The sequence below is a fragment of the Ixodes scapularis genome, unplaced genomic scaffold (genome assembly GCF_016920785.2).
Source record: "Ixodes scapularis isolate PalLabHiFi unplaced genomic scaffold, ASM1692078v2 PGA_scaffold1__304_contigs__length_218370807, whole genome shotgun sequence".
Classification (NCBI taxonomy): Eukaryota; Metazoa; Arthropoda; class Arachnida; order Ixodida; family Ixodidae; genus Ixodes; species Ixodes scapularis.
In genome coordinates this window covers 120194097-120257318 of record NW_024609846.1, presented here as the reverse complement: position 1 = coordinate 120257318, position 63222 = coordinate 120194097, and the positions used below count along the sequence as shown (strand labels likewise).

General features: G+C 45.7%; 2 protein-coding genes across 5 annotated transcripts in view; both read left to right on the top strand.

The window, feature by feature from the left end:
* The first annotated feature begins 2755 nt into the window (after window positions 1-2755).
* On the top strand, window positions 2756-27700 carry LOC120850769 (lisH domain-containing protein ARMC9). The gene is made up of 10 exons (XM_040498842.2): window positions 2756-2829; window positions 4667-4741; window positions 7371-7464; window positions 9675-9724; window positions 10402-10506; window positions 12018-12055; window positions 13490-13608; window positions 21217-21337; window positions 24749-24936; window positions 26195-27700. Exons 1-10 carry the CDS (start codon window positions 2773-2775, stop codon window positions 26224-26226), a joined length of 879 nt encoding a protein of 292 aa, XP_040354776.2. The 5' UTR covers window positions 2756-2772; the 3' UTR covers window positions 26227-27700.
* A 33813-nt stretch (window positions 27701-61513) lies between these two features.
* LOC8035542 (msx2-interacting protein) overlaps window positions 61514-63222 on the top strand; it is a 220444-nt gene continuing 218735 nt past the window's right edge. For all 4 annotated transcript variants that reach the window (XM_042290909.1, XM_042290907.1, XM_042290908.1 and 1 more), the window contains exon 1: window positions 61514-63222. This exon is cut by the window's right edge and continues 1018 nt beyond it. The gene's annotated coding sequence lies outside the window, so the exon portion shown is untranslated.

Genomic DNA, 63222 nt, shown 5'->3' with positions numbered 1-63222 from the left:
ATTTTGGGTGGGCGTTCTTTCAGGACCTTACAGTATATAAACATACCTAAGAGACTGCTGGCATGTGTTCACCCATCATTTAATCTCTAAGGAAAGCTATAACTACTCTAAAAATTTAAACAAATATGTGGCAGAATTTTTCTTGTGTGTGTTAAGTGTGTTCGTTTTTGCTGGAGACCATTTTTGCTCTCCTCATTCATGTCGTAAACGTAACAATGAAAGCGATAGTTGTTGCCTCATCTGTGGCATTTTTGTAAATGATGTACATGGTGAATACACACACTGGCACATGTTATCGTCCGCCGAACACAAACCCCAGCGAATTTCATGATGCCATGTATAGTTGTCTGGGGCACTTAACGGAAGCTTACCCAAACGACCACATAATATTAGCAGGCGACTTCAATTTTCCTGGTGTAGACTGGGCGACGCTTAGTCCCTCATTTCAGTGTGCAAATCCGGGTCACTGCAATGATTTTCTTGCCTTGGCTGACTGTTTCGGGCTGCACGAACTAGTTACCACCCCTACCCGAGGGAACGCGGTCTTACACCTATTTTTTGTTAACAAACCTGACCAAATAAGCACAATAAACGTCCTAGATTTCATCAGTGATCATGCGATTATTCACGTTGAAACTACCTTTACCTCCGAAAACCGAGCAAACAATCGCAAGACAATATTTAACTACGCTCGGGCAAATATGGAAGTTATGAATATCTCGCTAAACATATTTTTAGAAGAATTTTTGCCTCATTATCATGATCGCTCCGTCGAAGAAAATTGGACCCCATTCAAACGGGAAATTGGGAATTTTTTATGTCAACCGACATTCCTAAAATCAATATCGCATCCAACCATCTCTCACCCTGGTTCACAAATTCCCTCAAACGTATGTTGAACAAAAAGAAGAGGTTGTTTCAAAAAGCAAAAAGAACTAACAGAGACGATGATTGGCTCGCACATAGTCTTTGGTCAAAAAATATAAAAAAAGGAAATTATAAAGGCAAAAAAGGAGTTTTTCGGAGTCAAACTGACACATATGTTAAGAAACGATCCTCGTAAGTTCTGGAAAGTATTAAATCCTAGTGAAACTCGAAGCAATTTGTTGTTCACAAACCAAGAGGGTGACTACCTGTCTGATAGCGATGCGGGTCATATGCTGAATAGCTTTCTCTCGACGGTTACTCAAGAATCATTCTCGCTTCCTTCGCCACCGGAGTCTCAATTTGCACCCATGTCTCCCATTTTATTCACAAGTAACGGCATTGCTAAATTTATTGATAAACTACCGTCTCACTGCGCCGCCGGCGATGATGCCATATCTTCAAAGATTCTAAAAATGTTAAACCACTCGGCCTCTGTTCTTTTATCTCTGCTATTTCAGCAAAGTCTCGATACTGGCACTGTTCCAACTGACTGGGGTTTCGCTATCGTCAAACCAATCTTCAAATCTGGCATCAAATCTGACCCTTCCAATTATCGGCCTATCTCCCTCACTAGCGTTTCGTGCAAGATCATGGAACACGTCATTTTTACAGCTATTATGTCCCACCTCGACGACAATGGCTTCCCTTTTTCAAATCAGCACGGCTTTAGACAAAATCACTCATGCAATACTCAACTATTTGAATTCATCACAGATTTGGACTTTAACACTCATGCTGACACCCAGACTGATGTTATCTTCATCGACTTTGCAAAGGCTTTTGATACAGTTCCCCATTGTCGCCTACTTTTAAAATTGTCCCATCTTCAAATAGACCCATCTATCGTAGAATGGATTGCAGCGTTTTTGCGTGGTAGAACCCAATCAGTAAAGTTAAACGATACCCTTTCCTCAAAACTTCCTGTGACATCGGGCGTTCCTCAGGGTAGTGTAATTGGTCCCCTCTTGTTTTTAATTTATATCAATGGTCTTCCATCCACCTTATCATCAACAATCAGGTTGTTTGCAGACCATTGTGTTTTATATAGAAAAATAAGTAGTCCAAATGACAGTTGTGCTCTGCAAATTGACCTTGACAAAATTAGTAATTGGTGCTTAAAATGGCAGCTTAACATTAACATCAAAAAATGCGGGCTAATGAGAGTTACCAATAAAACTAATGTGATATTGACCCAGTACAGCCTCCTCTCTCTCGAACTAGAAGTTGCCGCGTCGTATAAATATCTAGGTGTCCATTTCACATCCAGCTTAACTTGGAACGAGCACATTAATCACATCATATTAAGCGCATCTAGAAAACTCGGTTTTCTAAGGCATACGCTGTACCAGGCATTCCAAGAGACACACCTGCTTGCCTATAAAACTATATTTTTATAACTATATGCTCCACCTCTTTGCCCTGTCATCATTGTTACCAAGTGGAGAGAGTTACCGACCATTACAAAAGAATGAGGTCACTACGATCATGCATGGTAATTAGCCAATAATGTGGACCCACAGGAAACATGTTACTTCACAAGTATATGTATAATTGGGAGTGCACTGTACAGAGGGAGGTACTATGTATAACCTAGCTTTTAGCTACTTAGCCAATGTAGAATGCTACCTCTCTCTTTGTTTGCTATTGTTAGTCCTCTAGATTAGATAGGGTAAAAGCTGTTGCGGTGAGATTTCAATATATTATATACTGTACATAACTTAGATTTTGCAGAGGCTTATAATTTACTTGACTTTTCTCTTTGGCCAATCATTGAAATTGGGTTTTCTTGCAATAAAAGGTTTTCGTTGCTTCTTTTTTCTTCCAGGAGTGGAGCGCTGCTTCAAGATGTATGGCTCTCTCTTGGAAATGGTCAAGAGACTTCTCTGCCATGATAACAAGGAGGTGAGGGTTTTAGCTCTCTCTGAAAGTACTGACACATGGGAGTACAGTTGTATGCAGTGTCGTTCGAGGCAAACTATATGCCAAAATGCTCTCCATGCTAGCTTCTGCAGAATTTTATCAAACTACAGGTGTTGTGTGTCAATGCTGTTCTAAAACTACATGCCTCTTTCTCGAAACTAGGAGTTGTAACTCGGTGTCCAGCACATTTTCATATCATTGTTGAAGTCAGATGGAAATATTTTTCACTTCGAAATATTGGCAATTAATAACATAGTAATTTATTTTACCTTCAAACTCAGTTATAGTAGCTCATATCGGATGTTAGACAAGGTATTTTATGTATTCTATGTTAACAATAACACACTAAAAATTTCTTCCAGTTTTCAGTTAGTCATACTGAAGATAGCTGTCACAATAGGCTGTCGGCTTTAGTTTGTTGCTCATAATGCGGCATATTTTTATAGCCTTCAATTTGGCTGGAAATTCGCGGACCGCATCAGTGGCCCTTTTTTAACTGATAGCCAAAATATCTTATAAAAATTTTAAAAATTTTGTGGAGTTATTGAGTGTTTTAAACTATGCCGGTCGCGAAAGTTCCAGCTCCACTGACCACAATGAAAAATTCCTACTTTTCCCTATCTGTGTATGCCAATGGCGGGAAGGCGGACGAGCGATCCGGGAAGTCGCGAAGCTGCTTTCCATGTTGCCAGCGATCGAGCTCTGCAATGAGCGGCAATCTGTGCTCTGCAGTAGATTGCATATGAACAATGCCGGAAAAAGCTTCTTTTAATGCGTTAGCATTAGTGCCCTAGTACATACGCTGACCTTGGACTGGCTTGCTTGGACTAACCAAAACCTGCAACGTCACCACGGGATGGCGCCATAGCCGCACTGGCTGTGGAAACTGGCTAGGAAAGACCTGCAAGCGCCGACAGATGGGGTGCAGGTGCGCGCTTTGGACGCCCTCGGTAGCTCGTGCCGTCGGCTTTGGAGAGCTGAGGACCCCCTCGGGTTGTGGTTCCATTCCTCAACCTGCACTGCCTTCCAGGCCGTTCTTGACGCGCAGTCACCATGTCACCGGGTCGTAAGCGCACGGTGCTGTCGCTTCTGTATGCACACATGGGCGGCAACATAATGCCCAAAAGGACCAAAGATGCCGTTTGCACAAAACCCCCAACGCTCGGGAACAGAGATTGGCCCTTTGAAGACAACAGTATACGGGCCGTACGCGCCAATCGAGGGGAGGTGCACTGGCGCCAACCGAGGCCGCCATGTGCATGATGTTTTATCCTTGTTTTCGTTGGGAAACAAAATTGTGCTGACGATCATGTGACATGATGCAAATGGACAGCATCAACTGGTGCCTACCAGTTGCCTACACGTCGACATTGTTTTTTCTAATGGGCGTCTTTACGCCGTAGAGCAGCCTCAACTCGCAGACCCTCTGGCATGGGCAGGTACGCATACCCGTAGCACATGGTGAGATTCAGGATCTTGCCATCACGAACACTGCGTAGGCACGTAGCACATACCTTGTAGGCAGTCAGCTCACTGTCCGGGTACAACTGAAGAACCTCATGGCAAGCCGCCGGCAAAATCACCAGATCTCGCATAAACCACAATCGACCACACTCAGAACATCTAATGCATTTCATCCTAACAGCCAGGGTGAGACCGATCAACCAAGCGGCGAGTGACCGAAAGCTAGAAAGAGCAGGTGGTGCCCTCTCCCAGCACCCAAGCCAACTGCGCTTGCTCCGTTAGTTTTTTGCGACGCGAGGCTCTCCCAGTACAACAAACTTAATGCAGCTGTCGCCGTAAAACTGCCTTGTTCCAGATCCTGCCGTACGTGAATGGGGCACTGTACAGTCTACTCGCTAATGTGGATATCCGGAAGGCAGCACTTGCTCTGGTATGTTTTTTTGTCTTTCTGCCAGGAAACTTTTCCATATAAAAACGGCACCTCGAACTCTTGTTCATTCAATCCCCCTCCTATTCAGGACAGGATAGGCTCATTTCTGGGAGTCTAAACCCATTTTCTTATGGCACCTTTTTGTTTTGTGTTCTTAAGCTTTAAATTTAATTTATTACATACCATCGACATCCCCCATCATTGGTTTTACCACCGCATCACATATTCTCTTGCATTGATCACCACGCAAAAGTTGGCCCTGCTTTTGCCCCAATGTTTTCAATTCCTTTTTTTCCGGTGACATCTGCGAATTGGAACGTCCTGCTTGAAGCCATCATATCAATAGAAGACATGAAATGTTGACCTTGTTATTTATCTAAAGCACTCCCTTATGCAATATACTGACCCCCCAAGGCTTCTTAAATAAATAAAAATCTAAAGAAATCCTTTGACACAATATACCACTAAACTTTGTGTCAATTCATGTTTGTATAAAGGGCAACATATCTGGGTAGAAACTGCAGTCTCCCCAGTGCTACCTTGTCAAGCATACTCATATAAAAATCAATCATGATTAGTGTTTTTTTCTTCTTTTTTACATGCATCGCATTATAGTTAGGGTTTCGTGTTTTCGAATAAATCCGGGAAACTGAAAAACACCAACCGGTAAAATTTTGGCAATTTGGATTTATCCAATAAACTCCCAATTTTGATGTGCCAATGCCCCCTCCCCCTCCCCCCTTCACCCCCCCCCCCCCCCCCCAAAAAAAGAAAAAAAGATAAACATTAAGACGGTATTTTACGATTAAATTTGATCAGCACACAGGGTCAATGGTCCTGAGAAAATGCCACCCCGTAGTTATCTTTGAAATCTCGGAGCATTGTCAAAAAGGGGTCTTACTGCTTGTCTCATTAAGGTTCATTCGGGACGACAGGGCCTTGTACTTTAGGGTCACGACAAAAGCCACTGTTTTGGTTTCCAGTCTTGGTCATATTATTTGTGCTTTAGAGGCAAAAGAGGTTGTGTTTTTTTTTTAAGTGAAAGCTATAGACCAAAGAGTTTTTGCATAAAATGGGGAAGAGGACCTGTTGAAACTTCTTTCATCGCTCCACCTCGCGCGGCCACGGGGTAGGTGGATGGAATAGGATGGGACGAATACGAGCTTCCGAGCAACTACCTCCGAGAGTTTATTGATTTTAAGGTATTGACATTTATCGGAGCAACACTTGTGTGCAACTTTTGTCGTGGGACACATTAGTATTGCCAATGGCAACTGCACCAACGCCAAATCCAGCTGAAAAGATGTTAATTGATATACGAGCCCATTTTATTTTTTTTATTTAGCATACGTTGACACCCAGATAATATTTATTTATTTTGAGTGGAAAACACCATGAAATTAAACTTCGAATTTCGGAGAATTGGGAATCAAACAAAAATAAACTCTGATAAACTCCGAAGGCAAAACATAAACCCCGAGAAAAACCCTCCGAATTTTCTGCAAAAGATAAATTCCAAAAAAACACCCTCAGAATTCAACAAAAAATAAACTATGGAAACATGACATTATAATTATAATAAAAAGGCAATATTTCTTTGTTTTCTCTCTCTCTAAATTTTGATTTATGGGCAATTTGATAAAAATAGCCCCCCACAAGACTCTGAACTATCGTAAGAAATAGGAAAAATCCCCTCTGAATTTAGTCGGAAATGAAGGCTAGAAGCCCAAAAGCGAATGCAAACTACACAGTGCATTAAGACGCTAGTTTTGCTCAATTGGTTATTCTACATAATATTGTAGTACACCCATAAAACACGGACAAGACGGAGGAAGGAGCAAACAGAGTACGGCGTGGAGGTGGAGAGGACACAAAGCCTACTTTAAAAAATCTTGTGACAACAACACTAGCATCGATCGTCACCCCTCACTGTCTCGTTAAAGAAAATAATTAACCGCCGAATGTGAGAGTTGGGCACCCTTTGATTTGAATACCCTTCACTGTGTTCACTAGGCACGTATGTGTTTTAAGTGCGTAGCTTCTATAAGGCCAGCTCTAGCGCTTCCTCATCCGAGTCTGGGATGTAGCCTCAGTTGGGGACTTTCCCGAGCATGTAGCCTCGAGTGAAGACTTTCCCTAGCATGGGGCTCGGCGGCACCGAAGCAGACCACATACATTGTAAAGGCTCGTGCTTGCGGGCTTTGCGTACCACCAAAGCTGCACAATGGTGGGCGCAGCAAGGTGAAAAGGGAGGAGCAAAGGACACACTGCAAAACAAGAGCGCCAGGTCCAGCAGCATCAGGAAGCCAGTGGCCATTACATGGCAACCGACCGACAGTTGAGGCGCTCATTCATGGACACTCCGTTCGGTGCAGCGCGTAATGTGTGCGGCAGGCTGTGGTTTCAAACAGACGTCAGCAGACGCATTCTAAGTGCTGCGCATTGAGAATGCCTTTGGGAAATGCCAAAGAGACAGTAAGTTTTCTCCCGATGAAGTCACTTTTATGAAAGATGCACAGTGTCTTGTCTACCACTTTTTCCATCTTGTCCGAGACTTTTTGGCGTGGTACATACAGTATGATGCATGCCACACACCGCTCATACTGGTGTAAACATTGCCGTCACCCAGGGCCTGGAGTCGAGCCTGGAGAAGGCCAAGGAGCAGTGTCCTCCGGAGATCCTCAAGCAACTGGAGTACGTCCACAGCAGGCTGCTCTCCATAGGTGGGTTGGTATGGGTATGATGGGTCCTCCTGGACAGTTTGTGGTAGGGCATGCCAAAACGCGCATGCGTCTTCATGAAGGCTCGCGTGAAATATTTTTGGAAAGATTCATTTATTTATTTCATTTATAACACACTGCAAACCATGATGGTCCAAGCAGGAGTGAATACAACAAAATACCGTTTAATCGCGTGTGAGGGCTGCACCCCCATTTTTAGGACACAGTATTGCAAAAAAAAAAGGATTACAGAAATTATTTGCATATGTGCCGCACCCCCTTGTTTCTGAGGCGCGCCGACTGCAATGCCACATTTCTATGGACAACTATCGCTAGGTGGCGCTAGCCACCTACCGGGCACGTAGCGGCACGTGTCCACATCCCCAATATTTGCTCTCCACTCATCTGTATCACCGTATGGCGTAATGGCTGTTACCCTCGGTTGTGGTCAACCACACTGTCGGGATGCATTCATGTTGCGGCCAGGCATTGAGAAAAGATAAAGGTTATGTCAGGTCCGGTGGCAAGCGCGAGGAATGGGGTATTCAGTGGGCTCGGCTCGCGCAAGCACTCAGGTTTCCGAATGCCGCTGTACGCTCTGGGGAGGTTTCCTTTTGTTCTTAGATTCGTGTCAGAGCGTCGTGATTTCTCTGCTTTTTTGCGCAATCTGAGAGCCATGGGCCAGTACCACTTCAACAGTCATACGGGGTTCAAACCGAAAGTTGCCGCTCATGCCATCCAGTATGGCAAAAAAAAAGAAGTGTAGGGCGCAGTATGTAAACTGATTAAATCCGACTGACGATTTAGTCGGGACTTTGGTGTGAAGGCGTTTCGGACCGTGTAGCCGAGCACACTCAAGTATGTTTGTGTCTGAATGTGGATACAGATAATTTTTTTTTAAACCCGTGTCCCCAAAAAAGGTTGCCCTCAAATCGTGAAAAAATATTCCGGCCCTTACACGAGTTTATACGGTACATTTTGCGCAATAGGAGAAAATATACACCACAAAATCTTCTACAAGAAATGCAACAAAAACAAAAGTACAAACAAGAAACCACCAGCAGCAAAACGTAAAGTATCAATAAGGGAACCTGTGCAGTCTTATCTAAAGCTCCACCTAAAGACGGTGCTTTAGATAAGGCTATTGTACTCCATGACATGTTATGAGCCACCGGACTCCATTTCACCTTGCAATGTACCGTGACATGCTATGAGCCACCGGAGTTAAGTCTCAGTGTCACGAAACAATTGAATTGTCACAGGAGGGAAGGAACTTGCGCACAAAGTCAGGCAAATGGCCATTATTGGCATTGCTCATGAAGTTGAACTTCCTTTTGGCCAACCAACAGTCTTAAGTCAAGATTTAGGGATGGCATTGCATGTGTGCGAAGTTTGTCTCGGGCTTCGTTTTGGCTGACCAGATTAACTGTGGGAGAGCGTCACTTGCGATTTGTTAATTTATAAAACTATACTTCGTAGCTTCTTGAACGAAGCTAAAAGGCCCACTTCTGTGCTCAACCTAGGACGCGAGCTTCCTGGTAAAGTGGCTACTGAAAATAACAGTTTGATATTCCAAAATTGTATTTTCAGCAGTGTTATTATTTTAGCTTTAAAAATAACGAGCTTCTTCCTTAACTCTTTACCTCAATACGACAAAGCTGTTTCGAAGGGACAGGGCTTTCTTAAAGGCCCCCTTCCCACCTCTTTGAAACTATGAAATCAGGGCATGTGGAGAGGGAAAGCATGTGAAACAGTGTGTAGGATACACGCTTGCCACAGACACAGATAAAAAGGAGAAGTGCTCAGATTTTTTTTCATTAGAGAAGATGCTTGCACACTGCGACAGACATTGCACCTGCTTAAATCGTTGGCACTTTTCCCTCGTTGAGCATAATTACGGGCCATTTGTACTGATACACGGGCAACACAATGCTGGACACATGTACAGCCTGCTAGAGGCAGAAGCTGGTCTCGATGAAAAAACATATCACCTTCGTAAGTTTTAGCCTGCATCTGGGCCACACACTTTGGATCCGACAGTCTCACAATGGGAAAAGTGCCAAAGAGTTTGAAAACCACACCTGAGAACATCACCTTGCAGCAGGGCCAATAAACAAGGGCTTGCATGGATAGTAACTGTTGTCCACATGCATTGCGTGTGCAATCAACCAATGGGCGTTATGTTTGGAGGAAGTGAGCACAGTCTGTTTCAGGGGACGTCTCCAGTGCCACCAGTTCCCAGGGTGAAGAGGATGAAGACGAGGTAACTCCAGTCCTATTTTGTCTGGCATGTCCCTACGTTGCTGTTGAAAAAACAGTGCAACGACGATAAGTGACAGACTCTGCCGATGAGTTCTGAGCAGTTTACCTAGTTTCGATTGCCTAATCATATTTATCTACCTATTTATATAAACAAAGCCAGCGTGTCTACTTTCCTGCAGAGAAAAGAAAGAGCCGGTCCTTCTCATTTGCAAAAAGCGAGAAGCAATCGATAAAGCACCGACAACATAAGAGACCGAAAATAGGAGTTTGAGTTCGAAGGAGTGTTTATTATAAACAGAAATTACCAGAGATCAGAACAGAGATGTTATACGATGGCCGTCAAACCTGGTAACCCAAAAATGGGATTGGCGCCGAGACGCTCGGCATGTGAATCTCACGCTCAGTGTCCGAGTACAGTTTACTTCCAAGTCCAAATGTTATCAGTGCTTTATCATTCCCTTCTCACCCCCCACAGATGGAAGTTGGTGATCTTTTACGTGCCTCTGTGCTGTGCAGGAAATTATACACCCAAACCCTATTCATAGGTAAACCTAAGAATAACATCAAAAATGTTTTTCTCACACATTCCCACAAATATTGGACAGAATGATGCTCATCCTCACATTGTTTGTCAGCGTGTGTCATGTTGTGAAGCACTGTTTTACTCGTGGTGCGTAGGAAGAATCCGAACTGGAGCCGGAAATCGACCAGGACGACCCTGTGGTGACTAGGCCAGATCACCCTCACGGTGACCAGCTGCTCAGGCTCTGTTACGGTGAGCAGGTGAGGACCGAGGCTCTCGTTTTCCGTCCGAAAGTTAGGATGGTATGTCGGAGGTTGAAAGACATCAAGCTGGCAGTTAGAGAAGGCTCGATGGGCATTGACTGAACGAAAGGGGAGAAATAACAGAAAGAGTGAATGGGTGTGCAGGCAAGTTGGTGAGCCTCAAACGAGACTCAAATTTGAGACCAAGGGAAGAGGAGGAAAACATAATGGAAGGACACACGTACACTCACCATCTCCGGCAGAGATGCGGTGTGCGTGTTACCTTTTTATGTTTCTTCCCCTTTGGTCTTGGGGGTTAGCTACTAGTATTGAAAGAGGCTCAGATGTAGCCTTTCTTGTATGTTTTAAAATTATTATTGGCAAGAAATTATGTCTCTACTACTTATCACTTGCAGTTTTCGGGTTATACGGGGTGTTTTATTTTTTTATTGAATCCAGATTCTTTTTTTAAAAAAAGCCGCGAAAGCTACACAGGTGCAGTCTGTGCAAGTGAGCTATGCGGCCAGGCGGACATTATGTTCAAGATAGAATTTAGGGCACATGTTTATCTTGAAGAAATGGAGACAATCAATGCTGAAGGTCAGCCCAGTTCTTAAAAATCCTGGATTGAGCACGCAGTTGGAGTTATTCACTGTCAAAGCTTGTTCTGGAATTCTGTCGATACCGAAACTACTAAACGTGCGATGCTCACTGGAAGGATATCCCTCATTTGATGCCGGAGGGTCACGTGTTAATGATGAAATTTGCGTCACAGCGCTCCGAAGCTGATTGCAGTTGGTGCTCCGTGGCTGGCGATTTAAAGCAATAAGCCACCTTAGTGGCCAAGTTACTTTGCTTGTCACGGTTGTATAACTCACTTGCACAGACCGCATTTGTGTAGCTTTGACGGCTTTTTTTTTTTAGAAAAATTTGTATTCTATAAAAAAATACATCCTGTATAAATTGAATGAACCTTGAATTTGTTGCATGCTAATTATGTATGGAGTGCGACGCGGCTAGTGCGAGCAAGCAATAGCTGTATTTTCTTTTTTTTTTTTTTCGCAGCTGGAAGGCTGTCGTCAAAATTAGCAATGTAATGGAATCTGCTTACGAGGGACACCAACCTTGGCAGAAATATTTGGTGTTTGACAGTAACCTGTACGAATACAATGCTACAATGTGTCGGCTATGAAACATTTTGTAGAGTTCAAATAATTATACATATTAGGCAGCCCATTACTTTGTCCACAAAACATCGGTTGGTTCTTTGTAGATCTTATCAATTTTCTACAAAAAAGGTAGCTTTCTGGCAGATGTACTTTTCACTTTTTCTATCGGCAGCTTTTTTTTTGGGGGGGGGGGGGGGGGCTGGGCTGGGCTGTGTTGGGCTGTGTTGGGGCTGGGGTGGTTCGTTGTTTTTTCTTTTTTTTTTTAGAAGAGCACTGTCGACCTTATTGCTGACAACTACACTTCAGAGCTGACAGCTTCACCAACAGAATTGAGATTGACATGGTTTTCTTTGCTTGCAGGATACTCTCAGGCCAATCCCAGACCCTGGAGTGGCCAGGTGAGTTTGTCCAGAGATATTCAATGGGGTTATGCAAAATGACGGCATCGGTACTATTTGCCCATTTGCATTTCGTGACAGGCCTGCTGACTTCCGTTGCTAGCACCTAACTGGATATGGTTGGGTAGGTGCCAGCCATATAGCACGTTCTACGGATGCTCTGCGTCGGTGCTCATCTGGGCTTATCTACTTCGTTGGTTAGACGGGCTTGCAACGTCGAATTTTCACTGTGCTGCACTGCCCTGTGGTGGAGGCTTGGAAGGTCTCAAAACTGCCTTGTGCCTTCTAAATGCAGCCCGACACTCTGGGTCTACCATGTCTCAGTGGCAAAAAACTTTTGTTTGGTGAAAACAAAAAATTGACTAAACTTTCCGGTCCACCAGATGCAGTGCAACGAGATGAATCAATTGGGGCTTTTATTTTCTAAACCGGTCCTTGAAAACAGCTGCATGGGACAAAAATATGAAACGCTCGGAGTTAGTACTGCCGTGTCTTGTTAATATGAACCCCTTTAATATGAATACCCCGCTATATATAGACAACATTTTCGGGGACCGACTGGATAAATATGTCCATTTTTGCCATGTTTTTACGAAAAACTCGCATCGTGGGCGCTTTTTGGGGGAAATGAAGTGTCCATATTAACGAGACATCACTGTACTATACAAGCGACAGGTAGGCACACACCGATGCACTTGCACGCGACGATGTAGCACTTCCGGTACACATTTTCGTCACACAAGTTGTGTGGATTTACCTCCATGTCGCAGCCTAAGATATTTTTGTATTCGCTCTTTCTCGCGCGAGTTTAAACGTGGTGGTGTCAGTTTGCAAATAACCCTCAATCACTTCCGGTTTCCGACTAGACGGCGGGTTTTGCAGTATCTGCATGATTAAATCTATGCGCTATGTTTGGAAAATGGTCGCTTATGGCCACTTTAGCACATTATTCACTCTCACGGGGAAAGAAAGATGTCTAAAAATGGAGAAATATATGCCCGGACCGGAAGTATGCCAAGGCTACCGAATAGATGGCACCACTCAGTTTGTTGCCAAACAAAAAAAGGGTGAATAAAAAGTTTGGCCTACCTAAGTCGTATATTTTGTATCTTTACCGCCGAATTCACAAACCTCACTCCAATTGAGGTGCCCCTCCACTTCCTCAAGGAAGGCGACAGGGCAGGCGCTGGCCAATTGCGAGGACGGATAAGCAGCCCAGGCCGCCTGTCAGTTGTCGCAATTGCCTAGTGTCGGCCCTCGCGCCTTCTTTCAGGAAGTGGAGAGGTGCCTCAATTGGAGTGAGGTTTGTGATTTCGGCGGTTAGACCTGCCGAGACACCAGCTGAAGTTTCCTCGGACAAAGGCGGTACGAGCACGATTTTTACATCTGAACAGTGCTCTGAGTGAGAGTTTGCCGTGTGACGACCCTTGGCAGGCTGGAGCAGGAGTCATCGCCGGAGCCCTCGCTGATGGAAGAGCCAGGAGAGACGCCCGATGCGTCCCGTTCTGAGACGGACGACTCAGATCGCCCCTCTTCTGTCGCCGTGCCTGCAGGTGCGTTGGCATGCCACTGCGCCTTTCCCTCTTTGCTGGGGGAGTCCCTAATCACAAAATGCAAGAATTAGAAGAGAAAATAATTTAATTGTTTTTAGTTTGATGTCGCATACAACATACATTTTAATTCTTTCACTGAAAAAGTGCACATGTGTTTAGTTGTATCAGTCCAAAGTTCATATTCACTCTTTACAAGCAAATTTTGAAGAGCTTTTCTTGTTTTCTCGGAATTAGCTTTTCATCACGGCACAGAAGTTTTGCCGTGATATCTTTGGACCTAGAATTTGGAGCTGAATACTGTTTTCAGGGTTGTAAACCCCATAAATAGATGACTAAGATTTTGGGGAAATGTTAGCTGCAAGATTTTCTAATTAGCAAGAACTTCATTGGCTCGTTTCTAATTATCATTGAAGGATTTTTTACTTTTTTTATAATGCTTTTAAAAATATAGAATGCATTTTTTTATTTTTTTTTTGCACTGTCTACTTTTTGTAGAACGTAGAGACATACTTTGTGCTATACGTTGTGACGAGGGTATTCTAATGTATTTTAACAAAAGGATATGTGATAAAGTTGAGATTTCTTTTATATGGGGGTAACGATAAGCCAAAACTTAAAATGGCAGCCACATATCATCAATATCTGCGCAACTGCGTATAGGAAATTATGTACGCTTAGAAATAAACTTAAAAATAGCAATGAAGAAGTAAAACTTACGGCCTACAAAACTCTAATACGACCCACTCTAGAATATGCCTTGGTCGTTTGGGACCCCGCAACCAAGACTGACATAGACAAGCTCGAGAGAATACAGAGGAAGGCTGCACGTTTCATAACTTCAAATTACAAATCAACGTCCTCTGTGACCGAAATGTTGAATGCTTGCTGGCTTGAACCCTTAGCGGTTAGGAGAAAAATTGCACGCCTAACGTTTTTGTTTTTGATTTATCATGGACAAGTAAAGATCAACCGAGACACTTATCTTAGAAACATAACCAATAGATCAGCTAGATTAAATCATTCCAAAGCATTGCAGTCGTATCTGCCCAGAATCGATGTTTTCAAGTATTCCTTTTTTGCAAATACAATTAACGACTGGAATAAGCTTCCCGAACATATTGTAAGTCACAACGATGTTTCAGTGTTCGAAGACGCCGTTAGACTTTTTTACTCTGTTTAAAGAGTGAGCATATTGCCTTAATGTTATTTTGTCTTTTTTTTTTTTTTTTCTCTTTTTGGGGTTAAATATGTACATATTACGTGATACTTTCAATATTGTACTGCTTTTTTTTTTTTTTTGTATATAGTGTTTTTGTACACGGCACGTGCCCTCAGTTATTAGTTATTGGTGATAATTTTTGTCAGTATATTGTCATTGTTAAATTTATTATCACTTTTTACGTGCATTTAGTGTTCTTGTTTTCTATTTTGCGCTCACGGCGCGTTTTGTATTTAATCTTGTAACTACTTTATTGTTCGTAGCTCTGTTGGAGGCATGAGTCATATTCTTTTTTTTTTGTGTGTGTGTGTGTTCGTTCCTCCCTGCCACGGCCCCACAGGCCAGCAGTATGTACAAATAAATAAATAAATAAATAAAAAAACTACCGTATAAACACGTTTTAAGGGCAGGATTTTTTTTCTAATTTTGGGGTAATTCTTTTTTGTGTGGCCCATATACGGATAAAAACGAAGTACTATTGGATGTGCCTCAGAAAATTGATGTAGGTACTTGCAATCGCATGCAGTGGTCTCGAGTGGATTTATATCTTTCTCGATCGTTATAACCTGTGATATCTTCGGTGCTCGAACCAAACAGGCATCAACAGTGGCCAGAGTTTCTCTTTTGAGTTGTCCGGTAAGCACCTTTTCAGGGTTCGCGTTAGCCATTTATTCCATAGAATTTCACCTCGACACCCGTATCGATGCCGATGTCGAGCGACCGCAATGTACCAACGAGCCCGCCTTCGACCACATGCTTCGTCCAGCATCGTACGCAGATCTTGTCGATACCGTATTTGCGACCCGTTGCACGTCCGTTGCATTCCAAGGCACAAGTGCCATTTCGAAAGTACTTTCCCTCTGCTCTCAGGTTGTGGGTCCCGCATAAACAGACTTAGCAGAACGAAACATTCACGAAGCCCAACGGCGACGTTCGGAAACCCGAGGGTTTGATTTTATGGCAGCTATTGTCAGATGAGCAGAAGGTGACCGTGGGTGATACGAAAACCATCAAAAGTACAGCTTTTCAAAGCTTTACTTCAGTAACCTTTTTTTACACGCGCTTTGAAACACGGCAAAAAGCACGAGCAGAGCCGCACACGTGGCAAGGTAGAGAGAGATGGCGAAGACACGGTGCGCGTGCCACACTGCTGAAGCACTCAGCGCAGCTCGGAGAAAAGGGAAGTGCAGCTGATGCACAAATTTGCAATCTTCTTTTTTTTTTTTTAATCAGATCTAGATATAGGGTGTGTTGCCCTACACACGCAATTATATTGTATAATAGATAAGAAAGCAGTTGGCATATGCCTAGCACAACAATTTACAGTAGGGGTTAAAATTTAACATAAATTGGATGAGCAATTACATGAAAACCTTCCAAGACCAGGGTCTCCCCAGCTGTCTGGTTGGCTTTCTGACAGCCGTGCTCTGCAGCAGGGGCATTCGAACTTGGTCGTGCAGACCCCAGAGTGATTTGTCGTGCCTCGCCGCCTTTTCATCACAGAATGTGTTATGTGGCTGTCTCCCAACAGTTTACGGTAACACTCCCATGTAATGGAAGGGCGCCGTACGAGCGCCGCGTTGGCTTGCGACTGGAACTCGTGTGAGAGTCCTGAGCAATCACCAACGCTGCACTCATGCCCAGGCTGTACCGAAAAAAGGCCGTCTGGTTGGTTGATGTCGTAAATCCGGCGCTACGGCTTCGCTTGCCACAAGGTGTTGAGCAAGTGTGCTCGCACACACCATGAAAGAAAGTGCAGGAGGCGAGGGGGAAGAAAGCAAGCGCTTGGCTTCTGAGGAAACGGGGGGGGGGGGGGGGGGCGTGAAACGGCAGGGTCAAAGCTGGGGTGTGCAATCGCGAGAGACGAGAACTTTGCTTTCCAGTTTCACTCGATCGCTAGCTTTGGCAGGGCTTTCTTTCGGAGACGCTACGCACGACGACGTTTGCACCGTCGAGGTGCGAAACACCGTCCGATGTTCGTCTGTGCTGCACCGCTGCGAAGGGACGCGCAATATATTCTGCATTGCCCTGGCCACGATAGTGTGGGTAAAGAGTGAATTTTTTTCTCCTTTTACTGTTTATGGCTCATGGAACTTCTCATTAGCATGCACGTTGTAATAATGTGTTATTGTTATCATCAAATATTGGTGTGCCATTAACTCTCGACTCTCAAGGTATGCGTAGCATTTTTATAGCTTTGGACAGAGGTTGTTAATTGAAGGTAAATGAGGGATTGAAGATCAAATACTGTGAACGACATAATTTTTTCTTGTACAGTCGAATCTTGTTAATTCATAATTAAGGGGGACCGAAAATTTGTTTTAATAAAGCAAAGTTTGTATTACCGGGAGTTTCCTCCCATAAAGTGTGGTACATTGCTAACTACCAACAGAGGTACCGATAGAGTAACCAAAGGGTTGTCTCAACAGCGGTGGTGATCTCAAAGGAGACGTCAAACCTAGTAGCGCGGTCCCCACATCTCCGCGGCAACATAGACGACGTTTAGAGCTACATTACCGCGATTCGGTTTGATTAATTACCTCCGTCGATGCGAATGATCGACTACCTTGTCCCACTCTCTCGAATATAGCGGAAGAGAAGACACACATACCAGAGTAAGGAAAGAGTCCAAGAGCATTTATTAGAACACCCTTCTAAAAGAACTACTACTATGTCCCCATCCAAATTGCCCTCCGTGCCGGCAAGGTAAGAAAAGGTCCTTACCTGCCAGACGCGGAGTTCCGGAGAGCCCAAGACCGGGGAAGCATCGCAGAAGTCGCCAACACACGTCCTATCTCTTTCGCGGTCACCCGGACGAGTCCCTTTCCCGAAAGCGGGAAAACAAGAGGCGAAACCTCCTCGCCTGTCAGCAGTGATCTGCATCCGAGGGGGTGAACGGAAAAAGGTCCCCCCGGAAGAGAGTGAAAAGGAGGGCCCCCCAAGCGAGGCGGCCCTTCACCTCACAAACAGGTCGGAGCTCACGGCGAAGGAGGCCGAGTGTTCCGACCTGCGGCCATTATCGAAGCCATCGGGGAAGGGAGACCACAGGAATCCCCACATCCCCCCCCTCGTTAAAACGGTAGGTGGGTCTCAATAAAGAATAAAGGAGGCCCACCTGCTCTTATAAAATAATATATCTCTTGTAGAAATAAATGAACTGCACAAAGGACGAGGACAGAGGTAGAAACAAGTACGACACACGGAGCGCAGACTTCCAACTGTTTATTTGGCGCAGACACAACAGTATATATAACAGCAGCAATCAGTTTGCGGTGAAATAAGGTTTAAACATGACCATCCAAAAAAGAAAATTCCTTGTCTGATTGTGAAACAGATTGCATGCTTATGCAGTCGTGACCTTTCTTTTTAATGAAGTAGGTTTCTACGAGTTTTCTTTCCATTGCCTCATTTGCTTTTGCGAGAACACGTGTCCTTTGCAAATTAGGATGACAACCGCATTTCAAACAATGTACAGGCAGATGTCCGCCTGTGTTGTTTTTTATCGACAGAAAGTGTTCATGTGCCCTCAGGTTGAAACAACGTCCAGTCTCGCCAATGTATACTCGCCCGCAAGAAAGCGGAATTTCATAGATAACACCGGATGCGCATTTTGTGTAGCGCTCGCTGTGCTCCTTTTTGCATTTGTTGATGTTCATTCTTGGCTTCATCATAGGGCATACTTTACTGAGTTTGCAGGGCGCTGAAAAGACGACCAAGGTATGGGTCTCTCGGTCGTCTTTTCAGCGCCCTGCAAACTCAGTAAAGTGTGCCTATGATGAAGTCAAGAATGAACATCAACAAATGCAAAAAGGAGCACAGCGAGCGCTACACGGAATGCGCATATGGTGTTATCTATGAAATTCCGCTTTCTTGCGGGCGAGTATACATTGGCAAGACTGGACGTTGTTTCAACCTGAGGGCACGTGAACACTTTCTGTCGATAAAAAACAATACAGGTAGACACCTGCCTGTACATTGTTTGAAATGCGGTTGTCATCCTGATTTGCAAAGGACACATGTTCTCGCAAGAGCAAATGAGGCAATGGGAAGAAAACTCGTAGAAGCCTACTTCATTAAAAAGAAAGGTCACGACTGCATAAGCATGCAATCTGTTTCACTATCAGACAAGGAATTTTCTTTTTTGGATGGTCATGTTTAAACCTTATTTCGCCGCAAACTGATTGCTGCTGTTATATATACTGTTGTGTCTGCGCCAAATAAACAGTTGGAAGTCTGCGCTCCGTGTGTCATACTCGTTTCTACCTCTGTCCTCGTCCTTTGCGCAGTTTATTTATTTCTACAAATCATGAACCAACTAGCCCGCCAAAAGGTGTTACTTTAATATACCTCTCTGCACACCTCCAACAAATACACGCGACACCCAGCGCAGGGGGAAGGGAGACCACAGGAATCCCCACAAGAGACACATAGGATGGGACCTGCATGTTAGTTTGAATTATCCGCAAGTTTGAATTAACGAGATTCGACTGTAGCTAAGTTTGGCAAATAAATTTGCAACTCGGAAAATATGTACTATTGTGAAACATTAATCCCTCAAAATGTTCTCGAATCCCACACGTCGAAAAATTTGCACATGTTAGGGCTGTGCTATATCAAAGACGCATCATCTTTAACTTACTAGATGCAACACAAGCATTCCATTGTCTAACCCAGGTGAATTTTTGTCTTTTTGCAGTTTCCTCGCATATGGATGCAATACTAAGATTGTTTTTATTTTGTCCTAGTGTATTGGTGGGAGATCTTATTAAATACTCTGCACTGAGTTGCTAGAAGATAAATGACTCCATGCTTCCTGGAAAGCGAAGAGTGGCTTCTATCACAGAACTTGTATCCACTCCTACGTTGCCACATGAATGGGCGTACCAACCGGGGGGCAAGGGGGGTTCTTGCCCCCCCAGTTCTCAAAGTAGAGGGGCAAGGCATGCGTTTTGCCCCCCCCCCCCCCCCCCCTCCCCTCCCCTCCTGAAACAGCCACCACTGGGCAGGGCAAACACTGGCCGGCGGCACCAAGGGCACTGCTGCCCGGCCCTAAAAGGGGGGAGGTCTGGTTTACCCCCCCCCACTCAAAAACAAGTTGGTACGCCACTGCCCACATGGGAGTCACACACACTTTTCTTCTCACCATTTTAACCCTGCTCTAAGTTGACAGGCAGAGTATGACGAGGCTCTGGACAAGGATTTTTCTACAATTTATTTTTGGAGGCTGGGTAGAAAGAGGATGGAGGAAATGCAGCAACACCGTTCATTCTGTTTTCTCTCAGAGAAAAGAACTGTTTGTACTTAAAAAATAATTTGAAAAGGTATTGTTTGGAAGGAGCTTTTTAATAACACAACAGCACAAACCAACTTTTTTTTTTTTTTATCAATTTGACGATTAAGTTTATTTAGTTTGAAAAAAGTCAGAGTGGACAATGAGGGTTTGCCAGTCATCCCCAGTCACTTGTTTGAAGACCTCTCCAGACCCATATACTTCACACGCATCATAGGCTTGTTCGTATTACCATAAAATACCAAGCATCCGCCCAATCCACAATAAGTACCCACCCCTCAATTTTGTAACATTCGCAAAATACACAAAAGACATATCCTTACACAATGTTGACCTAAGAAGTGCCCATCCTGCAGTTTTACATGATTATTACCAAATTCTGAGTAGGCTTGTTCGGGATTTTACGGTATGCAACACACTTTGGCGGCCGGCCATGTTACCATTCCTATTATTTTATATCTAGATTTTCATTGAAGTATTCAAACTTTGGAACTATTCTAAAACTTTGGCAAGCTTCGGTTTGCCATGGTATTCTTTGGCATTATGTTGTAAGCAGCGCATCATCTTAAGGCTTGAAAGGAAAGCCTGATAAAGTTTTTAAAGTCTGACACAAATCCAAGGTGCTTGTTAACTTAGAGTTTATACTGTAAACAATGCTGCACATAGGCCCACATTTTGGAGGGCACAAGCTCTCAGCTCGCGCCTCACATATTGACATAATTATTTATCAAACATTCCACGTCACCCATAAAGGCACGTTGTCCTGTAGTCCTGCCTCGCCGATCCAACTGCTGCTAATCTGGCATAAACTTGGAGTCAAAAGTATGGCAGAAGCACCTCCCACATTCTTTAGGCTGGTTCAGACATTTACGTTCAAGTGTCACTGACTACATTACTGTGGCTTGTGACTGCTTGTGACGAGATGATTGCTATGGCAACTGAGGTCTGTGCAACACATCGCAGTGGAATGCAAGAAGTTGTAACACGCTTGATCATACTCAACTTCAGATGTCTGAACCAGCCTTCGGGCTGCGTCCCAAGCCGACCCTTATGCGACTCGGCCATGTTTGCTTCTTCTCCGTCCCCTCCTTCATTGCAGCACCTCCGATTGACGAACAAGCCTCCCAGCTGGTGAAGCAGATCACCGGTGAGGAGAAGACTCTCGTAGCCGCTGCAACCCCGGGAACAGTGCCCCCTACAGAAAAAGTGAAGGGGCTCAAGTGAGTCGGCACTCTTTTACCCTTGTGGCATTTGTGGGAGCTTGGGAGCTGGACCGTGAAGCCGTTGTTGCAGCTGCTTCACAATGGTAGCACTCTGGAGGGCATTGGGGGGGAAGGGGATTGAGGTGGCTGGGACGTCCATGAATTTGGGTGTTGAGGGGGGGGGGGGGGGGGGGGGGAGAGGGGGCCAAAATGCATGTGTATATTACAGGGTCGGCTGGATTTTGGGGGGGAGCTGAAACCCCATAAGCCTCCCCCCCCCCCACTGGCTATGCCGTTGGCTCCATGCTACAGCTCTCGTTAACAATTCTTTATAACATTTATAGCCACTACCAGACATCTTGTTTTGACCGGTGCAGTCATGTTTTAGAGGTGCAATTCTGCCTTCCCATTCATTTTGTCTCAATGAAGACTCGCGTCCCGCTTTCATTGGAATGTGAGTGCAGTCGCGATGTAAGTGCTAAGCGAGCATACTTGGGTAGTAATTCAGTTACAGTAATTTAATTACTTTTCTTAGTAATTTGTAATTATAATTAATTGCTTTCGGCCAAAAGGAATTGTAATTGTAATTAAATTACTTTTAGCGTCAGTAGTTGCAAAATTTCAGGCGATTACAATTACTTTTGCAAAAATTTTCTGCGCTGACGGAACCTTTCTGAAAGCCTCAGCGCTCGACCAAGCGGCCTAGCTCCCAGTGAAACACCTCGCACAAAGACACACACATGTACAACATAAATAGTGTTGCATCGTTTGTTGTTGTGTTGCTTACACTGCGGGCTGAGAGACAATCCTTTTTACAGCCTACCTCAATGGCGCCGTGCTGCGCCGTTTGCTGTGCGAGCATAAAACAATGGCGTAAACATACCAAAATATTGAAAGAAGAATAAATTGAGCTTCGGCTTTCTGTTGAGCTAGAAAATTTTCATTGTCTGAAGTTGTTTTTTTTTTTTTTTTTTTTTTCTAGTATTGTTGCATATTTGTATCAGTATATTTTTCAAGTTTATTTCCTGTTGGTTTTACTTCGTATATTTTTTGCATAAGCATTTTGGAGACTGACCTCGCACCTGTGAATATTGTTACCGATGATTCGGGCACCCCGATTCGGTTTTTATATATTTCTAAGCGATTACAATTTCAATTCAATGTAAATAATTTACAATACCATGTTGTTTGTATGTGATTGGTCGTATTGGCACGTGTAGATTTTAGTTTTATATTAACACTTGTAAAATATTCATATATGACTAATTGTCGCATTTTTATTTGCCGGGCTAACAAAGCTCTGTCAACCTAATCTTTTCTTTAGCGATCTGGCGTCTTCCAGCATATAAACTAATTTAATATTATTTATAAAAGATATAAGAACGTACTTCATTGCCTCAAACTGTCAAGTTCCATTATGAATTTAACAAAATACATAAAAGGAAAGTACAATATGTGGCATTTATGCAGCGATGTCTCCTCAAACATTTGGGCAAGGAATGAACAAATATGTTGTTGCATTCGATACAACTCGTTTAAAGTTATATGGCCCAAGGTCGGGTCGCTCTCAGAAAGAAGTAATTGTAAAGTAATTTGATAACTTTTTAAAAGTAATTTGTAATTGTAGTTAAACTACTTTTGAAGCAAAGTAATTGTAGTTAAACTACTTTTGAAGCAAAGTAATTGTAGTTGTCATTAAATTACATTTTGAAAGTAATTTACCCATGTATGTAAGCGAGTGGACTAAAGCTAAAAAATTACCTACCGTAAAATACTGTGGAAGGGCTCACTTCATTCAGGCACCTAGTATTCGCATTTCTTGAAATTGGAAATCCTCCAAATTCAGTTTGACCGGACAAGTGCCCATGCCTTGATTAACCCAGTTTTCAGTGAAAGTAGGGTGGGCGCGTCCCCGGTATTTATGGCATGTTTTATAAAAATGAACATACTATAAAATTATTCCCTCTCATAGAGTAAATTTAGAGTTCTTTCTGTGGTTCCATCTGTCAATGCATTTTGTTTGCACAGTCCCTCATTCCAGGCACTTTTCCATATTACTATATTTGGCTCAGTGTTGGGAAGTACTTCAAGTACATTGTACTTAAAGTACTACTTCAAGTAGGTTTAGGCAACTTGTACTTTACTTGAAGTACATTCTCTGAGTATGTACTTAAAGTATTTTTTCTGGTACTTTCCGAGGAAAGTACAATTCCCGACTTCAAAGTACATTCTCCAAATTTGAGTTTCTTAAATTTGTATCACAAAATGATGCTTTGTCAACTCCGAAGAAATACTGGGAGGGATAATCTACTCTCGGCAGAGACGTGAGCAGACGACGCATCGCTCCGCTTGTTCTGGGGGCGGCTTCCCCGTAGCTTTTTGAACTCAGGCTACTTCTCAGTCGGTTAGAGCAAAATGAATTATAATCTAGCACCTGAAACTATGGTGCGGAACAATTAAACTTTCAAGTTGAAGAAAAAGACAACAGAGGAGAATGTCACAATGTCTTAAGACATTCTCTTTTTTCTTTTCCTTCGGCTTGAAAGATCCTTAATTTGTTTGCACCCCAATCTCGGGTGTCACATTATGGTTAATTATAACCAGCTTTCTTTCACACTCACTATTTTTTTTCTCATTAAAAAGAGGACACTTCTTTTTGAGAGGATTGCTTGCTGGACCTATGGGGCTGACGTCATGGCGCAACAATCCAGCGCAAGCGGCGCCAAATTCAGAAGAGTGACTTCTGAATTTGGCTCCATTCATGACAATGACTACTCTGTGGCCACTTGACTTTATCAAATAATCGCCACTGTTTTTGAAAATAGGTCATGCAGCCCTGATTACCCCTGGGCAATGCACACCAGTTCAAAATCACTGTATAGGGGAATTAAAGGACATCATCAAAGATTGCGTTAAAATACTTGTACTTTGCTTTTAAAATACATTGTATTTATTGTACTTTACATCAATTACATTGCACCCAGTTAACTTTTTACTTTACTTGAAGCACATCACGTCTCGTTTACTTTGTACTTTATTTGAAGTACCTTTTAGATGTACTTTACCCAACACTGATTTGGCTTGCTTCAGTTTTGTGTCAAAACAAAAAAGAAAAGTGCTCGTGTACTCAACGAAACGAAGGACTTCGAAAATTTGTGCATTTGTACAGTGAACTGAATTGTAGCAGAGCATGCTTTTCCTTTCGGCCCTGCTCCATGCTCCCGCTCCGCTCTGCACCCCCCACCACCCCCCTCCCGATGTCCCGTTTTCGACGCTGTAAATTATGGTCACCCTGCTCTATGGTGTACCGGAGAGGAAACAAGTCGTGGCAGTGGAAGGGGAGAAATGTCTGTTGTGCGTGTTAACAAGAAATCTGGCTGTCTTGGCTGATGTGTTGTCCGAGCCCCCTTATCCTTGCGGGGGCGTCAGCGTGCAGGAGTACAGCATAGCGTTCAGCTCCAGGCCCAAAATCCCGCGCACCCCCGAGCCGAGCAGCGCCACCTCGAGGGGCGGAGACTCGACGTGCAGCAGCCTGCGCACCCGCGGACGCCGGTCCAGCAGCACCCTGTCCAGGGACGGCTCCTCGGCCGCAGACCGCCCCAAGATACGCAGGCCCGGTGCGACACTTCTCTCCCACTCTCTGCCCCTGCTGTCCCGCAAGGCCAGCCTGTAAAGTATAAACCATGGGTTCTCAAGCTGGGTTCCCAAAAACTCGGGGGTTTCACAAGAACTCGGGGTTCGCCTGGAGTACCCTCTGGCGTTCACCGAGCACCAAAATTCTCTCTATCATACCTACTCCGAATAAACGAGGTTTCCCCAGTTTAAACCGTATCAGAGCCATGCATTGATGCGCAGCTGTGAGCGAAATGCACCCTATACTCCGTGACAACTTTTCTTGGCAATGCAGTGGAAGGTACGTCACGTGTCCCCTCTTCCATTTTGAGTGTACGCAGGCTCTCCTCCTCTCCCCGGGAAGGGGGGGAGGAGGGAAGCCTGCGTACATTATACTTCGTCTCACCCTACGATGAACTAAAGGCAAAAGCTACGCACCGCCAGATCCAATCACGAGCCACTTAGGAATTGTGCGGTATTTCGCTTCGATGCACGTATCGGTGCCCGCGTCTCGTATCACTGATGAGGGGACGGGTGGACAGAGGTTCAAATCGAAGAGCACTGAGTGACTCAACAATTTTACATCGCAAAAAAAGCCACGACATATATAGGCTCTTTGCAGCGTCGAAGCTGTAGAAATGATGCAGCGCTTTGGATTCGAGCATTATTTGTCCACCCCTAATCAATGTTAAGCGTGTCATAGTATAGAGTGGAACGTGATTGGGACTTGGCGGCCTGTGGCTTTGGCCTTTAGTCCATCGTAGGATGAGACAAAGTATAGAAATGGGAGAGGGGACGTGTGACGCACCTTTTACTGCATTGCCAAGAAAAGTTATCGCGGAGTATAGTGTGCGCATTATTGTTAATAAAGCTCCTCTGTACCATGCAAAAGAGGGCAGGGTTTCCTCACTCTCATTCGAGGCAGGTGGGTGTTCTTTAAATTGAAAACGTTCCCATGCACCAGACTCTGGGTTCTCAAAATCTAGGAAGTCAGGTGTTCCCCAGGGGCTCCTCAAGCACCCAGATTTTCTCGATAATTTTAACCCCCGAATAAAGTGTCTTCCTCGTTGGAGCACTATTTTCATATATCTGGGACACATATGAATGCATAACCGTCAGCCAGACACTGCTTAGTGTATGTAGTATTGAAAACCTTTGACAACAGTATTGTTTAGGTCCTGCGGTATTATTAAATTTCGAGGGCTCTGTACTAGTTTGTCAGAATTTCCTAACATTATTTTTTTTCTCTTTCTTGTTTTTCAGATGCATCCTCAGCACTTGTGGAGGAGCAGTAGTCCTTAAGGAGCACAGAATGGGTGTTCGACTTTTTAGGCCTTTACCTTAGGATATCCTGGCTCGCCACTAATTTGTAGGGAAAATGCCAGTCTGGAAAGCAATTGTGCACAGTTATGCACGGAAAATGGCGCACAGCTATGGTAGCTTACGTCATCATAAATGGGCTCTGTTTGTGGCTCCAAGTCTCATGTACTGGTGCCACACCAGTTCCTTGTTCATGCTGAGAATGGGTTTGTCCCCATTGGCTGTAGCCTACACACTGATTTTCGCAAGTTCAGTCTACCTGCTCCAAAAAAATTCTTAAAAGCTGCCAATCATCTGCATGTACATCCTGCTTCTATATGAAAAGTTTATTAAAAGACCTTTTACCACATTTAAGGGGAGGAATGTGAGAGGCAGGATGGAAATGTTCAAAGTTAGCACTAATACTTTTCTTCTCATGCTGCTGACACAAACTTCGAACCAGTCGTGAACAACACAAGTTTTCTGGCAGTAAGCTGAGGGCACAATAAATGAAAACTGCACTCTTGGAAAAAAGAAAAGAAAATTGGGTTGTGTGTATGTTTATACAGCCTAGAACTTGGTTTGCCTCAACGGGCGACGAGTCTCCCAGCTCTGGATGAGAAATTTAGCCAGTGCAGTACAACCGCTAGCCTGGGGTCTAACGTGCACCACGCAGTAGTGATACACGACCGCACGCCGGTACGACGCTCATCCAGATTGAAACGGGCAGGGCTGGGGATTGAACCCAGGATCCCTGGGTTCTGCAGCGCGAGCTTTCGCTCCACGTGCTCCGAGCTGGTGTGCGCTAGCCCACTCGGCCACCGATCTGCCGCTGCACTTTTGATTGACCCCAGTTGTTGCATTCTACTCCCGCTACTCTTCTTCGAGTCTCCTTTCGGAGCAGGAAAGAGGGGGCATGCAAACCTTTGTGATATTATTTTTCCATGTTGAAGAAGGTGTGCGTGCTTTGAACTTGCAGCTTTTTAGAATTCTTGGGGCATGTAGATGGAGTTAGTACCCTAGAAAGACAAGGTGAAAAACATCTTTAGCGCACCTTTAAATTATTGAAAACCGAAAAATATCTATTGTACATACTTTTGGCACAAATTTTAAGTACAAATGAAGCACAGGCGTTTTTTTATGAAACAGAAAAAGCTAGGAGATGGTAATCCTGGAGTGTGGAGAAGGAGAGGAGAATCGCAAATGCAGAGCTCTGGCACCTCTTTTACGAAATATCTTGCTTGCTTAATTTTCACATTCCTTTTTCTTTCTTTAAGAATCGAGGTTGGGTGTTGTTACAAGCCACACTTCATTCAGGTCAGGTCTCAGGCAGTTCTGTACGTTGTTAAAGTTTCATGGGTGGGGGCATTTTAATTGGATTATTTAATTAAGGTGAAAAGGAAATAATTCTCGAAATGGGGAAGGGTTGGAATTTGGACTAGTTAATAAAAGTTGTTTTTTTACTTACGATGTATGCATATTTCTGTGATATGAATGTCCGTAAAAAATATGCAATTTTCATAGAAAAGTGTCTTAGGTTGACAGCAGTGCCAGTTGCGATTGAAACAAATTGGCGACGCACGCTGGCAACAAACGCTGCCGTTATCATGACTGTGATGCAGCTCACTGTTTCTGCACTTGCACAAGGCTCCACTGGTTTACATTTGGCCTTACGACGTTCATACCAACACTTGAGGCTAGCGTAGCTTCTGCAGTGCTTCAACTCTGGCAAGTTGCTCGAATGCATACGAATGAGACTCGAGAGCAGGCCACATGCTCTCGCAGCAGTGCGGGGCTGCAGTACTGTGGAAGCTATGCTCGCCTTGACAATGTAGCACAAAATAGTTGACGCTGTGTATAGGACTTATTTACATGTTTCCTGAAGGCTCTTCCGGCCTTTCTCTTCTTTAGGTGTGCACCCACTGTATGCTGCCATTTTCCAGCGAAGCCGGTGGCAAGGAAGAAATTTTAAAATGCTAAATCTCATTACGCTCTAGCTTTTCACTTTCTTTACGTTGCTCCATAGCACACTTGCGAATTTTCGCAAGTGTGCTATGGCGCAACGTTGACTGCAGCATGCCGAGGCTCTTTCTGCAGAATACGAGGAGATGTACGCTTTGTGAGAAAATGATTCACTGTTGAAATACTCGTGCACTTGATTCTGTGATTCTAAAAATGTGCCCGTTAAGGCCTTTCAGAAGCTGCTTCTGCAAGGCCTCAACGGGCACATTTCTAGAATCACAGTGGCGAAGGAATCATATAAAGGCACATATGTGCAACTTTACCCTCGTACCTCATACTAAACAAACGGCAGTGACGACAGGGATACAGCTTAATAATGCAACAAATATGCATATAATATTTCATGTCTATGTGCAGCACGAACCTTACGATGGACCGCAAGGACGCTATGAGCCAGCTTCGAACTATGGATTGGCTCGTGAAGCTCATAAAACGGAATTTATCTGATTATGCCGAGGGGCAAAAGAGCTATTGTTTCTGTGTGCGTCGGTGTGTATTGTTTTTTCTTGCTTCTAAGCAATATTTCTCAAGGAAGGAGAGCGAGCACGAACATCGAAAGGAAAACAATAAAAGTAGTGGACGGCTGTCGGTACCCTTACTCCGCGGAGGTGAAATCAAGAGGTGCCAAGAAGCGAAGCCGCGAAGAGTGCGACACTGTGGCACCGGGACACCAGTCACCCAAAGCCCTGGACGCTGCTTAAAGGAAACAAAATTTGTGTACGCGTTTTCTAGAAACATGAAGTCGCCCATTGTCTTTTTAATGTCCTCTTGCTTTAATCGCCTTTCGTCCGGCCTTCGCTGCCCTTAAAGGGGTACGGAAACAGAAATTGAAATATTAAACTTTTGTTCGGAAATGAGTCAAGCATGACGGATAATAACCGTAAATGATAATCTCACGTTTGTATTTTGAACGACTGGCTATATTTTTCGTTCCCAACGGTGCACTCCAGCAAGCGTTCAAAGCGATGCGTCATGGGATATCCGGTGCAAACAAAAACAGAAAAAAAAAAAAAAAAGATTCCCCGCATTCGTGACCTATCAAGGCAGGCGTGGTTATGAGCTTTGCCCTTGGTGGCGTTGTCAGCGTTGTGGTGGTGTCGATAGCGTCAGCGCGTTACAAGCGAGCCGTTCGAAGTACCCGTGTGGTGACGAGCGCATGACTTGCCCAAGGAGCACGTAGCTTCCACGACACTGTCAGCTTAGGGCTGAACGGGGTGGGGAAAGCAACCTTTGTTTGAGTTTTGAGCAACGGACTAATCTTCTAGGGAGAGAATGGCTGTGTCCGATTGCACGAATGAGGATCCGCGAAAGGGGAGTCCTTCCTTTCCGCCTTCTTGGACCGTTTGGTACAATGCGTGATTTGTGAGTTGAGCTAGGAGGAAAGCTAAGAAGAAGAATGTTGAAATGCCAAAGAGCGGCGCTGCTCCGAAGGAATCTACGTCACGACTACGTAGCAAGTTCCCCAACGTTGCTAGACTACCTCCGAATTAGGCTCCACATGCATCCACCAGGTGCGCATTGAAAGATTGTTTATTTAGCTTTAAAATTAGTTTTCTTGTGCCTTTCAACGGAAGACTGGTGTTTTTGAGGTTAGGGTGCAACATGCAACACATTCAAGCTAGAAAATCAGCGCTGGAATGTCGTTTCCCTAACGGTTTAAAGGACACATGCAAAGGAAAAAAAAACATTTTTTTTTAAACAGCTTAGATGGAAAAAGGATGTCATAAAACAATATTACAACGAAGAAAAAAAATTTAGAGCTATATTTACGGCGCTATACGAATTTGTAGCTGGCGCCCGCCGCCGCCGTGGAAAACTGGCCGTTATTTATCACGTGACTGGCCCTTATTTATCACGTGGTGCTTGCGTTCTTTCAGAAGCTTCGTATCGCGTCTAAAAGTAACTTATTAATCTTTGTTTGAAGTATAACTAAAAACTAAGATTAATAGGTAACTTTTAGAGCCCAAAGGAAACTCTTGAAAAAGCGCAAGCAGACATGATAGACCTGTGCGCCGGTCAGACGACGGTGGCGGCGCCCCGACGCAGACGAACTTGTGCGGCGCGGCGACGGCGGCGTGGAGAAACGCGTTGAAGCGGCGTTCGCACAACGCTCACCGTGCGGCGGCAGCGTGACTAGCGGCGGCGGCGCGCGGGCCTACCACGTGACCAGCGGCGGCTCCCGCGGGCGCCAACTCCAATATAGCTCTAATTTTTTTTTTTTTTTTTTTTCGTTGTAAAATTGTTTTATGACATCCTTTTTCGATTCCAAGCTGTTTAAAAAAAGTTTTTTTTTTTTGTTTTTTTTCTTTTGCATGTGTCTTTTAAATGCGAATGAAATGAAATGTAAAACCTTTCTTCCTTTCAACTCGGTCGTTCGGGCGTGCAGTGTGTGTGGTTTGCCGCTTCTATCTGGAGGAGCATCGTACCGCAGCGCGCGGTCGTGTATCAGAACTGCATGATGTCCCGCTCAAGACTCCAGGCTATTAATCATACTGCACTAGATAAATTTCTCATATACGGTGGGTAACGATGTTTTAGAATGGCAATCTGGGCTAGTTGGTTCATGATAACTTTCAGGGCGCCGAAAATACACAAGGACAAGATACAAGAAAGGAGACGTGAACAAGGCGCTTAGCGTTTATGAAAAAAACCACTCAAACAACACAGTCATACTACGTCCGCTGTAGCCCCCTTCGTAGGGTTGCCATACGATGTTGCCATACTCTGGCCAAGCCTAACTCCTGCTACCTAAACAACTAAAGACTGATTTGTTTTTGTGGGTAGTTTGCGTGCTGGCTGATTGGCTTCACATGTGAGTACTGTGCTTTGGTACTGTTTCCAATATAAACAGGTTTTTGTGTTGAAAAATTGAACATCACAAAGCCAAACTTAAAAATATGTTGGTGCATTATGGAAAGACGAAGCCAAAGGAATAAGTTTGTTCCTTGCTTGGAGCAAGTAAGGCTTTTTTGTATTTTGCCCAATTAACTAATTAATTAAGATTAGATAATGAACTTTTGAAATATTCAATTGAGAGCAAAAGTTAAGATGACAAAGTCGTAGAGCGTCCTCCGAAACATCAAATTCAGTGGTGTTTATGAAGGAACCTTGTTATGGTTCTTTCTGGGGGGCTTCAAAAATAAATAAAAAGCCCACAAACTGCGAAAACAAACACGTGACTTCGCGCTTATGCACCTAAAAAATCCCCCCCGAAAAACTTTTTTTACGACAGCTTGGTCGGCACACGCGTGTGTAAAAATTAGTTTTATGCGAAAAAAAAAATAATTTTTCGAGCAGTATTGACGCCGCGAGACTTGTTTTCTATCGGCATTTCGGGCGCTTGGAGGAGAGGCGGGCCCTAATCTGGAAGTTATGAATCCGAAGTAGCCTGGTTTCGTAGCAGACGACTCTTGGCCAGCAGACGACAGCCGGTTCCTCCGGCTCTTCCGAACCTCGCATTCGGCGCAGTGATCGGAAAAAGTCGGCGAGAAATTCGGCGGCTCTGATTGGCCGGCGCGGAGTCGGGCGCGTGCCCTCTCGTTTTACCCAGTCGAACCTGCTGAACTTCCCGTATGTGTGGAGAGGGCGCTGCGGTCGAACAAAATGACGCCGCCATGTTTGGTTCAGCAGTCCAACTGTTCCCCGGCTCCCCACACTTTCCCCGCCCCCATTTCGAAACAGTAACAGTGTAAACAAATTACTTGGGGTTTTTTTTCTTTTTTTTTTTTTTTTCAGGGTACGTTAAAGGGACACTGACACCCCCCCAAAAAAAAATTTTATTTTTTGCCAGGCGCTTCATTATGGTGTCGGAGGACTACCCAATTAATATTTTGCAACAGAGTAGCGTATTTTTTTAATAAAGCCAAAAGACGCAACTCCTCGAAACCGAAACCGAAACCCGACGGAGGTCGGAGAAGTGGAGAGAAGAGAGTGAGTGGCGGAAGTCACGTGGCTACACCCTACCGTGCGTTTTTTTTGTTTTTTTTTTTTTTTCTCCTCTTCGGTAGCAGACGACAGGACATGCGGCGTGCGATGGGGCGTGCGGGAACTGCTCGCCGTGCGATTTTTTTGCAGTTATGTTTGTTCCGCTCGTTGTTCTGTACTCCAAAATGAGTTGTTTTGTACATTGAGGAGTTGGACATGAGTAGTAAGTGCCCGTGGTGAATTTCCATGATCGGCTCCGAAAAGAATACACCCAAGATGTTGCGTGAAGAGCTGGCTCACATTTCCTGAATCCAAAAAAAAGTGGCATTGTGCGACAGAGTTTCCGAAAGATCAACGGGATCGGGACCAACGGCTGGCTGCAATTCCTGTAGAACATATACGGGCACCTCGGAAAGCGGACGTTACCTGATTTATATGCTCCTTGCATTTTGTGGAAAGTGATTACATTGAGCTCGCAGGTGTCAAAACGGAAATCCCATACCATTTAAATCAGCGAAGTATCGTCCACAACATTAGTTTGTTATTATTTTGTTTGTTTCTTCAGTGATGATTGTAAAAATATATATATATATGTAAACATCGAAAAATGTTTGAAGAAAAAAAAATTAAGTTCCACGAGGGATCGAACCCGGTGCTACCGCGTGTAAACCGGACGTCTTCCCCACTGAGCTACTGGCGCATCGCTTTTCTGGAGGATCTCTTTCCCTAGTAACAATTCAGCCGGTAAACTGTAAGTTGGAAAGTTTGCTGTCGATTTTTCTCTAGCAAAAGCACTCCTGGGTCGAAGTCGGGAAGCACCACGCTTTGGGGACATTCGCACCTAGTAAAGAAATCGTACGCGTGCATATTGAACTCGAAGTAGACACGTCGTGCTTGACGTTTGCGCGAGCGATGTCTTCAGCCACGAGAAGGGATCAACGGCTCGGCGACGTCTTCGTGCAAATCGGCTTGGTGGCCGGGCGTGTCGTACGGGATGAATACCAATTCTTTTGATCACTCCCAAATTTCTCTTTTAACGGTAGACAGAATTCGCCGGTACCGCGAACGACAGTTCTGAAATAGAGGTCCCACGCCCGTCGTCCGCTGCCATCGCCGTCCCCGCGAGTCCCACGATACGCGAAATGACGAACGCATAGAATGCTTCCGGTTGTCTGTGGAACTTTTTTTTTCAATCAACGTATTTACAGCTTTTTAGAAGCCACAAAAAATGGGTTTCATATTTTTTTCTATTTTTAATAATGAGTGTGTGCCTTCAGTGACCCACGACGTTGATTAAATTTGGTGGTCGCATCGATACCTTAGAAAACGGCCCGTGACCGCGAAAAAGAGAGTGAGCGAGACTCGAACCGGCCAGTTCTTGATCGGCGGTTTTCGGGCGGAAAGAAACCGAATTTCGAGCCGCAAATTCTGTTCTGGGTAGTTGAGCTCTCATATGTCACGTAAAACTAAAAACCTCAGCGAGCATAAATACCCTGTCAGTGTCCCTTTAAAGTTTGGTGGTTGGCTATGCGGGTATTTTGGGGCTATTTCTAAAGATGCGGCGAACTTTTGTCGACCCTCAGGTTCGACGTCGAACTTTGAGGTTCGACTATACTCCGTTTCACCTTATGTTGTACCGCAGCGAAGGCTATATGCACGAGCTCGTAGGCTTGGCTGCTGCCCTTAATCCACGAGAGCTTGTGCCGCCGAGATGTGCCCCAAAGCAAGGAGCTCGCGCTTGTAGCCTTTCCTGCGGTATATCACAAGGTGAAACAGAGTATAGTTAGTTCATTTTCGAACTTCTAATAAGTTTCGAAAACTGAGCTTGTTCTTTTTTCGGCTAGTCGAAAGCAGCGAGAGGAAAGAGAAAGGCTTCAAACTTGTACAAACTCCGGGGTTTTCACAGTGCGCAGAGAAGCATTGTTTGCGGAGTTCAAGCGGTTTCCCCGCAGCTCAGTAGTTCACCAGTGAAAGAAATCCTAAATCAGATTGCACTTTTACCACAGGTCCGGTAGTGGACATACACTGAACTCTCCAAACGCAGCCTTCGTACCCATTGTGAAAATCCTTAGGCCCCCAAGTTCGTAAAAACAAGAAGTCCGCGGTCCGCTATTAGGACTCTCACAGCACGAGATTCGAGTCCTAATAGCGGCCATACAAACAATATATTACAATTTCTGTTGGTAGGTTCTGACAGATTGCTATATTACCTAACTCTAAATAAAAAAAAGAATTAAATAAATAAAATGTGGGCTTTTTAGAAAATCGACTTCAAACTTGCAAGTCTTTCTTTAGAAAAAATTGCAAGTTTGAAGTCGATTTTATAAAAAAAAAGAAAAAAACTTTTATTTCTTTTATTTTTTATTTCCAGTTAGGTAACATATTAGTCTGCCAGGACCTACCAACAGAAATTGTAATGTATTGTTTGTATGGCCGCTATTAGGACTCGAATCTCGTGCTGTGAGAGTTTTGAACGGGACTTCGCATAGACGCTAAGCTGAGCAGAATTTTGATCTATGTAAGGTTTTCTATTTAATGTTAGTACTTACCCTTGGCCAGCTGGACTCGACTGACCCCCCGCACTTCCCTCTGTTATATACCAGCGGAGAGAGCCCCCCCTGGCGACGCCCCCTCATTGGTCAGAATGGGACCAGAGTGCGTGTGAGACGTGAGGGGGCGTCGGCAGGGTTGGTGTGCGTAGGGGTCCAACGGGTCCAAAGCCTCTTTATTACAAAAAGCAAAGAAATTGCGGTGGCGAGTTGCCACGGCAGAGCACTTCCATGACCACGTGTAACGGCAGCGACCACTGCAGAGTTGTCACATAATATGATTGTTCCGGGAGGGCACACGAGGGCCGCAATCGCGAGAGCCTGGGCCTCGCGTATGTAGATATCTGGAGCTGGGTTGGTGATGACGGCCAGGTTGCCGTGTCTTGTAGCAACTCCGAATCCTATGGGACTTGCATCTGATGCCACTGTCTCAGTTGGGGCCTCGATCTTCCATGGGATGCGATGTGGAAGCGATCTCCACACTTGTTGGAGGATGCTGGCGTAGTTCTCCGGAAGGGGTTGCGGTCGATGGAGAAGGCCGAAAAGTGGGCCCAACATGTGATAGTGGGCTTTGTATAACGAAAAATAAAACACGAGATGGCCCACATACCGCTGCACGGTCTTGAGTGGCAGGGGAGTCTGGAGTTGACGTAGGATGCTCTCCAGATCTTGTTTCCGAGGGTTGGTGTGACCAATCATGACGTCCTTTCCCTCGAGAAGAAAGCCGAGAAAACGGATGGTCTGGGATGGGGCTCGAGGGTGGTGTCCTTCATGTTGATCTGGATTCCACAGTCACCTATACCCGTTTTCACCTCAAGAACCATAGTAAATAAAGTTCGGCTCCTCGCGGAGCATTACTAATTTCCCTCGTTATGCTGAGAATTGAGACATATGTAGGTGTATTTTAGATTAGATATGTGTTCTCTTATCAAGACGTACACGTTTCAAACGCCAAAAGTACCGCCTGCGTTCGACGACCAAATTTTGTGAGAACTACTTCGCGTGGCGTAGGAACATGGAGCAAAACTTCCTTTTTTCTTGAGGTGAAAACGGGTATAGTTGAGTGGTGAAGTTCCTGGTGACCTTGGCCAAGAAGGCGGGGTCGGGGTGGGCGAGGAGGAAGTTGTCCAGGTGGCTCCACGCCCAAACCCCGACCGCGCGAAGGTGGCGGGAAATGGCTGTGGCCAGCTGTTGCATAATGAAGTGTCCGGGTCTCAGACGAAACGGTGGACGAGTAAAGCAAAAATATTTTCCGTCCGGACGGAATGTCGTGAGTTGCTGGCTTTGTGGACTTAAAGTAGATTGGTAGTATGCCTCGGAAAGGTCCACTTTAGTAAAAAAAATGCCTGCTTAGGCAGGGGATTCTCTAAGATTGCAACCGGCAGTGGCTTCAAGTGAAACTTGGGGGCTTTCATATGTGGGGTCAACGCGGAGGCATTGAGGATGAACCTGCTCTCGGTTTCGCTCTTTGGTGCTAGCTGGGTCGGGTTGAGATACCTGCCGCGGTTTGTCTTTTTAAGCACGCCGGAGGAAAACATTGACCGGACTGCCTCTCGCAGTACGGGGACTTGTGAAGGTGGCGGGGGTCGGTTGTTGATAACAGTTGCACGGTTACACTTAAGCTGCAGAGCAGCTGGGTCGCAAGTTGGATAGTATCCAAATGTTCGGCTCACCCTTTCCCAATGGACTTGAGGGGGCTGCTTTGAGAGACGAACTAGTGGGTGAGGGGGTCCAGAATGGCGTGCGGCTTGCCGCCTTGAGTCATTTTCCTCGGTGAGGTCCTCGTCTTCTTGCCCGTCCTGTCGGGGTCGTCTAGGCTGGCCCTCTTGAGGGGGGACGGGGGGCTGGTGTGCCTCAAGGTAACGGAGGATCCGCTCGGCCGCGATCTGGTGTGTGTCGTCCTCGTCCGGCTCTCGGAGGGGCTGGTTGGCGTCTCCTGGTTCGGGGGGCTGTGGAGGAATACCCGCCACGTCCATGGCTTGAGCAAGGAGGTCGGGTATTTTGACGACATCTTGGATTAGTGCCAACGTAGGTTGGCCGTCCACCAAGCACCACTGTGCCTGAGGGTTTGTGATAACTAAGTCTAAACGAACTGGCTGATGTTCCTGGACGTCGAGATAACGTGCAAGGTTCCGACACGGGGCGGGTACGGGCAGTTCACGTGTTGGGGTTGGCAACTCTCCAGTCACTGGGGGCTGGTTAGGGGGCTTTGTTGGAGCCACAGGGGGAGGTTCGGGGGAAAGTTCCTCAAGGGGCACGCGGTGCCGTTCTTGCTCGGGGGGAGTTACGGGTACCGCCGGGCAAGGGAGGTCGTGCACAGGGGGCACTGGCGAGGGTGGGGTCTGGGATAGACCTCGAAAAGTTCCACTAAAGTCAACGGGTAGTCTCTGCTACAGAGACGGGGACACAGAGAATCCTGGGACGCGTCGTGGAGAAGCGAAAGTGGGTCGTGACTCACTTGTCGTCCTTTCCGGGGTTCTTTCGTGGGTTATCCTTGCGGCTCTGCCGTCCTGGATTTTTCCTCGTGCGGGTTGAGCTGGTTGGCCGTTGGGGCTGGTCTGCTCGTCGTGCCGGGGCACCGAGCTGGTAGCTGGCACTGGGGTCAGCATAGCCGTCAAGGGCGGCGTTCCATCCGCTGGTGGTAACGTGGTAGAGTAACCGTACTCTGTCGGCGATAGTCACTTCACGACGATCAGACGGAATCCGGCTTGTCTTGGGGTTTTGAAGAGTGATGTTTCTTTTACACAGCACTAAAGCAAATGAACGAACGTGTCTATTCAGTTTCCATACCCCGGACCTTATCAGCTACTTCTCGCCAAGACCGGGAACATAACCGGGAAGGCTTTTCGGAAATTATCTCAACGGAAAGAATCCTCAAAGAACGTCGAACGGCCTGCGTCGCGGGCTGCTTGACGTTCATTCTCTTCGCTCGTTTCCTGCGAAGGTCGAGCAGGCTACGAGCCCTGGCTCTGGTATTCCCTGGTTTTCACAGTGGAAGATAACACAAAACACGCAAGCATCCTGAACAGGCAAATAAAGTAAAAACTTTCAAGGGAAGCCGGCGAACTCCGAATGCACAATGGAGGTGGGGAGCCGCGCTGACCGGGTTTCCACAGCTCAGGCGGGTAGCAGAAAGTTTTGGCGGATAGGGGTCGCTCGAGTCGCAAAATGGCGACTCGAGCGACCCGGGATTGATGTATGCGGATGATATTGTACTAATGGCTAACAACAGGACAGAGTTGCAGGAATTAATGAGCATCTGTGGTAAGGAAGGGGAGTAACTATAGGTTTAGAATTCAGTAGTGAAAAATCAGAAGTCATGATTTTTAACAATGATGAAGGTGAGAGGCTGAAAATACAGAATATTACAGTTGAGAGAGCTAGTAAATACAAGTATCTAGGAGTATGGATATGTGACGGTGCAGAATATCTCAGTGAGCATGAAAAGTGTATAAGTAAGGGCAACAGGAATGCAGCTGTAATGAAAAATAGAGTACTTTGGAATTACAACAGGTATGAGGTTGTGAGAGAGATTTGGAAAGGGGTCATGGTCCCTGGCTTGACTTTTGGAAACGCAGTGCTATGCATGAAATCCGAAGTGCATGCAAGACTAGAAATAAAACAGCGCGGAGTAGATAGGCTGGCTTTGGGGGCACATTGCAAAACGCCAAACCAGGGAGTACAAGGAGACATGGGATGGGCATCTTTTGAGAGCAGGGAAGTGGTGAGCAAGATAGAATTTGAGGATCGGTTGAGGCAAATGGATGGGGACCAATGGGCACGAAAGGTTTTCAGCTTTTTATACATGAGGAGCATAGACATAAGGTGGAGACAGCGCACTAGGAAATTAAGAGGAAAGTTTTTAGGCTATAGTGGAGATACGGAAGAGCAGGTCTCAGTTAAGAAGAAAGTTAAGGCCACAGAAAGAGATCGGTGGCTAGACGGAATGCAGACAAAGACGGCTCTGGAAAGCTAGAGATTAAACAAAACAGTTATTGCCAAAGAAAGCATTTATGACAATTCTAGGGGAAGCTCATTGTTGTTTGAGGCGAGGACTGGTGTTCTGCGAACCAGAACATACAGAGCGAGGTACCAGGAAATAGATACAGTGTGCACTGCTTGTGGAGAGGAGGACGAGACGGCTGAGCACTTGATACTCTACTTTAAAGGGCTTCACCCTATGCCTACCGAAGACAACATGGGTTTAATAAAGTCATTGGGTTTTAGAGACAGCGAAGGGAGAGTGAATTTCAAGACTGTAGAGATTACCAAGCAAAGATTAAGTGAATGGTGGCAGAAAGCGAGGGAAAACTAGGCATTTTCTTATTAACTGATGTCAAGAGGGTTTTATAGCCCCACTTTCTTTGCAGTGCAAAGTGAATATAGATTTCACATTTAAATATTCTAAGCTTAAATGGTAAAACAAAATGGCTAGGTGGCATAAGCTACCGCCCGATCCAAAGGGCTCAGCCGCATTCATCCATCCATCCATCCGGCGGCGGCCAGAGACCTCTTTTTGCAAAGGTCAGGCTTGTCAATCTACAAAGGTCTCAACCGTCGAAAATGTTTGACCAGGATATCCGAACTGCATGGATATTCCCCGTTCACAACATGACATTCAACGAGTCTCATCAATCGAACAATATATTGTATACGTACCCCACGGTACCGCGTTATCCGAACAGGATTTGAGAAAGCTCTCAAATAACACATGATCCAATATACAATGTCGACGATAGTCACTTCACGACGATCGGACGTAATACAGCGTGTTTGGGGCACATGTAGAACAGAGTGTTTTTTTGTTGTTTTTTTTTTTTGCTTTTTTTTGCACAGCATCAAAGCAAATGAACGAACGTGTCTATTCCGTCCCCACACCCCGGACCCGACCCCAATAGCTGTTTTTTCGCGAAGACCCGGAACATAGCCAGGAGAGAGAGAGAGAGAGAGTGCTTTTATTTAACATTGAACAATATAGTGCGCGACTGGAGTGCCCGTATGTCATCGTTGTACATAGTGGGAAGGCGTTTGGGAGATTATCTCAACGGAAATAATCCTCCAAGAATGTCGAACTGCCTGCGTCGCGGGCTGCTTGACGTTCGCTCTCTTGGTTCGTTTCCTGCGAAGGCAGGGTTGCCAGGTTGGGCTATTAATAGCCAAATTGGGCTACTTTGTCATGCATTTGGCGTCGAAATTTGGTGGTTGGCTATGTGGCTATTTTTGGGCTATTTCAAATGCTAACGCAGCACTTTTTTTTTTTTTTTTGCTTGGTTTAAAGTAGTTGTACAAAAGGCACTTCAGCATGGACACAAAGCGATAGTTCACCCTTTCTGGATTCCCGCTTTCGGGGATTTTTTGCCTGAAGATTCGCGGGCGTGATGCCAGAACCTATTAGCTTAAGTGAGCTACCGTGACCTAGATTCAGCTCTGACGACATCGCTTTTGTAGTAATTGTGGCTTATTTTGTGCTCCCAAGTCCTTTCTGCTTCCTACTAGCGTCTCTTATTTCCTCGAGTTTCCCACCATCGATCATTCTACAGGAAGCACATCCTCTGAGGAAAAATGATACTAAAGGCAACTCAAGACACTCTGCAGAATTTGATTTCACCCGATAACGCGTGCTGTACCGGATATAACTAATGAGGCTTTTCTGCGAAACATGAAAGTTTCTTAAAGCACAATGAGCCATAACAAAAGACAGGAAATTTGGGACAATGAATATTCTGAACAAGGCCAAGATCAATCCGCAGGAGCAGCCCTGTTTCCGTTGCTATCAGAGCTTGCTATCGCGCCTCCGACACTGCCCATGTCGAATGCCGCCGTGGAGAGAGTATTCAGTCACGTGTCCTTCACGAAGTCAGTCCTAAGGTAGAACATGTCCCTTCCAACTCCTCAAAACGTTCTCTATGTAAAGTTTGCTTTCCGTAGGAAGAACGAGTTCTGTAAGGACATCAACCCTACTGAAGAAGTTTTAGCCCGTTTTAACACAGAAATCATGTATGACGCGGGTAAGCCGGGCACGAGCGTGTGCTTCATAACTATGTGACTGCAAAAACGCGTCTGGAAAATTTTTGTACTTCTGTGTTTGAAATAAAACGTTCAATAATTTTCAAGATGTCGTAGATCTTGCAAGCTGCTCCTAAACCCTAGATATGTAGACGCAGTGCCTTCGAATTGATCTCGCATATTCAAGCGCACAATTTTTCGGCCCTGCAGAATATGGCTACTTTTGGGCTACATAAATAACTTGCATTTGGCTACTTTTGGGCTACACTGTCTGACTTTTGGCGGTTTCAGCTAGAAACTACCTGGCAACCCTGTGCGAAGGCCGAGCAGGCTACGAGCCCCGGTATTCCCTGGTTCTCAGAGTGGAAGATAACACACAAAGGGTAAGCATCCTAAACAGGCAAATAAAGACGTGTGTCCTGTCCCCATTCCTTCCGTTCGATTTGCAAATAAAATAAAAACTTCGAAGAAAAGCCGGCGAACTGCGAATGCACAATACAGGTGGGGATCACTCTGACCCGGTTTCCACAGCTCAGGTGGGTGGCAGAAATTTCTGGCTGATAGGGGTCGTTCGTTTCGCAAAATGGCGGCAACCAGAGAGCTCTTTTTGCAAAGGTCTCAACGGCTAATGGAGCACACACAAACGGCAGAAAGAGAGAGAGAGAAATCATTGCAGAAGGGAATACAAGGCCATTGGGCTTGTACGTCGTAGCCATAATCCGATTACGACGCCTTAGCAAGGCTTTGTAATCGGATTATGATTCATCCAAGCGCACCCCAGCCGAGCAAGATGGCAGCGCCCTGAAGCCGGACTTGGTTCCCCCAACAGCGCCTCGCCATGTCTAGCGAACAGGTCCTTATAAATTAAAAGGCAGGATTCATTGGTCGGTTAGTCCCAGCGTTCCGAAGCTAGCCTTGACGTCAGCAACCTCCTCTCGGCGTTGATACTCGGTCGTAGTTCTACTCAGGGCTAAAAGCGTCCAAATCGGGGATTGTCTAATAACCCATTCACAGGGCCCCTATCGTAAAGGGATATGAAGTTCGTATTCATACGGCGTAGAAAGGTCCCTTTCGCTAAAGGTGGGTTAGGCATAAACAGAGCTCGCAGACGTCCCTTCATGGCTACAGGAAGTAGCCTCGGAGCAGGGGTTTCCCCAGGATTCTAATCAAGAGGGGGGGGGGGGGGGGGGGGGTTCCAATGGATCGGGGGGGGAGGGGAGGCGATGCGAGGCGAGGCTAGATAAAATATAAAACTGTTTCTTTTTTAGTCCCCTAGCTAAATTACAGACGTCTATTAACCAAATGCTCATACCCGTAATGTATGTTTCCCTTTCTCTATATATACACCTGAGAGGTGGTGTTTTCTACTTAATCTGAAAAAAAGAATTTTATTTTATTTTTTCCTTTTTTTTTAGATTCAGGGGGGGTGTCCAGGAAAACTAGGGGGGACCCCCCCTAGGGGGGGATTAGGGAAAGCCCTGCCTCGGAGGCTCGGACCCATGAATTCCAAATAAAAATCTAGAATATATGCTTTTCCTTTGTTTATTGCAGTGCAAGTACAAACCTGATGGAAGTAGGGATGCCGGGAACTTTTTTCGAATCGAAGTTTCGATGATCGAATCAAGCGGTTTGAAAGGTTCGAAATATTTCGAATTTCCATATCGAGAAATTCGACGGAAGTCGAATTTCCGAACCTGTTAAACTAAGAAGTTCGACGCTTTTCGAAATTTCGACCTTATTGCACTGCAAAATTCGATGCTTGTCGAACTTTCGAACTTGATAGACTGAAAGATTTTATGATTTTCGAACTTTCAATTTCTTGCACTAAAAAGTTCGAAGCTTTTCGAACTTTCGAACTTCCTACGCTAAGAAATTCTATAATTTTCGAACTTATTAATCTAAAGAATTCGAAAACTGTCGAACTTTCGATTCCTGAAAAGTCAAAAGTTCGACGAACTTCGATTTTTGGGATAAAAGTTCGAAGTTCGTCGACCTTCGAACGATGGGCGGGTGGTTTCATTTGGATTTAAGCAGTGAGGTACATTCACATTTTTTTTCTCGCATTTTTACATGTGGTGCCGAATTCTTTGCGAAAGACAATGCCGTTTATTTCAATCATCTGGCATGCTTGGTTTTAAAGGAATAAATTCCTGAATGAGCGAGGAAAGACGACGGGTTTTTGACGATTGTCATTTGTGCCATATTTGAAGCGCGCTATAGCCGAAGATATTTATGGTAGAGATGTTAAACTTTTTAAGAATGATCAATGTATAACCTAGGTAAGTGTCTTCTTAAGACATGATTATTGTTGTTCAGGACGAGTTTCGAAGAAATGTTCAAATATGTATCTACGGGCAATTATGCCCTAAACTTGGCAATTTTTTTCGGCGAAATTGTTTGAGGTATAGCATTTAAATTAAAACCACAGACAGTACATATCATTAATATCTGCAGAATACAAATTAATGTATATATTGTTTTTTTTTCACGTTGAGGAATGAATTAACTCGGGAAAAAAGATTTCTGTTAATGTTCAAATTAGGCACGTCATAAAAAAAAAAAAATTATTAATATTTTTTTTTTATTTTACTTTTTTTGGGACGTGTTTCTTTTAGCCTGTACACATTTTGGTAGGAGAAACTTGTTTCGTAGTTCTGGGCCTCTGAATATGCAAGAATACCACACTTCCGGCGGATTCTTGCTAGTTTTTTTTTTTTTTTTGCATTAAGGTTATGTTTATTTATTTTTTTTTTTTTTCCAATGGCACAGTTATTTAGGTTGAAAAGACATAGCTTTGAACTTCCGAACCACTAAGCATGTGACGAGTACTGCCTTCTGACAACGAGTTTCTAACAATGACCATCTACGCGATCTTTTATGCAGTGAAGAGAGATTAAAATAAGCTCGACCATGCCCTGTTTCCCCGTATTGTTTTCTTTAACGATCCGAAATACCCGGGGGGGGGGGGAGACTGAAGCCCCCCCCCCGTTTTTCCTCTTCCGACGCTGCTGGTATGGTTGAACGCTCTTCGACATCAAGTTGTGTCGGCTTCTGTGCTTTTTGCTCGGCGTTTCTTCCGTCTCCGAAAATAAACCTCCAAAACAATTACAAACTAAAAAATTGTCAAGGTGCAGGCGAGCTGGTGTATGTTGATCATGATGCAAAATCCCGAGACTGGGAATGAAATTCGAAAGAAATAGTGTAAGAAGAAAGAAAAAAGTGGACAGGACAAAGTCTCAAACTCAGTTGAGTTGAGTTTGAGACGTTATTCCTGAGCGGAGTTTTCAGCTGAGTTGAGTTTGAGACGTTATTCCTGAGCTGAGTTTTCAGCTGAGTTGAGTTTGAGACGTTGTCCTGAGCTGAGTTTGAGACGTTGTCTTGTCCCCTTTTTCCTGTCTTCTTACACTTTTAGAGCGCAGCTCTTAGGGGCCCGTTTCCGGCTTGAGCGGCGTCGGCGTCGCCGTCGGCGTCGGCGTAACCGCGAGGTCACGTGACCCCCCCCCCTGAGGTCACGTGACCCACCCAGGTCACGTGACACCCCTCTGAAGTCACGTGACCCCCTTAGGTCACGTGACCCTGACCCCCAGAAGTCACGTGACCACCTTGAGGTCACGTGACCCCCTAAGGTCATGTGACCCCCTGAAGTCACTTGACTTCTGGGGATCACGTGACCCCCTAAGGTCATGTGACCCTTCAGGTCACGTGACCCCCGAGGTCACGACCCCCTAAGGTCATGTGACCCTTCAGGTCACGTGACCCCCTAAAGTCACGTGACCCCCTTGAGGTCACGTGACCTCAAGGAGTCACCTATCCCTTAGTACGCTTCCATCTTCCTCCTCAAGAGCTGCGCTCTAACCGGCGTTACAGGGAATTGTAAACGGCTTTCATTTTTTTTTCTTTCAAATTTAATTCCCAGTCTCAGGACTTTGCATCATGTACAAACTAAACTTACTATGTGCCAGCGTCACTCGGGCGGCGTTCGAGCGGATTACTGCCAGCGTGCAAGGGGGTGGGGAGGCAGTTTGCCAGATCGCTTCAAGGTTTTTCTGAGCCTCAAGTGCCCCCCAACCAGCTGTCTGCCCCCGGCCGCTTCGAACTGGATGAGTATCCTTAAACAGTGCGTTCGTGTGATCACTACTGCGTGATGCACGTTAAAGACCCCCCCCCCCCCCCCCCCCGAGCTGGCGGCCACAATTACTGATCTGCACACGTCACTCTACACAGGCAAATAATGCAGCACATCCGGGACACTCGTCTCATTTGATTGCCTGACGAACTTTGCGCAATCTGAATATCACACCCGAACATTTCTAAACCTGATTTCGTGAAAACCAGTGAGGCGTGAAAACGTTATTTGAAACTGAAACTGTGGCGGAACATGAAAACCGGACTTCGAACTTTGCGCACTTGGACTTTAAAGAAATTCGAAACCTCCTAAGTTTTTTTTTTTTTCGAGTTCAGCCCTAAAAGAAAATTGAAATCTTCGAACTTTACGTAGAAAGAAATTCGAAATCTTCGAATTTATCGAACTTCATGTCTACAAGAATTCGAAACGCTCGATATTTTTCGAATTTCAGATCCAAATAAATTCGAAACATTCCAATCTCTCGAATTTTAAGTTAGGAAAGTTCGAAATCTTCGATTTATCGAACCTCAACTAAAAAATATTCGAAATAATCGAACCCGAACTTTCAAAAACCGTGAAAGCTTCAAACTTTTTGAAATCGAAACTCCACGATTTTTGAAAGTTGCAAATTTTTCGAATTCGAATTTCCGTACGGTCGAAAATATCGAAACCTTTTGAATTCGAACTTCAGTTCGGTTCGAAAATATCGAAATCTTCCGAAATCGAACCTAGGGTGGTTCGCGGCATCCCTAGATGGAAGGCGGGTAGCGACAAATTTATACTCGGGACAGCGGGCAGCAGCGGTGGCCCGAACGCAATGACGGCTGCACGTGCTTTGACTAGTGAGCACTGAGTACACTCTACTTTGAGCATACCTCGGCAAACCTCACTCATGAGGGCCCTCACTCACCCTCACTCACCCTCATCTTCACAGGTGAGGTGAGGGTGAGTGAGTTTCTGAACCAGGAAAAATCATGAGTGTGAGGGTGAGTGAGGGCGGTGAGGGCCGTGAGGGCTGTGAGGGCGGTGAGGGCCGTGAGGGCTGTGAGGGCGGTGAGGGCCGTGAGGGCTGTGAGGGCGGTGAGGGCCGTGAGGGCCGTGAGGGTGGTGAGGGCCGTGAGGGCGGTGAGGGCGGTGAGGGCGGTGAGGGCCGTGAGGGCCGTGAGGGCGGGGAGGGCCGTGAGGGCCGTGAGGGTGGTGAGGGTGGTGAGGGCCGTGAGGGTGGTGAGGGCCGTGAGGGTGGTGAGGGCCGTGAGGGCCTTGAGGGCCATGCAACTCGGAGCAATTCGAATGCGTTTGAAGCGGCTGCATCCAATCCGGGACGCAAAATTTTCACGTGATACCTCGTGCCGGTGATGATGACACCGAAAGACTTGGTTCTGGTTTGAAATCGATCGTTTTTTGGAAATAAACTGTTTCAGAAAGGTGCATTAGTATTCTTAACGAAATTTAAATGCATAAAAACACGTTTATAACGCGTAATTGTGTCTAAATAGTGCAAGAAAAATAAAATTTTATGGTGACGATGGCAAATTGCAGCAATTCGTTGCTGCGTGTGATCGCGGGCGGCCCGTGTTGCTGGTGTTGCGACGTAAAGTTTCTGGGCGAAATTGCCCCATCTGAAGCTGGCCTGAGTGGCGTGAGGGCCATCAGTGCGTGAGGGGCGTGAGGGGTGTGAGGGCCGCAATGGCGGTGAGGCGCGTGAGGGCGGTGAGTGGCGTGAGGGCGGTGAGTGGCGTGAGGGCGGTGAGGGGCGTGAGGGCGGTGAGGGCCGTGAGGGCGGTGGGGGCGGTGAGTGGCGCGAGGGCTGTGAGTGCGTGAGGGCCGTGAGGGCGGTGAGGGCCATGAGGGCCGTGAGGGCCGTGAGGGCGGTGAGGGCGGTGAGGGCGGTGAGGGCCGTGAGGGCGGTGAGTGGCGTGAGGGCCATGAGTGAGTGAGGGGCGTGAGGGCCGTGAGGGCCGTGAGGGCCGTGAGGGCGGTGAGGGCGGTGAGGGCGGTGAGGGCGGTGAGGGCCGTGAGGGCGGTGAGTGCGTGAGGGCCGTGAGGTTCAGTGAGGGTGAGTGAAGGGCTGAAGGTGAGTGTGACTGTGAGGGTGAGGGTGAGTGAGGGGCTGAAGGTGAGTGTAGCTGTGAGGGTGAGGGTGAGTGAGGGGCTTAGGTAAGTGTGGCCGTGAGGGTGAGGGTGAGTGAGGGCGACCTAAAATGCCGACCTCTGACTTTGAGTAGCGACGACGAGTCGCCCGCTTCGCCTGCCCAGAGCATTTTTGTGACCATGATTTCGCCTGGTGTACCTGGGAACTTGGGTGTCAGCACTAGCGGCACCAGTAAGAAAGGCCCTCGAGTTCACTGGTCCTAGGCGGCAACATGGTCGCTAATTCGTCTTTGGGAGGACAACATCGGAGAACTCCGGCAAAAAGGGAGGAACGCCGGAGTGTACGAGGCGATCCGCCCCGGTTTTGAGAGGCTTTGTATTGAGAAGACCCGGAGGCAGACGTAAAGAAGTGGCAGAGTAAACTCGGGGAAGCACGGAGAGTGGTCGATCACGGGTAGCGGACATTTCATCGAACGCCGTTTCATCGAACGCCGTTTCATCGAATCGCTAAGGGCCGTTTCATCGAATTGCTCTGTACCGAGTTGTGGGGCATAACAGTGCTTTATATATGTTTTATTTTGCATGAATTTGTTAAGACTAAGGTAGTCACTTGTGAAAATGTTTTGAAGGTGGTGTCAAATTACTAGAAATAAAAACCATTAGTATAAAAAGAAATAAAAACAACTGGGTATGCGACTTACTGAAAAGCTTTACTCATTTACATGACTGAAACCATGACACTGAAGGTAACGGACCGACACTTAAAACACTTTTAAGTGACTGTCTCTGTGTCGTTTTTTACCTGCTGTCTCGGGGTTTTAGTAATGGGCTATTCACACCAGCTCGTTTGCACCCTTACGCTTAGTTCAAGGCTTATTCACGGATATCATTTAACTGCCAGGACAGCGCGCTTATAGTATATAACGATACTCTGCCAGGAAGACACGCGAAATAAAATATAACGATACTCTGATTATCAACGTCATGCTCAGATTAAACTTATCTGTTTTTGTTTTTTTTAAACCTTATAGGAGGCAAAAGTTGCGCAAAGGGTCTGCCAACATTGTCTACACCCGGACTTGAATTACCTCCCCTTCACTGTCATCTTTATCACCGACCGTTTTGCCTATGAATGATCTTCAGGACGCTTTCTTAGGAAGGCGAACCCGCACTAGACAACAGTGAAGCACTGGGTGGACTCTGTCACCCTAGAAGACTGATCCCTTCGGGATCCTGACATAACCCAAAATTACAGGAAACACGACCCGCTTCCCAGAAAGCACGATGTGCTTTCTGAGAAGCGGGTAGTGGTTTACTGTCTCCATGCCCCCCTTCCCCGCTGGCTACGTGCCTGCCTCCTTGGGATTTGGATTAGATAACACGGATCAGCGAGACATTCTAAAGAAAAGCTAATGTTTTACTTGCACCATGCAATAAAATCAATAAAACTAATATTCGCTTTAGAACGACATATTCCGCTGGTGCAATAAACATCAACCCTAGACCCTCCGTTTACTTGCGGTGTGAACCCGAACGCTTTTCAGGATTAAAAGCGCTAAAAAACGAGGACCAGAAAACACACACACAGTAGAGCGCACTTGCAACTGAGGTTTAATCTGATTTAAACCAAAAAAGAAACATATATGCCTTGTCAACAACCATCGACGTCATGTAAACACATTGCTCAATAATCTACATATAATCTTTCTAGCTTGAGCTAACAAAAGACTGAAGATACGCCACCTCCGAATCGTACAATGCTATCGATGGGGCGCTGAGTCGCCGTCGAACTTCCTTATGAAAAACGCCTCCGAAATTTCCCTAGTCATTTTGTTACGATTTCTGCTCAGGATAACAGTTTCCTGAAGCGTTGGGCCGCAATCGCATCGGTTGCAGTGTATCGCGAGACTACCCGAGGGCGAAGATCTTACCGCCAGTGCGAGTTCCCTTAGTCTGTCGTTTGTCTATATGTAAACCTTTGTAAGGTTGGGAGACGCCACGGAGTGTTTCCTTTTGCCTATTTTGTTAGAGGCCGCGCGCCCACCGATGCAGGCGCGCACTTGCGAGGCGCTCTACTGTGTGTGTGTCTTCTTTTACTGGTCCTCGTTTTTTATCGGTTTTAGTCCTGAAATGTACCGCCAACTAACCCAAGTGAATACCCTTTTAACGTCCCGAACGCCTTTTGATACAGGTACCCGTTAGCTAAGGGACCTAACCTACAGGTCTTTTAGGCAGCCCGTGTGAATGGGGTATTACTCGCAGCTAGAGACGCAGACACAACACGCTGCACATATACGTTCAGGATCGGATATTGTCTGGCGTTCCCGTGGAATGCAGACGCCGCAGACAAAACACACTGGCGGTATAACGTCCGTTCCCGTGCACTTGAACCAAGGCCGGAGAGCAACGTTTCTTCGGTTACAGGTCCAACAGGTGGAACGGGCGCTAAGGGTTCGGATTGCAAGCCGACCGCATCGCCGTTCGCTTAATTGGTCGTCGTCCACACAGGAATCCAAAGTCGATCTCAATAGCCTATGCTCCGAGAAACTGAGGGAAAGGGAGAGACGAGAGAGGGTGGAGACGTCAGAACCCCGAGCTCTGATTGAAATGATCGGTCGGTAGACCTCGACCACTGTCCCCACTGCACTCGGCGAACGCGTTAAAAACGCGAAACGCCGGCGTCTGCCGTTTGGCTTTCGCATTTGAATGCGATCGACGGGTGTAGCCGAGACAATGGCGGCTAGCTTTACGCCTATCCCCTGATCATTCGAACCAGAGCTCGGCCTTCTGACGTTGAATGGAAAGCGCCGAATGAACAAGGACGAAAAACCTTCGGCCTTCTGACGTCTCCGCCCGCTCTTGTCTCCTCCTCTCCCTCAGTTAGTGAAACAGGGCAAGAGAGAAAAAGGGGAAAGGGCTACAGGCGCTTTCCTCCTTGCTGGTGTGTTAGGAACGAGCGGAAGACCCGGATGAACGCCTTGGACACGTGCGTTGCCCCGAGTTCGCTCGCTTTCCTTCGCGGTTTCCTCGATTTCTTTGCTTCCGAAGTTAACTAGAGCTAGCGTGCTCAGTGACGAAAAATCCCTGGTCATCGGGACACTATTGTTCGACTTCGGCAGTAGGCTGCACGAATAATAACTGAAGGCGCCGAATATTATCGGAGGACACTTGCATCGCGCACGGGATCCGGCAAAGGAACTGCGGCTGCAATGTCCTCAAACTCCATCGCATTCCAAAAGACCAAAACCTCCGGCGGCAGTGAATTGCGTTCGTAAACAGAAAAAAAAAAAAGAAAAAGTTTTCCCGCCGCCATCCTCTCGAGTGTGCAAGGAACATTTCGTGAATAGAGCACGCACCTAGCTTAAAGGGGTCATGAAACGATTTTCTACTTCTTCCTCCTTAGCTGTAATCCTCAACTCAAATGCGAATTGTGAAATCACGTCGTCCTGACATTTTTCGGCACCGCGTGTGATGACTCCTATACTTCGTTTCACCTTATGTTGTACCGCAGCGAAGGCTAGAAGCGCGAGCTCATAGCGTTGGTAGCCGCGAGAGCTTGTGCCGCCGAGATGTGCCCGAGAGCAAGGGGCTCGCGCTTGTAGCCTTTCTTGCGGTACATCATAAGGTGAAACATAGTATAGCTTCCTCCGTGCTTTTTATGCACACCATAGAACTTGTCATTCCCCAGTGACGATAAGTTCCGTCTGGGCACTCATTGGCCACGAAGGCGAATCCGAATATTCGTCGACGGATTTATTGTTGACGAGCGCATACGTCCGAGTGACGCAGTCCTCGTGTCCAATGCGTGAGCTGGGCTCTACTAACGTCAGGCTGGCACCGCTGACGCGCTTTGGGAACCGCGGATGTATCGTAGTGAAAAGGCGGAGAGCTTTCGAAGGAAAGAAGGTACAAAATAGTCCGCTATATTTTCAAATGTTCGTACCGAAAAGCTGGCTTTTGACTTTCTAGCCTCTTTCTTTTGGCCAACTAAACGATATGCGATTAGTAAAGTTCCAATTTAAAATCATTTATCCCAGCCCAAAATTCATTTCATGGCCCCTTCAACCGCTGTATCGTCGATGAACATGACCACGTGCACGCTCGGAAGGTGGGTGCAAGTGTTCTCGTAAAAATCGCCGTTTCAGCTTGTAACTTTTCGTAACTTAATTTCCCTTAATGCTGATATCTTGCAGTGGTGGCATTGACGCGATTTTATCATCTACAATGCTGATAGCTGAAGGCTCATTTTCGCCGACGGGTGTGGCTGGAAATTATGGAAAAGTTAGACGCAATCTTGTGCGTGATAGCAGAGAGCCGAAAACTTACGTTGACCGTCACAACGCGACTGCGTTCTTCTTATTTTTCAGATCAGTACAAAAGATAGCTGGAAAGAAAACTTCAATTTCTATCGCTGAACCGTGCTCGGGCATCGATTTCGAATCGTTGAATTATTGATCGACTTGCTCCGGCAGTGGGCCTATCTCGACTTCGCCGTGTTTAGTTCTAGACGAAGGACACACTCGTCGAAGCGGGATCCTCAATCAACACTTTGGTAAACATCTGCAAGCCGGACAGAGTTGCCTTCGATCCTTCCCTGCAATGCTCTTATTTCGCGCTTTCTTGTTCACAACATATTTCATTGTTGGGACGACACAAAACGCCAAACATATTCTCGGTGTGCTGCATCTAAAACGACATAAAATTCAATCGCTGTAAACTGACACAATGTTTTGACTCTTGAGTACTCACCTCTGATCTCTATCGGTGGCGCGTTCAGTGCCGCTTTTCTCGGCATCGTCGCACACGCCATAATGCGTCGCAAAACGTCCCCGAATGAGTTGAAAAGTGCCAGTCGCGGCACAGCAACACAAGGTGCGCCTTAAAGGCGGATACTCAGCACTTCAGAGCACCCAACTAGTACACACAAAGCGGGAGCGGCGCCCCGAAGAGCACTTTCGCCAACGTTTCTACCTAGAGTGCCTTCATGTGCGCTTCGCATAGAGTGACGCCAACTGCCTGTTTCCCTTTCCCACACCCTCTTCCACCGCCATTTTGTTCCTCTCATTGTTTCCCCGTGCGCCGGAAAGTGGCCTTTGTGTTCATCGGTAATCGCATCCGAGGGGGAAAATGCTAATCCTCCCTCCGTGGGTTCCACAACGCTGCTCCGAACTTCTGAGATAAGGTGCTTGTTTCCGGGAGGGTTATAAGCCCCACGGATTATCGCCGAGGAACAAAATGGCTGCTGGTTTGTCGGCGAGTGGTATTACAAAGGGTGGCATCACCCTAGCAAAGCGCACATGAAGGCTCCCTATTTCTACCCGATCAGCACGACCGCGAAACTTGACGCTCCCTAGATGATGGCGCTGCAACAGGGCCGGATTAAAGGGGCCAGGAAGCAAGTTCCCAGCTTTCTCCTGTTTAGCTTTTCCTCCCCAACTCACAAATTGCGCATTGTACCACACAGTTCAAGACGAAAAAAAGGGAGTCCCCTCTTGCGCGGAACCTCGTTTGCTTACCCGGACGCAGCAGATTTAGCCTGTCGCTCAAAACTCGAACAAAAGTTGCTTTCCCCACTCCGGTCACTCCGAAGCTGACAGTGCTGTGGAAGCTACGTGCTCGTTGGGCCAGCCACACTTTTGTCGCGCGATCACGCTCCCGCGCGCATGCCCACGCGCAGAGAAGGAGGTCAGGTGATGAAAGGGAGGCGGCTGATTGGTCCGGCAAGCGCGTAGCTTCCACCGCACTGTCGGCTTAGGGGTGATTAAGTAAGGTCCGGTACCGTGTGACGTGCGTTTGGACCTGGTGACGCGCTTGGGGTACCGCGGATGTATCACAGTGCAAAGGCAGCGGCCAGCGTTCGAAGGGAAGGAGGCACGAAATAGTCCGCTGCGTGTTCCAATTTTCGCACTGAAAGTCAGGTTTTTTGTCTCTCTACCTTCGTTCTTTTGGCCCACTAAACGATATGCTATTAGTAAAATCCCAATTTAAAGTCATTCATCCCAGCCCAGGCTACAAGCGGGCCTCGCGCTAACCCCCGAAAATTAAAAAAAGAAAGAAAAAAGATTGAAATAAGTTTTAGTTAGAAACAGCTCAAACGAGGAACAAAACTCACATGAGCCTCTGGGCTTTTGCTTTCTGGTGTCGTCCCCCCCCCGCCCCCCTTTCCCCCCTTTTTTGTTTTGTTTTTAACGATGAAAGAGGGTTGCCATAAAGCTCCGTTCTCTGAACGAGCTGGTGTTTGTGAGCTCGTTGTAAAAGACTGTGCCAAAAAAAAAAAAAAAATGTAAGCGTTATCTCCCACTTTCCTTGTGGGAGAGAGCAAATCTGTCCACGTTGGCAATCCCGTTGAAGTGTCTTCAGACGGAAAGACGGCCACATAAGTCCCTATTGTACTAGGGCCCCCTCGACGCGTTTTACGGACAATGGTGAGTTGGGTTGGAAGGCAAGCGTTGCCGAAGGCTACAGGAGCAACACACATGCTACACACATTTTTTCTTGTTCATTTTTGGTTTTCTAGCGCAGTTCCCCGTGGAAAGTGTCCTCCGAAACGACAAGTTTAAAACAAGCAAAAAGAAATATCGGAGAACCTCCCGAGGCTATCCTTTCTAACCCCTAACAGTCGTTTCAAGGAGCCGGCTCTTGAGATGTCCCCCAAAAGTTTTCGAGCCGCAGTGACTGCAAGCAACTGCTGTGGAGCCTATTTTTGATCTGCCGGTGCAAGACAACACTTTTCCTTTCCTGCCATCGAATGATAAGATCGTTGCAATTGTTTTACGAGCCTCTGAGGTATGAAGTATTATTCTTAACTTATAGTAATACGTCCAAACGGCTAAAAAAAGTTCTTAATTACTGCAATTAGAACAAACGAGACCACTAGTTCGAAACTAATTGAAACATTTCCCCTTAAAAAAGACAGCATGTTGGAGAGGAGTTTAAAAATATATCCTTTACCTTTATGAGAGATGCCTGTGAATTTGCCCGAATGATGGTGGTTATTACAATCGCATTCACTCTCAATTATTTTTTTTAATATTTGAATGCAGAAGTCTGTTAGTTTGGAACACGAAAATGAGAGTGGACGAAGCGGTTTGAACCCTAAATACTTTAACCACCACGATTACGTTGTTGTCTGTGTTAATTTACTGTTCTAGTCGGTATATAAGTAAAAAAAGGGCTGGTTAGACAAGCTCCAATCAATCAAAGCAATTAGTGAAAAAAAAAAAAACTATATTATCAGGCAGTTTTCGAGATGCGACTCGCAAAACATGTATTTAAAATAGCGTGTTTTTTTTTTTTGTTTTTTTTTGTTTTTTTTGTAATGGGAATTTTACGGGTATTTTTTTCGGTTACTATCTAATGCAGTTTGTGCCCACGTAATAATGCCACTCGACATCAAGGGGTTACCGTGCCATATTTCTAAGTCAACGTCATGATGAATTTATCCAAGCCGGCAAAGACACGTACCGCTTACATAAGGGTGTAGACAGTGCCGGATTAAGGCATTTGGGGGCCTTGGGCTGCCGCTGTTATGAGGCGCCTCTACCTATGATAATGGTGGTGGTGATGATGGTGGTGGTGGAGGTAACGATGACGACGGGAATATGTATATTTTTGAACCTGTTAAGTCTAGATATGTTTTATCGTATGATTATTGCCGAGCCTTGTTTACAACCGTAGATTCAATAAAATTCAAGTTTTCCTTGCTGGCATTGAGGCGGATGCGATTGCTTAGAAGCTACTTCGCAAGTAATCAACCGCTGTAGCGATTTACAACATTGTAACTTTGAGGTACAAAAATGAAATCAAATGAATATAGCGGAAAATATTAGGATTTGTCGTTCACATCCAGCAACTTAACCACAAAAATAACAACAAAAAAACAACAACACTAAATTGCTTCCGTTTAAAATCTTGACCCCGTTCATGAATTTGTTTTACTATAATTACAGCTAGATTCATAAAGTACATGTCCGGGCCAGTTTATACAAATTGGTCACGATGTCGACTTTTAGAACAGGTGACCCTCTTGCTAACATCTCGAGCCTGACATCATTAATCACGCATGAATTGAGTTATGCAGCAACCGAAAAGGTACCTGCAAAATTCCCATTCTAATTTCGCTTCCCCTAAATGGCATGCCTCGCAAATCGACAACTGCCACGAAAATTTATAGAGCCCTTATTCTTGTAATTGTTCCAAATTATTGGAAGTGTTTTAACTTCTAACTAGCCCTCTGTTAATTAATTACTCGTGTGAACAGTGAAGAAAGTGACATAGGCAAGAAAGAAATTTCGTCGTTTGAAGCAGTCTTTATCCGGATCAAACTACTCCGTAAACGCTCTTTTAAGAACTGAACCCTCGTTTCGCAAACAAACACAGACTTCCACATTAAAGCATAGGAGAAACTGCGTGCGATTCTAAGACATCGACCGCGCTGTCGTTTGGGCACATTTGCATTTAAAAAATGTATCATGAGAATCGAGAAGACGTTTTCTTTTTGTATCTACACGCTGTCTTTTTGAATGAGGAAAATGTTTCGCATCAGATTTAGTACTAATCTTGTTCTTTTTAAATGCAGTAATTTAGACCTCGGTGGCCATTTTGTTTTGTGACTCAACGTTAAAAAATAGGAGGTAATACATCAGAGGTTGGTGAAACCATTGCAGTATTCGTATCAGTCGCTGGAAGGGAGAGTGTTCGGTTGCACTGACAGACCAGATATCGACTCTAGAGCACTTCCTTGCAGTCAGCTAGTACCCATCGAAAACTTTTGAGGGGCGTCTTAAGAGTTGGCTGCTTGAAACGCCTCTTTGTTGGTGGCTATAGAGACTGTGTCCGGAAGATTTATGGGCACCTGTTCAGTTCCAAACCTATCGTTCTGGAATAAACTCCATATGGAGGACTTCAGCTTGGGCGAGTTGGTTATTCATGATACTGCTTCACAGCGCACAAGATCAGACACAGTTAAAAGAAATTTCACGCATACACAGGAAGAACACTCACGTGAAATTTCTTTTAAGTGTGTCTGATCTTGTGCGCTGTGAAGAGACGGGAACTTTATGGCATCCTTGTTTCCTTGTTGAGGAAAAGAGAACGAGAAGGCCATTGCGCCAGAAGCCCTTCGGAGTGTTTCTTCTGCTATCTGCCTAAACTTTCTTAAATAATAATAATAAAAAGACTAACATTTTTAAATTTTCAGGGGCCAGCATGGGGCCCCCTGACAGCCTGGGGCCCAGGGCTGCAGCCCCCTTAGCCCGTACCTTACCGCTCATTCACACTGGAAGCGGATCCGCGTTCGCAAAGCGGTTGCGAACGCGGTTGTATAAAGATCCAGTGCAAATTGCACGCGCACTTGATGTCATCGAGTGCGCGTGCAACTGCACTGGATCTTTATACAACCGCGTTCGCAACCGCTTTGCGAACGCGGATCCGCTTGCAGTGTGAATGGGGCCTTAATCCGGCCCTGGGTGGAGACCTAGTCAAACTCAAGTAAATTCCCTGGATAAGCTTCCAAGAAGTAGCGAGATTCCTCGAAGCGCCGACTGCGTGACGGTGCAGGTTTTAGGAAGCGAATGGGTGCGCACAGCAGAGGTTTGAACTGAATGCCGCCATTTTGTTCCAGCGGAATGTGCTTTGTCATTTGTATTGGTTGTCGTCATTTGTAAACGAAGTATCAAGTAACCTTATGTTAAACAATTTAATGGGAACGTGGAGTCATCAATTCCAACATTTCAACGGAAGCTTACGAGGCTCCATGGAGCTGCTTAACGGTGCACGGCACTTTTTTTTTACGTTTTTCACAATCGTCCTTTTCTTTGTGCTCTTAGTGAGTGATTGACTATTTCCGAAACAGCCTCTAATCTCCAATTGCATCTGCTTCATTTCCACCCAGGGAAACCCGAACTTCCTAATCAACGAATCCACCGATATAGAAACCTTTTCGGACGTATCACAAAATAAACAATGTTCGTATTTTATAAGTAAATAACAATGACGACATACTGTCCTCATTGTTGTTACCACTACCGCCACCATCGTCATCGTAGTCAATAATATCCTCATCATTAAGGTCCTCATGAACTGATTTAGCCCAGGCCCCCGAAATTCCTTAATCCGGCTCTGCATGCGCTACAGTAATCAAAATGGCGCTATACCCACGATAAAACGGTCTCTAGACCTTACCGTCGCTTATCACCCGGGCGAAATATGCTGAGTCACTGAGCTGTGGACGCGCGTGCAGCATCAGATATACCGTACAGCAGAGCAGCAGCGCATGCTCAGAAGACGTTCCTCAGCCCACACTGCAAAAAGTGGCCGTCACTTTTACAGCGAGTTTTTTGTCCTTTTCGACGACAAAAAAAAGACGTTGCTTCCGCCGTCAACAAACAAGAAGGAGAGTGACGAGAGAGCGCGGGAAAACAAAGAAAATGCGCGCGCGGTAATAAAGCGTCCCGATTGGCTGCCACTGAGAGTATATGCGCAGACCGATTCGTTTCTTCGCGCTTAGGCCATCCTAGGCGACGTAAAGCCTCAACGAGCCACTACTACTACTACTACTTTCTTCGCTCGTTGCGACTTGCGCTCGCTCCTGTCCTTTCAAATTATCCTAGTCGCACCAACCAGTCCAAGTATCAGGCTGCCCCAGTTGTTGTTTGGCCATCTTTTTTTTGCCAGCGTCAACGTCGATCTTCTGTCGAAGACAAGTCCCGCGAGGATGCCCCCCCAACCGAGCGGGGAAAGCAGCGAAGAAGGCGGGCGAGGCACAGAAAAATGTGCGTGCCACCGACAAGAAGGAGAAGAGCAGGCGCAAGAGTAAGGAGAGCTTCAACATCTACATCTACAAGGTGCTCAAACAGGTCCACCCCGACACCGAAGTGTCCAGAAAGGGCATGTCGGTCATGAACAGCTTCGTGAACGACATCTTCGAGCGCATCGCATCAGAGTCTTCTCGGCTGGCTCACTACAACAAGCGCTCGACCATCACGAGTCGGGAGATCCAGTCAGCTGTGAGGCTCGTGCTGCCGGGTGAACTGGCAAAGCATGCGGTGTCCGAGGGCACCAAGGCTGTCGCCAAGTACACCAGTTCCAAGCGTTCCAAGTAACACCCAGGAGCTTCCCGGTATCTGCCGACTCCCTTTCATCGGTGACATTTGCGTATGCACGCGACATTCTCCAACAATTGAAAAACGGCTTAGTCGACGTGTCTTTATAAAGTAACTACGAACTATTTATATACTGTATCACTGTTTTTTTTTTTTTTTTTTTTTTTTTAAAGGGCCGTAATGTTGTTATTTTTGTTAGAGTTAGATGGAATGCTATTTTTTATTGTCCATCAAACCCGCAAAAGGTTAATTTATCACGATTCTTCTTATGCTTTGCGTCGAGAACGTTGACAGTTGGGAGGACAAAGTTTTCTTAGGGCCGGTTGCACCAACGTCGCTTAACGCAAAGCGGAGCTTAGCCGGGAACTTAAGCTTAGTTTCGGTTTCGTTCGGTTGCACCAAACTCGCTTATCGCTAAACCTAGCACTAAACTACGCTTAACTTAAGCGCCCAACATTGGGCGCTTTGCTTCTGGTTGTTTCTTAATCCTGGATTAAAAACATGGCGGCTGGTTTGTCACGGTCGACGCGGTGGACGAAATTGGTTGTGCAAAGTGTTTTAGGCTACATCAGCGTGAAAGTCTCGACAAAATGACTTTTGATTGTGACAAGGATGCAAAATATTGTCGCGTGAAGTGTTTATCGACCCCTGTTTTCAAGTTGGCTCTCCACTTTCAGGGCGTGTTAGCCCTAACCGAGAAACGTACGGAGCTGTGGGGCTCACGTCTGTATTCCCGTTGGTTCTTCTGTCAACGAGCTTATTCGTATGTACTTACTAATTTTCGCATAGCTGTAACGTATTGTTATTTACCACCTTGTTTATTTACACTTGCAGCGCGTATCCTTCAATCTGATCAGCGCGTTGAATAGTGGCAGTACATGATCTCGGCGATCAGCTGATTGTCGACACCTCTGCCGTTTGCATTAGATTGCGGCGCTTTTAAGTAATAAAACAGCGAAATTCAATTTCTTTCGTTTTCTGAGTTTTGAGACAATCTTCAGTGAATTTTCCTTATCTCGCGAGTAGAATCTTGGCTTCAGAAAACTGTATCGTTCCATAACTGTAACTTTTTTGGTGATCGCATTTTTTTTTTATATACTTTGCTTTATATCTTTCATTCGTTTCCCGAGAACGAGATACTGTTGTTTCCGAGTTGTGCTCTGTGATGGTGTTTTCCCTTTACTTTTGTCGTTTGTTGTCATTGTGACGATGGTTGAGACTATATACCGGAACACGTTTTCAATAAAATTCAGTTGAAAGTTGCGCCTTGTTGTGTCCTCCGTAACTTTTTTGGTGATCGCGATTTTTTAGGAATATTTTGCTTTATATCTTTCATTCGTGGCGACGACAAATCGTAACGACTACTATGTTAGATTCGTTCATTGCTGTATCGGGGCAGGCTGGGGCAGGTGATGCGAGGAGACGACCGTTCTTATCGGCACGATGTGATGTACTAGTGGGAGTTTTTTTTTTTTTTTCTGAACTCGACAGTGTGAAACTGAAGTCCGTTTGAGGCTGCAGCGGATGTTCAACGACGGTACAGTGCAGTTCTGTCGCCTTGCTGATAGCAACGAGTACCGTCGATGCAAGGTCTCGTGACCTGACCTCTCGACGACTTCTATTCGACGATTTCCGGGCATTTTCGCAGCTGCCGTGGCGAGTTCGTCACTGTTTTGAACTTCGTCGGTCTCAGGCTTGACTTGGTTTTAGTAGACATCTTACCTGCCTACTTATATCCATGATGTTTTGTCTTCAGCGATGTAGCGAGTAGAGTGTCCTTCCCGCGTTCGGTGAGATTTGGGGCCCCCGATGGCTCCTTCACCTCAAAATGTGAGCACGAAAACTACTACCACTGTCAAAATATCCTGTTATCAACCGATATTAAACACAATCACAGATGTAAAGAGCATTCGTGTTTATTTGAAGCTTTGACTTCTGTTATTGAAAGTTAAACAAAAAAATGATTGAATTTGGAGACCTTTAATTTGTTACTCACCGAAGAAATACAGCGAAAAGCAGACGCCAAAAACGACTACTACAACAGTTTTTTTTTTTTTTTACATCACGTGATTTCTCTCCGCCAATCGTATTCGTCGCTCTGAGCGTTCCCGAGTTTGCTCTGTTTGTCCCTAGATTCCCTACGCAAATCCAGCGTTTAGCTAGGGGCGCGTCTGTAAAGCCGGCTTAACGTTGGTGCAACCGGAATTTAAACCCGTGCTTACCTAAGCTCGGTTTAGGGCGCTAAGCCGGCTTAGGAAAGCGCCGCTTTGGGTTAAGATAAGCGACGTTGGTGCAACCAGCCCTTAATATCTCAATCTCAGGATTATGACTCAGAAGTTTATACTCTGGATAAAACTGCAACCAAAACAAGCAAAAAACAAAAACGAAAAAAAACGCATCTTTAAATTTTTTGAAGTTGAATTACCGATTAATCTGGCATTTCAATATATACCTTTCGCTTGACATTATTATGGGCGGCAAGTACCACTTGCCCTCGCTGAGTGCTGTTGAAGATTACGCCTGATTTTTCAATTTATTATTCGTAAAAAGGTTGCCGAACCGATTTGATATATCGGTCACCGGTTAATTTTTAACGATTCCCGTTCATACCAAATAAAGATATCGCACTCCTCCCAATCACAAAAAAGGAAAAATAATTGCTTCTAATTGGCTTTTGGCCTGGGTTACGCGTTAGACGTGAGAAATTCTGAATAGTTTTGAACTTGTCTCGATCATTCTGATAAACCCGGTAATTACAGAGATCTGTCGTGAAAGCAACGGGTTCAAAACCATCCAGAGCATTCCTTCGACTATCATAATAAAAATAAATCATAACGCACACACACTACGTGCACGACCTCATTCTGTGTTCCTCAGGTTTATCACAATAACCAACACAACCTTATATATATATATATATATATATATATATATATATATATATATATATATATATATATATATATATATATATATATATATATATATATATACAAGGTGATATTTCTTTTTCTTGGCTTCGGTCAAGTTTCGAGGCAATTCAAACACAAGAATTGCCCAAAGGGGCAGAAAGAGGCTGCGGGACCGCGTCTCGCACCACTCTCTTGGCCAACTTTTTGTTAGAAAGAGTTCGACAATTTCAACTTAGACGAGTCGGTGTTGAGGAGTTCAAGAAATTTTAGGAACAACAAGGCACGTTTTGTTGAATTCCGTAGTTCTTCATTGAAGAACGTTTTGCTGAACAGTATAGCCCTTTGCGTTTGAGTGGCTTTCAGTTCACACGTTAGAAAAATCTGCCGCCAAGAAAGAAAAAAAAAAAAAAATTATCTCTTTTTTTTTTTTTCCGAGGTTGTTTTACTTATTTAAGCGTTTGTTATAATCAAGATCACGTTGCGTTTTCCCGGTGACGTAATAAACAGTTTCCTCATTCAGTGGCTCAGGGTTAGATTCTTTTTTTTTTTTAAAGGTTAGGAATTTCGCCTGGTGGTACCGAGCTCCTAGTTTAAATCTAGCCGAATAACCTATATAAATTACGTAACCGCAAACGAGCATTATTTAATTATTAATCTGAAACTCAATCAATATATTCCAATGTTTTAAATAAAATAAAATCAAACGTTATTTGTTGTCACCCAACCTAAAACAAGGAACTGAGAAAGCGCGAATGATCTTGGCGTTTTTCTGTGTTTCTTTCTTTTCGCAGGCATTTGTGCCGGCACTCTCGCGTCCTCAATTTTCCGCATGTGGCGTTTGCCTTGGCTGGCAGGGCTGGCTTCCCCGTCGCCCCAGCGATGACCCAGAATGCAGAGGCGGCGAGGAGCGCGGGGCTGCGTTTCTCGACGGCGAAAAGAGAGGGCGCTGCGACTCCAATCTCCTTTCCCGAAGTGGCGAGACCGGAGAGACGTGCGCAGTGCGCAGGCGCATAACCCGACTGAACGGCTGCTGGTGACGTTCGCGGAACGCTCTTTGTGTTCGAAGAAGGTGAAAGAATCTTGGGTGTTCTTATTACAAAGAGCGGTGGTGCGCCCGGAGCCGCGTGCCTGCCTTCTTCGCGCGACCAGGAGCGACGGATTATTTGTGCTTGTAACCATTAAAAGAAAAGCGAATCACGACGGATTATTTGTTCCACAGCGTTGCCGGTGTGCCCGCCCCAGCTTGGATTTGCGCTGGCGCCCGTAGGATTGTCGCCATCTTAGGGCCGCCATCTTGGCCCTCTCGAAAAAACGGACTGCCGCCGGGATTTCCATTTTTTGTTTCGATTCAGCGACTGCGCCCCGGCACCCGAGTATGGATTATGGTAACGAGAGAAGCCCAGACCCACGACCGGAGTATTATCGACGCCGCGGGGATATTTTTGGTGGCTTGCGTTTATGGCGGATTATTCGTCGACGGTCGTGCTTCGCCCCTGGGATATGTCGAGTCGCGCCACGGTCACGCCGGCCGTCGACCACCGTCAGGGAGTATTTTCAGTTTCTTCAACTGTCTCGTGCCAACTGTGCCTTCGCGAACGAGCGCCGCGCGATGGATTCAGCCCCGTGCCTAACCATGTGCCCCTGTGTACGATTTTCGCTTATAAAGATGTCCATCGGGCTAACCTGTGCGTCTTGCTCTCGTCGAAAGTCTCCGGAGTTCGTGCACTTGCAGACGGAAAGCGTTTATCGTAATGCTCGAAGTCGCTTTTACTCGGCTCCGGAGTGTCTGGTACGAATGCTTTGAGCAAAAAAAAAGAGGTAAGTGGTCGGTGGACGTCATTTTCGGAAGTACTAGCATTCTTTTTTGGGTGTCTGCGAGTTCTAAAAGACGTTGAAAGCTCGTTTTTCGCCTTCGAGGCAATCGGAAGAAAATTTGCCACGTCCGTGAAAGTACGGCCATCTTGGCCTCCCGGCCTCTCCCTCCCCGTCGAACCGCTCTAACATGTTTTCACGAAGTTGCTCGATGGGCGGGGACTAGGTTAAGTCACGTGGCAAATGGCGTCACCGAGAAGGCGGTTTTCCGTTTTCTTTGCGTCTTCTTTTCCTTTAGTTCTGTCATTTACGCCCGTAGATCCGTATGTATGTTTTTTCCTTGGCCGCGCCGCGCGTCTTCCACCGCAGCTTGCAGGCGTAGGACTGAATGTCGTGTTTGACGACGGGACATTAGAAAATGCTAGGGATTTCGAGGCATTTTGCGCAG

Bases quoted from the DNA above. Each gene is read 5' to 3' on its own strand.
- LOC120850769 (XM_040498842.2), top strand. From the start codon at position 2,773: ATGTATGGCTCTCTCTTGGAAATGGTCAAGAGACTTCTCTGCCATGAT. The intron at 4,742-7,370 runs GTATGTTTTTTT...GCCGTCACCCAG, and splicing joins GGAAGGCAGCACTTGCTCTG to GGCCTGGAGTCGAGCCTGGA. The intron at 21,338-24,748 runs GTGAGTCGGCAC...CGGGGGCGTCAG, and splicing joins GAAAAAGTGAAGGGGCTCAA to CGTGCAGGAGTACAGCATAG.